The sequence below is a fragment of the Phragmites australis genome, chromosome 7 (genome assembly GCF_958298935.1).
Source record: "Phragmites australis chromosome 7, lpPhrAust1.1, whole genome shotgun sequence".
In the NCBI taxonomy this organism is placed as follows: domain Eukaryota; kingdom Viridiplantae; phylum Streptophyta; class Magnoliopsida; order Poales; family Poaceae; genus Phragmites; species Phragmites australis.
In genome coordinates, this window is record NC_084927.1 from 31,891,675 (window position 1) to 31,963,763 (window position 72,089).

At 41.8% G+C, this 72,089-nt stretch overlaps 4 protein-coding genes and 1 pseudogene across 5 annotated transcripts in view; 2 read left to right on the forward strand and 3 right to left on the reverse strand.

The window, feature by feature from the left end:
- LOC133924776 (uncharacterized) overlaps window positions 1-6,022 on the reverse strand; it is a 10,805-nt pseudogene extending 4,783 nt beyond the window's left edge.
- Window positions 6,023-21,881: 15,859 nt separating this feature from the next.
- On the forward strand, window positions 21,882-27,776 carry LOC133924777 (uncharacterized). 2 transcript variants are annotated; one of them, XM_062370478.1, is made up of 10 exons: window positions 21,882-22,171; window positions 23,192-23,281; window positions 23,525-23,630; window positions 24,346-24,387; window positions 24,519-24,578; window positions 24,927-26,468; window positions 26,566-26,667; window positions 26,771-26,923; window positions 27,013-27,138; window positions 27,219-27,776. In XM_062370478.1, exons 1-10 carry the CDS (start codon window positions 22,089-22,091, stop codon window positions 27,399-27,401), a joined length of 2,487 nt encoding a protein of 828 aa, XP_062226462.1. In that variant the 5' UTR covers window positions 21,882-22,088; the 3' UTR covers window positions 27,402-27,776. The 2 variants fall into 2 exon arrangements, with proteins under 2 accessions (XP_062226462.1, XP_062226463.1); XM_062370479.1 differs by lacking the exon at window positions 21,882-22,171 and adding an exon at window positions 22,227-22,976.
- Window positions 27,777-29,369: 1,593 nt separating this feature from the next.
- Window positions 29,370-36,065, forward strand: LOC133924778 (uncharacterized). Its single transcript, XM_062370480.1, has 3 exons — window positions 29,370-29,712; window positions 32,769-32,917; window positions 35,617-36,065. The coding sequence occupies exons 1-3, from the start codon at window positions 29,527-29,529 to the stop codon at window positions 35,753-35,755; spliced, it is 474 nt and encodes a 157-aa protein (XP_062226464.1). The 5' UTR covers window positions 29,370-29,526; the 3' UTR covers window positions 35,756-36,065.
- Window positions 36,066-49,787: 13,722 nt separating this feature from the next.
- LOC133924779 (dof zinc finger protein 1-like) lies at window positions 49,788-52,971 on the reverse strand. The gene is made up of 2 exons (XM_062370481.1): window positions 52,529-52,971; window positions 49,788-51,675 (listed from the first exon to the last, which is right to left on the reverse strand). Exons 1-2 carry the CDS (start codon window positions 52,550-52,552, stop codon window positions 50,611-50,613), a joined length of 1,089 nt encoding a protein of 362 aa, XP_062226465.1. The 5' UTR covers window positions 52,553-52,971; the 3' UTR covers window positions 49,788-50,610.
- A 13,475-nt stretch (window positions 52,972-66,446) lies between these two features.
- The window catches only part of LOC133925585 (uncharacterized), a 10,427-nt gene continuing 4,784 nt past the window's right edge, over window positions 66,447-72,089 (reverse strand). The window contains exons 2-6 of the mRNA XM_062371461.1: window positions 68,954-69,309; window positions 67,583-68,704; window positions 67,358-67,424; window positions 67,080-67,198; window positions 66,447-66,995 (exon numbers count right to left, since the gene is read on the reverse strand). Of these exons, the coding sequence (XP_062227445.1) occupies window positions 66,447-66,995; window positions 67,080-67,198; window positions 67,358-67,424; window positions 67,583-68,704; window positions 68,954-69,309 (2,213 nt within the window). The remainder of the gene's footprint in view (window positions 66,996-67,079; window positions 67,199-67,357; window positions 67,425-67,582; window positions 68,705-68,953; window positions 69,310-72,089) is intronic.

The following is a 72,089-nucleotide window of genomic DNA, read 5'->3' on the forward strand; positions in this document are numbered from 1 at the left end:
GGTCAGAATCACATGAAGACCTCTGTAAAGCCAACTCCATAAGCCTTTGGATCTCCGCTCTTTTCTGCTCAGACTTAACAAATGACCACTTCTGCATGGGGGGAGTTCAATGTTGAGAGAATTTTATGCAGATAAACACAAGTACATGTCCTGTGGATAAAATAATATGGTTAGGCAAACAATACCTTATGATATATTGAAACAATAAAGGAATCTGCCCAGTCAGCTAATTCCATGAAATGGTATCGCCGCAGAGCTAGTAAATGTGCACAAAGATCAAAACCCTCCTCAAGCAACTTCATTGTGAAGGTGCTAACATATTAATATCTTTTATTAAAGTTAAGGAACAAGGGGTAAAATTGGAAGAAAAAATAGCTTAGAATAACTAAAACCACAGATAATATTTTTCCAGCAAAATAACTAAAACCGAACTATCATTTATCACAAGTGTTGTCTGTAAAGTTCTCACTAACAGAGGCATTTGACGAACAAGACTAGTGGTAAAACAATGATTATATATACTAGTTACCCAATATATAATGAATGGGCCAAATTAGACAGCAAATCACAACTTATTGTTCAGGAAAATTGAGTCTCTGATGTTCTACATCACTATGTCTTTAAACTCCATACACTACCAAAACTTCAAATCATTCGCACTACAAATGCCTAAAAACAGAACTGAAGAAAAAAGCTCCAGGTTTCCTTGAAGACAACAGAAGGAATATAAATACAGTAGTAGGGATGTCAAAATCTCTAAACTCAGGAAAGATAGAACTCAGATTATTTTCCTATACTGATATTGATAGTAATAGTAAAATGACTGAATGAGCATGGAACATAACAATGAATCTTAATCAAAACACCAAAAGCTATAATTCATTTATCAATTAGGAAAGCTACAAGGATACTGAAGCAAAACTTCTTGTATAATGCACTTGCCAATAACTATATCAAGTGGCATATCAAATTGTGAACTTATATCCGCAACTGTTTTTTCTTTTGATTTAGCAGTATATTCTAATGATTTCTCCCAGAATGCTCCACCAGAAGCATTTTCCTGAAGATTATCTCTTGCTGCTATTTCTCCTGAGGATGTAAGGTATACCTGACTTCTTGCCTGAGGTTGAAGAAGATTGCTAGAACAATCAGGCTGTCTAGGAGACTGAGCACTGGGCTGTACAACTGTTGCAGCTCCAATTACAGAGTCATTAAGGCAGGATGTGCGCCTTCCACAATATACTTCACATGGATCTGTGACTGACTCGAAATAAAAGCTGGCAAGTGCTTGATTCTTGTTTTTCCGTTGTAAGTCTCTCACCGTGTGACGACAAGCTGCATTCTTCAATATGGGGTTCAAGCTGAGATTGTAAGGAATACTAGTATTCCATGGATGATTTATCTTGCTAGAATTCTCATAGTTTTTACTGTTTAATAGTCTAGGAGGCCCTGATTCAGAATGTATTGGATAAACTACACTATCAATCAATACTTTCTCTACTGCACTTTTATGATCAGTATATAAAAACTCCTCAACCGAATACATTTTTTCGGACGAGCTATTGGATGTTCTCTTCATAAACATGTCAAATGGCGAAAATTGACTATAGAGACAATCCAGTTCTGAAGCATCAGGCACCGCATTATGTTTAATATTCTGCGAGTGCATCTTTCTGGCGCTCATCAATAGGGCTTGCAGAATTTATCCCGTGTAGAACAGAACTGGCTGGGAATGAAAACAGTCTTTTCTCTTTGGCTACCAAGGAGCATTTTGCTCCACCAGTAGTTGTATAGCATGATGAGAACATGGAACTAGACAAATTATCACAAGCTGTAGCACTCTCAACTTCAATGTCATCCAAAGAGCTATAAGAAGAGCATTCTGAAGATTCCAAAGGATCCACTTTGTCTGAAGATTCTTGTGATGTTGAAGAAGCATCATTATCTTTTTCATCTGCAGCCCTAACATAAGAAAGGACAAATCTGACTATTATAAGGGGTTGGCTTATGATGTCCATTGTCTGCATAAGCAAGCATACAACATGTACTATGTACATAGAAATACAGGAAAAATGAATGAAAGTAGCAACTTTGAGGCCTTGTTTGGAACACGGGAGGAATTCCTATTTCTGGGGAAATTGAACTGTTTCCTGTGAAATTCGTGTGCTCCAAACAAACCCTCAAAGAGTGCTAGTGATTGCAACAACGGTGGAATGAGGACATACATATTGCAATTGCAAGCTAGTGCAGCATCACTGTCTCCATAGAACAGCTCAGCATCTGAAATTGATGTATCCAGAGGGTCTGTCCTTGTATGTGCGAAGTTTGATGCAAAATCAAAAGGAATCACCTGAAATATAACCTTTTGTCACACATAGGATACAGAGCGTATTTGCAAACAGAAACAAAAGTGATGTAGAGTAGAGGGTAAATTGATACAACCCAACATAAAATTAGCAAGAGTGCTGGGGAAGTATTCTTGCTTTTGTTAGAGCAAAACCCAGAAAAGAAGTAAATACTGGAGACCAAAGCAGAGTGTAATTCAGTTAATGTAACTAGACCTGAATATTTGAGAAAAAGTGCTGGAGCTTCTCCATCATCAACTTGTACATAGCATCTCTTTGGCATGTTACTGCCTCCACACTACTTTTTGAGAAAGTAAATGAATTCATTGAAGATTCAATTGGCATAACAAACCACGGGAGAACTCCCTCCATATGAATGATATCACGAGAGCATAAGCATCGCCTCCAGTAGCAGAAAGATTGCACGATTTTAGAAGTTTCATGAGCACTTGAAGCTGCTGCCCAGTAAATAGAAGAGGATGGCATATCTCTTTTAGGAAATATGGAGCAGATACATGATTTCTTCCCTTCTGACAGCAGTCAATGATAAAACGAGCTTAGATATAATGCAAAACGAGTAATAAATTAAATAATGGTAACAGGAATGGATTTATGAATCATGTTAACAGAGGAGGAAACATTACATATAATTTTTTTATATTTGAAGCTTCACTAAACAAAGTAATGTTTTACCTTCAAGAGAGTTAAATCATCCAGTATGTCAGAAGAACCTCCTTGAGTATCCTTATTCTCAGTTCGTGTTATAAGAAATTCCTCGTAAGGGTCGTCAACACAAGTGCGGTAAATCCATGACTTAAGGAAGTTAAGGTATGGCTCACAAGAACGAATGAAAAGGTGTTTCAGAAGTCCATAGTGAACTGGATCAGCATCCTAAAATTGAGGTGACACAAATGACAAAATGAAGAAAAACATTCAGCGTTTCACACTGTAAGCTATATGTAGAAATAAACCACAGGATATATTAGAATAAGAACTATGTAGCAGAGAAGCACAAATTGAGGTCATCAAGTAAAGAAAAAGTAGCATAATCCTTCGGTATATGGTAATCAGCAAGAATGCACAGTTCAACTGTCACATTCCAAAGAAATGTAGAAGATAATACACTCAATTTGGTGGAGACCATCTAAGCAACTGCATACAGGTAGGAAGGCATGACAAAAGTCAGATTAGCAACCATATAGAATGTAAAACTGAACATAGTCACGAGCTCAGAGTGTCACGGCCAAGAAAGAAAATGTATTATGCTAGCACTATCAGATGACATTTTATTACAAGTATTGAACTAAGGAGCTATCTAGCACGCATCCAATATCCTGTTTTGTTTATTACAAATGAAAGAGATGGCTACTAATATCTTTGCAAATTGTCCTATAAAAATGAGAGCTTGGGAGCACTTCAGAGTAATAAAAGCAGGAACTTGATAGATTCCCTTTGAAATTCCCTTCTGAATCATGAAAATAAAGATGCCTAAAAACACAGGCCAATCAGGTCTACCTGACGATACACTCACATTTTTCGAAAGAAAGACATCTACTAGAATATACTCCCTCTGATCCCAAATATAGCTCCATTAGAGGGAGTATTCTGTTAGGTTAGCTAGTAGGGAGTATATCTATGAAAATATATTATTTTATATATTGCTAGTCCAATATGACACTTTGACTAGCAATATCTATGAAAATATGTTATTTTATATAGAAATAGTGTCCCCCTGGTCATAAATACTTGACATTTTGGACAAGATCCGGTCAAACTTTTGAAACCTTGACCATCAATAAATTTTAAAATGTTCAGTATGGAAACAAGGAAATCATATGTGTAGATTTGTATTGAAAAATCCTTTCATAATCTCGTAAATTTTTTGGATTCTATAAATATATTCTAAAGGAAAATAGTGGTCAAAGTTACACATCATGTATTTTTTGACCGGAGGGAGTATATATTATGAAAGTGTTTTTCATGATGAATCTAGTAACATCAATCTTATGTTGTCAATCTATGTGATTTTTTAGATATTGATGGTCAAAGCTAAAAAGGTTTGACCAACAATAAACCTAAATGGACTTGTTACAAAGGTTTTTCATTATGAATGTACTCTCAATGTGTATGAGAGGTTAATTAACATAGGTAAGGCTAAAATCTTACAAACATGCAAATCCAAGACATTGGCAAACATATAACCCATAAAGTAGCGCACAGTTAAGAAATTCCTTTAGAAGTTGTATGATTAAATCAGATGAAAACAAATTGTGCAAAATCATAAGATGATGGCTTACACGAAGATGGACATACAAATAGGAAAGCAAATCAGTGCCCCGTGGGAAATTCTCAAACTCCGCATTTGCATCAGTATTCAAATCATCCTGGCACAATGTAAGACCAGCAAACTTGGGGAAACAAATATTTCCAAGGGACTTAACATGCCTTCTTAATCCCTCAGTGTGTAGATAAACTTCCAGAAGAGTGGCTTCAGAATTAGAATTATAGCTAGCTCCATCTGAGATCATGGACGGTATATCAGATTGCCCCACAGAATGCCTCAGCTTAATTGATGACGGTAAAGTATTCAAGGAACAGAAATAGCCTTCGAGGACCTTTTCAACTGCTGCGGCAAATGCTTGGTTTACTAGACTGTATGGCCGATGCTGCTCAGTGTCTTTATCATCAGAATCTTCATGTTCATGTCCTTCTCTGCTTGCATAATTCATTTCTAGACTTTGGAAAAGGTAAAAGTGCACAAACTTGCAAAGGAAGAAAATCGCAAGACCTGTAGAGCGTATAGATTTGAGAATATGCCCCACAGATGTGGTGCTGGATGAACGTGACCACACATTTGCAACACGATTAGAGGTCCTGTCTGCCGGATTTGAGGAGAACAACACGGAAGCTCCTCAATCTCATCTAACGATGATTTGACACCATACGGCGCATGTAAAGCCAAACGAACCAAAGCATCATCCTGCAGAACAAAAATGATCCTCACGCTCATCAGCTGCATAATATGAAGTAGAATAGCACTACAGTGTTTACACTCATTTGTTTCTTCAAATGACATAAATACAGAGATTAAGTGAAATGTAGCGGATCCAACAAAAATAACGCTCAATGCGTCAGAGAATCCTCCTAAAAAAGTTCCCCAAACTAGCGATTTCGACCTCTAGTATCGCGTAACTGCTCAGAACGACACCGAATCAAAGTAGGTTGGGAGGTAGGTTCCGCTCACAGTAGCCGACGCGAGCTCGTAGATCGGCTCCTGACGGGGGCGCCCTCCAGGGCCGGAGGCACGAGCAGCACCGCTCTCGGGGGTGATGGCCTCCCAGCTTCCCGGCGGCGTCCAAGGTCCGTCCACCCGCAGCGTGGCGAGCAGCGACGAGAGGCTGGAGGCGACTGCCTCCATCCCGGGAGGGCCTAGCTAGGGTTTATACCCTCCAGCGAGCCGCCTTCTTCTGCGCGTCGACGGAGAGGAGGAGGCCGTGGTGCGTGCACCCGTGGCGCCGAGGGCTGGGCGGCGGCGAGGCGTGGGTCGATGCCTCAACGGAGAAGTGCCACAGCTCCGGCGAGGGAGGGGGAAGGTAGGTGAGGGAGAGGCCTGCGAGAATTTGGGAAATGGAATTTCGAAGTTCGAATCGGAGAGAGCCCATCGACCGTTCCCGGGTTTGTTTTGGGAATTTTGCAAGCGACCGATAGCTGGTTCGGGCTGTCGACCCTGTTAGTTTTATAAATGGGCTCTGCTCGACAAACTATGCTCTGTTGATTTCGGCCCAAATTATAGCGAGGCCCGCACCATGCGGTCCACAAATTTGATGTTAGGCCATTTTGACGGCCTCCAAAGTCACTTCAGATCTGCTCCACTCGTGTGCTTTTTTAGCACATTTTTAGGTAACGTAACTATCATCACCATTCTTAAATAGATATCTCTAAATTACGTGTAGTTAAATTTTAAAAAAATAATCATTAATATATACAAAACTATTAGAATTTGACATGTAAAAATAATAATAATAAATTTGTAATGAAAAATACTTTAACATCATCTAATTTTTATCAACTTTTACTTAGAGGTAGTTGTCAAAAATAATAGTTAAATATGTTTATTAGAGCCTATGTCAATGTCCTAAATAACAACTAAAAGGGAATGAAGTTAGTACAACTTTCAGTATCTACACCAAAAGATGTCAACATATTCAAAATGTATATAGTTATTTTTTGAAATTAGATACTTAAATTCGTCTAAAAGACTCGAACTTAGATAATATATATGCGTATATCCACATCCTGAACTACCTAAGTTAGATCTAGTTTTTTTAGCACGTGTGATTTGGACCAAATCGATCTTTATATGTTTCCTGATGACATGCAACTGTTTACACTTCACCCTGGTTTCAGAGGAAACAACCACTACTCTATCAGTGCTCAGGTGAATCAAGTGACAATTCATCTTTTCGTGATGTTTTTCAGAACCATCTCTCTTCATGAATACGATCAACTCAGCTGTAGCTGCACATTGGGCAGGCACCTAGGTGATAATCATGAACACAACACAAGAACAAATCAATTTTATATTATTTTGAACATTTTAGTACTCATCTCATGCATCCACTGAACACAAGAACAAATCAATTTCATCTCATACATCCGCATAAAGAACAGCAACTGCACGAGGCCCTCAAGAGCCTCCAGATCGGGCCGAACCCCCTTGAACACATCTCTAATGATGCCCTCCGCCACGCCGTGCTTTGCTCCTCACACCTCGCCGCTTGCGCCTGTGGAGAGAGATAAGGGAGAGAGGGGGGCGCTTGTGGAGGACTGCTCGTGAAATCCTGATGCAAATAAGTACAAGAAGAGGCACATATCTCGGAGTCTGTCTTGACGCTGCTGTTCTTGATGCGGGTTTCTTGGTGGCTGCAGTAGGAGCATGCAGTGCGCGCTGGTGGTGTGCACTAGTGGAGGTAGTTGAGTGGTGTGGGAATCAATCCGAATCTGACTTGTGCATCAGCAAGAGCCGGTGCGAATTAGCTCACTTGCGATTGGTGGGACGGTCGTGGAGGCAGCCGAGCTCACACCGGGGCCGCGGATGATGATGCTTCTTTCAGCTGGTCATGTGTTGTGGCTGCTTCTGCGCTTGCACACGCACTAGACAAGAGACCAGAAATGAGAGGGGTGGAGCAAATAAGAGATGAGTGGACGAGAGAGAGGAGCAGCTAGAAAATATCAATGACCGAGCCGAGCGCACGCATACAGAGCACAAGCCAAAAATTCATTGCAAAGAATTTTTGGGTCCGAGCACATCTGTGTCGGTTGTGCTCCGAAACGGCACTGATAGTGACTATCAGTGTCTGTTCTTAGCGTCTTAGCTATTGTTCGTGCGCGGAAGTTTAACAACCAGCACTAATACGTCTTTAATCACAGTTTTTACACAACCAATACTGATATAGCGCTACTTATGATATATTCTATAAGTAGTGTATGCTTTGCCATATCAAATGTGCAGATCACTTCGCTGATGTTGTGATATTAATACACGCTGCATGGACGGAACACTAATTAGTTAAAGATACAGTTCCACTGTCGGTCCGACCAAACTTTTCTTGGTACATTTCCCATCTCTCTCGCGTGCAAGATGGTGACGTTCCTGTTTTTTCATGTGTGTGTAACGTCATCTACCTATCTTTCCCAAAAATAAGTGCATATCTTTCCTATTGAAGTCACTTTCGGAAAATTTGCCCTTTAAATACCTGGTTCAGTAAGACTGTAATACCGTGAGCTACCTGTGTTACCTGGTTAGATATCCGTTCCACGATTATCTTGATGCTTTCTATTATCTTCATCTATTTCATATAAGACTGTAATACTATGTGAATTTCGTTAAGTTCTTAATGAAAATAGGATTTTTTTTTTCCCGAGTTCAAAAAAGCTACTTCGTTCAGTAGAAAGAATTTTAAGATCTTTTCTTGCTGACTCAGCGAAGCAATAGCAAATTAGCAGCTATGAGCCCATAGATCGAAGTGTAATCGGATTGGATACGGACGGATCATTGTTGATCCTATATGCTATCTCATATTTTTTTATCGGAATCAGAGCTGGACACAAATGACGTTGATATAGATACGGATGTGGATAATCTCGGTCACGAATACGAATCGAATCGAATCGAATATGTGATGAGTCAGATGTAGACAATGTCGGTCACGAATATTTATTCGGATATTGAGTAAAACCAATAACCATATATATCGCATATGTTATAGTGTTCGACCATTACGCGTATCTAAAACTTAACTACATTAGAGGTCGAATAAGTAAATTAATAATATACTCCAATAGAAAGAGGTATGCTAGAGCGAAACATAGAAGTTACAGTGTTCAATATCCTGACTAAAGCTTCTATTAATTATTTGAATATGTTAATAACTTCAAATAAAAAAGTATCAACTACAAACTTATAGATCTCATCTAGAGCTATAATTTTTATATAAAGATTGTCTCCATACAACTCCATACGAAAAAGTTACAAACTTTGAAAGATAAGCTCAGATAGTCTTCGGATATATCTGATTTTATTCTCGCATATCCGACTAATACCTGGATCTCTATATCGGCATAACCTTTCTGCCTACTCTGGGTTGCTCTCAGATTCTCTCTGATCTTGGCAACTTGTTTTTCTACGTCTTTGATTAACGTAGGTCCAAAAAGCAAACGCTCATACTTCTGACCACAGTAGAGTTGTTCTACATTTCCTTCTATACAATACCTTAAAAGACAATATTTTTAGAGTTACTTGAAAGCTATTATTGTAAGAGAACTCTGTGAATGCTGGACTTTTCTCCCAGACTTTTCCGTATGTTATCACACAAGCTCTTTGAAGATCTTTCAGAATTTGGTTTACTCTTTTAGTCTGACCATCAGCCTATGGGTGGTAAGCAAAATTAAAATCTAATTTAGTTCCCAGGGAAATGTGTAGGCTTTTCTAGAACCTTGCTGTGAAATAGGGTCCTCGATCGGAGATGATCCTACTAGGTCTTGACTGGTATGAAGTGAGCTATTTTAGTCAGGTGGTCCTCTATAACCCATATGGAGTTGTTACCCTTATGAGTTCTGGGCAATTCAACTATGAAATCCATGTCAATTTCATCCCATGAGAAAGTAAGTTGAAATGTGACTTGTTTTATATATGATGAGTGATTGACAATGTTGTTATTTTGGTTTATTGATTTATGGATTGCATGAGCATGTATATGTGTTGTAATTATGATCATGACTAACCAAAGTTGCAAAGAGAAATGAAGTTTGCGTGTTTTTCTTTGAGTTCAGGAAAATTGCATATGCTAGATGATCCGGCGATAGATAATTTATACATGCCGGATGATCCGGCGCTCAGAAAGACTTCATGCCAGAGTATTTCAGCTCAGAAGAAAAAGTTGAAGTACATGTCGGATGATCTAACGATGAACCAAAGAAAACACCAGACTATTTCTTGCAAATAGATTACAAAAATGGGTTTTTGGCAAGAATGTACATGCCGGATGGTCCGACAATGGGCATATGTACACGTCGGAGTATTTCATCCTAAAGGCAAAGATTGAAGTGTACACCGAATGGTCCGATGATGGAATGAAGTGAACGCCGGAGGTTTTCTTACAGAGAGGTTGCAAACTGGCTCTGGTGGACTTGTACTCACCGGATAGTCTGGCTTTCAAAGGGATGAATGTTGTATGCTTCGCCGAGCATTTCTCGCAAAGAGGTTGCAAGATGGCTGGTTCGGAGAAGAAGTACACGCCGAATGGTTCGACGCTTAAAAGCTGTGAACATTGGATCATCTGACATTCACGATTTTTTTGAGATGTGCTTTAATTAAGGATTTTGATTCAGAACTAACTAGAGATGGTTTGGAGATATGTGTGTGCTTATCTCATGATGTGCAGGTGATGGATGAAACTTGGTGGCCGACGACGGGATGATTGGGGCCAGACGAGGTGCTTGGTGCTGGACGATCGAGGATACTGGGCAGAGTCAATGGTGGTCTTAGCTGTGCATATGGAGATCAAGCAAAGCATGAGAAGTAGGATGAAGATGGCGTGTTGATAAAGTCAAATGAAGGAGATATCAATGCAAGTGATAAGGTGGCCCAAGGGATCGGGAGCGGGAGAGATTTTTCAGTGATCAAGATCGCAAGACATGGAAGGTGGTTTCGCGGTTTGACCTCAAAATAAAGTTCTGATAAAGAGAATAAAGTTATTTCAAAACTATTGTTGCATCACTGTAATTTGCCTGCTACATGTTGGGTATATGCAGTCTTACATGCGGCAGCTGAATGTACTTAAAGTTGCCTAGAGGGGGGTGAATAGGCGTTTCCGAAAATTAAAACTTAACAGCGGATTAAACAGATACCAGATACTCCGGTGAAGGTCGGATACTCCGGTCTGTCCGGAGTATCCGGTCTAGTCCGTAATATCCGGGCTATACAGGATTTCGAAAACAAATGAAGCTAAGCAAGTATTACTAGAGACTAAAAGGTAACACTAGTTCTATTATCAATAAAATGCTTAAATAACAATAGCTAGCAATAAGATACTCACAGATACTAGAATTTGGAAAAAATTCTAAAACTACAACAACTAGTAAAACTTGCACAAATGATGAGACAAGAATTTATCCTGGAGTTCGGCCACCTCACAAAGAAGTGCCTATGTCTCCGTTGAGGAGCTCACAAAAAATCGGGTCTTTTTCAACCCTATCCTCTTCTAGTGACCACAAAGATCAACCTAGATTTTCTTACTCAAGTCAATGGCGATTACAAACTTCCCGTGGCACTCCACAATGGTTGGGTGCTCTACGGGCGACGCCTTGCCGTCTAGGGGCACGAGGCTCCAAGAGAAACGATCACAAATGTGTGCTTGATGACGAACTCAATGCTCAACAACTTAATTTCACTTCCAAACATAATCTCTCAAATTTGGCGCAAAACTAAGCACTAGAGATGTTTGGAGGGCTCTTGAATGCTCTTAGGAAGCTTTTTTAAAGTGGAGCTCAGCAGCAACAGCAAGCATTAAATGCTAGGGGGTATGGGGGTATATATAGTTAATCCTCAAAAATTAGCCATTATTGTTCTGACTCGCCTACCCAGGAGTATCCCGTGAACACCAGAGTCTCCGGCCTGAAATCCAAAACGGGCTTAGAACGGTGTCAGAACTAGCCGTTATGGTTCTGTTGAACTGCCCGGAGTATCCGGTGAACACCGGAGTCTCCGGGTAGGACTTAGTCACCACGAAGAAACAGTCCGGAGACTTGCCGGACTCTCCAGGTACCAGAGTATCCGGTGAAAACACCGGAGACTCTGGTCATTTAAATTAAATGCTAATCAAGACTCTATGGTGGAGTCTCTCTCAGAGACTCCGGCCAAAAAATTTATCTACCCGGAGTATCCGATGAACACTAGAGACTTCGGTCTTTTTCTTTTAAAAAATAAAAGCTTAACCGAGGCTCTCTGCGGAGACTTTCTCGGAGACTCCGGCCAAAATTCATCAACTACCGGAGTATCCGGTGAACACCGAAGACTCCGGACAATTAAAAAAATTATTTGGAACCGAGGCTCTCTAGCGGAGTCTTTCTCGGAGACTCCGGCTTGAAACACTGAGTACCGGAGTATCCGGTGAACACCGGAGACTCCGGACTCAGCACAAACTGCCTATTTTTCCCAGTGTCCGTGGGTGAATGTGTCTCTCAACTATTGGTTCTAATAGGTTATTTTGAGCACTGAGACACCATTAAAGCTAACAATTGCATCCCTCTTGATAGTACGACTATCCTAGACTCAATTTCAAAGATAAAACAAATTAAATCCTATTGAGTACTACAAACCGCTTCTTTTTTCTTTTCGAGGGACGTCAATCATCGTGTGTCTTCATAAATGAGACTAAAACCTATTCATAACTTCAATAAACATATTAGTCCCTTAATCGTTTTGTCATCAATAAGCTAAAACCCACTTAGAGGGCCTAGATGCACTTTCAGCAGCCCTCATTAATTATAGACCATCCTCCTACAACATTCATTCACCTATGCAACAGTGCAAGGGGTAATTCCAAACATTTCCTATTTACGCAAATTTGGATGTATGGTTTATATGCCAATACCACCGCCACAACGAATTGCTATGGGACCTTTGTGGAAAGCTAGAATATATGTCGGTTATGACACTGTATCTATAATCCGATATTTAGAACCAACAACTAGAAATCTGCATACAGCCCGCTTCGTCGAATGTATTTTTGATGAAAATAATTTTCCATCATTAGGGAGAGGAAATATACCCTTGGATGAAAATTGTTGGGAAGTTATATGGCAGGCTGAAGGAATTGCAGCACATGATCCTCACATTAGTGAAGCAAATGATGAAGTACAAAAAATCATCGATTTGCAAAAATTAGCAAACAATCTGTCTAATCATTTTTGTGATTTGAAAAGCGTGACTAAGTAGCATGTGCCTGCACGCAATGCACCGGAGAGGGTGGAAGTACCAAAAGAAGGTACCTATCATCTTGTCCTGTGAGCTATGAAAAACAATAAAGGACAAGAAATTCGGTTTCTCAACTCCCAAATAGCCAGAGACGTCTGGCGAAAGTGGAAAATGAGAGCTTACCACAACCGATCACAAGAGTGCCCCAAAGGAAAAAAAAAGGGGAGCCAGTTGAGACATGGTGATGATATGAAACCTTAGGAAGTAGGTATACTGAATTTGAAAATTCCCACATAGGAAGAAACCAGCGAAAATACGCGCGCTAAAATTGACGCTGGTAAACTAAAGGACATTGCTCCAATAGTAAGAAATTATGAAGTGCAAGATGAAGAAGCACTTTAAAGTGCAACCAATGATGAATAGCAATAAACTATGTGAATTCAAGAAAATCCTGGAATAGAGCAACCACAATAGTCGATACATGCTTCGCAAACAAAATTACCACAGTTATAGATCATGACCTTGAGCCTGCATCGCTTACTGAATATAGAATGAGGTCAGATTGTGAGGAATAGCAGAAGACAATAACACCTGAACTGTTGTCCCTGAACAAAAGAGAGGTTTTTGGACCAGTATGCCGCACACCTTCCCATATCAAGCTAGTAGGATACAAGTGAGTTTTTATTCGTAAGAGGAATAAAAGGAATGAAATTATGAGGTACAAAACACGACCAGTGATACAAGGTTTCACTCAATGACCAGACGTTGATTATGAAAAAACCTACTCCTCGATGATGGTGGCATTACCTTTAGATATTTAATCTCAATGGCAGTCAACCTGGAGTTAAAAATAAATTGATGCATGTTGTGACCGATATCTTTGTGGGAGCCTAGATTCGGATATTTATATGAAGGTACATGAAGGAATACCATTGCTGAATTAGGATAGAGGAAATAGACAACTTTATAGCGTACATTTGAAGAAGTTATTATATGGGTTGAAACAGTCAGGTAGAATATGGTAGAATCGTTTGAGTGAATTTCTTGAAAAACGAGGCTACACAAATAGCATAGATTGTCCCTATGTATTTATAAGAAGGTCACAGCATGGATTTTGCATAATATCTGTATATGTAGATGATCTGAATATCATCGGTACAAAATAAGAAATAGAATAAACAAGTTCATACTTGAAGTCTGAATTCGAAATGAATGATTTGGATAAAGCCAAATTTTGTTTGGACCTGCAACTGGAGCATGTGGCAAATTGAATCTTTGTACATCAATTAAACTATACTTAGAAGGTGTTAGAGTGGTTTGGTTTTGAAAAATTATTTCCCGCTAAAACTCCCATGGTTAGAAGATCATTGCAAGCAGATCAAGATCCCTATAGACCTAGAGAAGAGGGGGAGGAAGTATTGAGACCGGAATTCTCATACTTAAGTGCAATAGGTGTGCTGATATATCTGGCTAATTGCACTAGGATAAATATAGCGTTTGCAGTAAACCTACTTGCACGATACAGTGCAGAGCCCACTAAAAGATATTGGAAGGGCTTGAAGGATATTCTACACTACTTGTAAGGTAGCAAAGATTTGAGACTGTTCTAAAAAAGAATCAGGACCTGAGTCTGATTGGATACGCAGATACTAGATACCTGTTAGATCCGTTTACAGCGAAATCATAGACCGACTATATTTTCCTATGTGGTGAAACTACAATTTCCTAGAAAATTTCAAAGTAAAGTATTGAATCTATTTCAACGAATCACTAAAAAATAATAGCTTTATATGAAGCCACACGAGAATACGTATGACTTAGAAAAGTGATCAATCATATCCAACAGTCATGTGGTTTGAACACTACTAACATCCATACTATTATCTATGAAGATAATGCTGCATGTGTCATACATGTGCAATCGGGATATGTGAAAAGTAACTTAACGAAGCATATTAACTCTAAGTTCTTTTATGCTCATAAATTGCATAAGGTGAACGAAATAAAGGTAATACATACAAAGTCATGTGAAAATCTTACAGATTTATTCACCAATTCTCTCTCCATATCTATTTTTGAAAGATGTATTCATGGCATTGGGATGATGAGGCTTAGAGAGTTGCACATTTCAGAGGAAGAATTTTCACATAATACTGTTGTGAAGAATTAAATCTTAGTCAAGAAGATTAAGTGCTCAAAGTCAATCATGAATATTATATGAAGTATTTTTTGGTGAATTGTACTCTCTTTTTTTTTTTCCTTAGATGAGTTTTTCTAAAGTTTCTCATGTTAAGATTTTTAATGAAGTAATTCGTGTGACCATGTCGCAAGCTATGTACTCTTTCTTCCAATTTTTCTCACTGGATTTGAGGAGTTTTGGTAAGACATATGCCTTTCGCGAGAAGTGCATAAAGGGGGTGTTAAGAAACCTGAAAGTTTACAATAGGATTCAAGCACATCTCGATCTCTAAAGATTTGACTTTCTAGGAATAAGTCTTTTATCTTTGAAGATTGATTCTATCTCTTAAGAGTTTTTGGCACATATATACGGGATAACATCTCTTATTATAAATACATATAAATAAAGAATAGACAGTTTTTTATTTATATTATATGTCTTTTTTAATCATTTTCTCATAAAATTATTGAATTACGCTCAGTAAGAGCAGTTTCTCACCACAGCCCTCCCCAAGCACATCATGTTTCAATGGTCCTCGGTTCCACAGAGACTCCATCCACACCGACTGCTGCCGCGCGCTGGCGCAGCAGACCCCGCATTCAGCGCGTGACGGACCGAGATACGGTCAGATCTGTAAGCGCGCAGCCTTAGAATCTGTCAGCCGAACGGCCTGTAAGATAGATCGCTCGCGTGGCTTGCTCGTTCCAGTCGTTCGTCTGTTCCATGAAATCACGAGAAAATACAAGCTAGCGCACGCGTGATCGATGCATGGACACGGATCAATATCCTCACAGTGCATGACGCCATCCGTACGTCCTCCTCGCTGGAAAACTACATTTGGAATGAAGTAACAAATTAGCCGTGACCAGTCGACGGAGATTGCCTGCAGTTCGATCGATCGATACATGGTCCCAAATCAACCTTCCTCCAAATGCTAGCATCCACCGATCGATCGGAATCAAGTCGATCCCTTCCAGCCTCCTATAATGGCCTTATCATTATGTCAGACGTACGGTTGATGCGATGGAGATCGAGCCGACATATTTGAACTATTGCGCGTACGTAGCAGATACACCACACTAGCTAGCTTTGACGTGAACGGCACGGCACAGGCACATGCACAACCCCATTGTGTGCGCAGGGGCAGATCCACTGTGGAGGCGGAAGGGTTCAAGTTCCCTACTCTGGGTGCACCTGGAAACCAAGCCCCTTCTCCTCTCATTTTTGGTACCGAAGAGAAAGAAGAAAATAAGAGAAAGAAAAAGAGAGCTGTTTATACCTAATGATCATAATCTACCACTGTGTACCTACAAGGAGCCAGCGACAACATATCTTACAGCATAGGACTCGCTGTTGATCGACGACAACTACAAGCCTAGTAGTACTCCAAATGCATGGATCGAACACCAATTTGATCGACATCCGAGCAGGTTCACAAAACCGTTTAGCGGTGATTTTTTAAAATTTGCAAATATCACGAAAACTGTTTAAAATTTTGTGAGAATTCTTTCAAATTCAATTGATCAAATTTGTAAACTAGAGGCAAAAATTGACCGATCAACGATTTGGTAACCATTCGATTTGAACCAAAAATCGATCAAATTGTACCAAAAACCAAGTACATTTCCCGCATTTCATTTGTGATTAAAAACAGATCGAATTCCCGATCGAAAACCGCCCAATTTTATCAAAAACCACTAAAGTTCAAAAAAAATAAAAAAAATAGCTCAATCTTGTAAAATCGATAACTAATTCGTCTGAGCTTCAAATCAAGTGAAACAAATTTTGTTGGTTTCCTTGTAACATGACTGTCGGTGAATCAGGAACCGGGGGTCCCTGAATCCTGAGGCCAGGCCAGCAATCCGCCACGTGGCGCCATCCCGCGGAGTCTCTTCCGCAAGGTAAAAAAGATTAAGTCGCGGGAGAGGGCGCTCGGGGCCACAGTCAATGATCCCCGAGTACCCAAGTTCCCCGATGATCTGCGAAGTCTAAGTGCCGGGACGAAAGTGCTCGGGGAGGTCTACGGTGACCCTCGAGCACCCGAGTCCCCCGACGACCAGAAAAGCTAAGTACCGGGAGAAGTGTGCCCGGGGCCGCGAGCGGTGGCCCCCTGGGCACCCAAGTATCCCGAGGACCCACTGAAGGAAGTTCCGGGAGAGAGTGCTCGGGGCTGCGTGTAGCGGCCCCCGAGCACTCGGTCCCCCGAGGATCCGTACAAGCGTGCCCGGGAGAGAGTGCTCGGGGAGGTGAACAGTAGCTCCCGAGCACTCGGTTCCCCGATGACCGAAGAAGGGCATTCTCGGGAGAGAGTACTCGGGGAGGTGAACAGTGACCCCCCCCCCCCCGAGCACTCGGTTCCCCGACGACACAGGAAGCCCCCTGACAAGTAGCCCCCACAGGGGCCCACTGATGAGGTGTCAACCAGTCAAAGGCCCGAGGCTGCATTTAAGAGCGTGTATGGCCTGTCACCTCCAACTGCTCCCGCCACGCTCGGTGTCAGTTCCTGCCACATTCTGGTAGAAGGGTGTGGGATCATTAAATGCACGGGTCCCATCATGTGCCATCCGGCCCGTCTCGGGATAACGTCGTGAGGGCCGAGGCGTTCTGTCTGCCGTGCTGCTGTGGCAGGAGAACAAGACAGGGCGGGCCCGCTGGGCCGCTCTGTGGCTGCCCGGTGGGCCCTCTCCACGACGCCCGTTGCCAGTGTATTTATGGTGACGGATGACCGGGCGTGGGACGCATTTTCCACCCCCGATCACTTCGCGCAGAGGGTATGATGACGCCCTTTCCATTTATGGTGCCTTGGAACTCGTGCCCTCCCGTTCGGGGCACGCTACTGCTAGCGGGTATTTAAAGCAGCTGGCAACACGAACAAAGACAAGCTTTGAAGGAAGAAAATCGCTCGCAAGTAGACAAGCTTGGACAGGCTAAGAATATCAGAACAGGCTTTGAGTAGAGAAGAGAAGAGAAACCCAAGAGCATCCAAAGCCAACAGATACACGCAGACCGAAGAACAAGGAGCCCCATGCTCTAGGATAGACGAATATTTTTGTAACCAGTAATATCCTTGAGGGACATTCTCAGGGCATTTATAGTATCCATACAGGAGTAGGGTGTTACACCTCTGTGCGGCCCGAACCTGTCTAAACCCCGGTGCATTTACTTCGTTCCGCACTAGATCACTCCACCCCGCCGGCCATCGCATTTATACCCATTTATTTCTCCAGCGAACATATTCAAGATCATCCCCTCGGCCGAATCTCTAAAAAGGGGTCCCTTAGGATCCCTGTGACAGGAGCTAACCCTTCGACAATAACCGACATGATAAAAGTATTTATAATTATAAAAAAGTTGTATTTTTCTGTGAGAAAATGTATTTGCTAAACATAGTTAAATATATAATTAATTATTTGCTATTCCAAATATCATGAAACCAATTTAGTTACTCTTATTACATAATCCTATATATTTTAAAAATGCATTAAATCATTAAATAGTTATTGTAACATACATGGTTGTGTAAATGTGTTACAACTAGATTAATTCATAACTAACCCATCACATCTCTAAAATTAGTGAAACCGCTTTTATTAGTTTATTTATACTATTATTTATGTGAAAAAAATAATTGTAGATATGAAAAAGTTAATTACAATATTGTTTCTTAACATGTTCACTTTATGCCTGTGAATTTTGTAAAAATAATGGAGAAATTAATAAAACTCTAAATGAAGTGAAACAAATTTTAAAGACACTCTTAAGATACGCTCTACATAAAAATATATGTGTTTGCATGTTAAGGTTTTCTTTAATTTGATGGGCCAAATCATCATGTTTATACAGCCCATTTTAGTATTTTTTTTTATTTTCAAACTTCCTCTCCATGAAATATAGTGTAAATGGCATTATTTTTTAAAAAAAAATCAGAGAAGGTCTTAAAATTGTCTCTAGTATTTTAAGTTTTTTTTTATGATTTTTTTGAATTTAAATTTAAAAATTAGTCGATTTCTAAATACAGTGCAGACCGAATTAATTGATATTCACGAATACCAAACGGTTTTCAGCGATTTTTCAAGCCCTGCATCCAAACTGGTATTAGACACCCGGCCGGGACGGTAATCCTAGCGAAACGGCCGAATGTGCATCAACACTGTGTACTTATACTTGCACTTGCTAGTGTTTCTATCTGGCCTGCTCGAGATCGATCAGATCACTGACCCTTCGGTATTCTATCACGCTTGACGAATTAGCTAGCACCAGGAATGATTTTCCATATACTCCTAGTGTTGCGAAAGTTGAATCTGGAGTGATCAGTATCAAAGATTGGATTAGGTAGGCACTACTACTAAGAGCATATACAATAATGTGCTTATGAAAAAAACTAGATTTTTTTTCTCAACTATACTAATACATATGCTTAAACGGAGAGCAAGATGCTTACTTAAGCATCACTGTCGATATTAGTGATAATAAGATAATTAATTATGTTTAAACAACTATAATATTTGTTTTCATTGAAAATTACAATTTTTATGTAGGTGCTAATTAATACTTTCTTTTTCTAAACACATAGCCATAAACAGCTAGCATGGTTAATGCCTTAATGGTGGTGCGATTGTCATTAGAAAATCAAGTAATGTTAGTTTATGTCCAAGAATGTGTGTATAGTTGATCGGAGGGATCGATACACACGTATATAATATGCCAGTGAACCGTGCAAATAGTTCATTGCTACCCGTACAATTAAGTGCCAGAAAAGTAGTCATGCAGAGTGACTTTCTAGGTGGCAGCTATAGAGGCAAAATACTGCAACCGCGCTCGATCGCCAAGGGTATGCCCTGAAAGTGCAGTTTCAGATATCATCTTTCTTTCAGTTTCCACAAACACATTACACATGGAGTACTCATGCATGGTGATAAAATTGTTTCACTGGGAGGGCATGAATGAAAGTTCAAGCGGAAAAGAGTCTTGGTTGTGATTGGGACATTGACCTTGCCTGGGAAGACTTGGAAAGCTTCATGAGACAAAATTATGGACCTATAGCTAGCTTAATTTGTGCCAAAAATGATGGGATGTGCTTGGTTGGTCCAATAATGTAGTTGACTGATCAGTGACTGGGGCAAATCTACCGTGGGGCAGGAACCCCCTATCTCCATAACGCACTTAGGAGTCCCTTCAAGCCATCCTTCATTTTTCTTTTTGCAAGAGAAGAATAAGAAAAGAAAAGAGAGATAGGTGAAGGAGGAGGAAAAAGAAGAGCAAACACTATATGCTTTTCCTGCTCTGTCACCTATAGTTGGTTGGCAGCTACAATATACAACTAGTAATACATCTCTATTTATATATATATATCTGACTTACCACAGCCATAAACAGTCACACTTGTCTATGAGGTCACAACCCTCATTTGCATAGCATATAACTCAAGATTAGTAGTACATGATCAAATATGAAGACAAGTATTTCGTTGATGTAAATCAGTAAATCACCACCCCCTTCTCTCATCTTCTTTTCTCTTCACAGCTTTGCCATTACCAATCTGCAACAAGAGTTACTGGGGCTGTAGCTAGGCTTGGGGCTGTGCCGATGACTCATCAAGCGAACCCATCATCAAGTGATAGACATCCCCTTAAAAATGGGAGGAGGAAACCCTAGCTAGAAGTATTCCATCATTGGTAGGCTCTCAATCACAGTTCACAGGTGACCGGCCTCTTAGCCGCAGCCAAAACAAGCTGAAGGCCATCTAAAAAGCCTCCTCGCCAGTGACCGTCCGTACGCACCATGAGCTTGAGAGCTAGAGACAACTCACCACTCACCAGACACCACCAGCCTTTGGCCAATGGGATGTCCGGGCATCTCCACGCACGCATCATGGTCTTGGCCCTGATGGCGCGGTGATCTTTGGTCAAGATTCCTACAATTGCGTGGGGTTTTGCACCATCCCGGGCGATGGGGCAATTCTGGGGTAGTGGGCCTGTGCCGCCACACCGCTGCCATTGCGCTCACACATGCCCGATGTGAACAAAAAACCATGCTTTTGGGAGCCTCGGAAGTTTAGGTTAACCTCCATAAAAACAAGGCTGTTTGATCACACAGACCAGAGGTTGAGGTACGTCACATGCATGCGCTGGCGCTGCACTGCAGGGTTGGACCTGAGCAGAGATTATGGCTCCTTTCCTGCTAGTTCCCTGCCAAGTCATGCGTACTTATCGTCCTGTACATCCTGCTCCTACTCGTCTAAACGTGTGCTGTTTGATATTAGAGAGGTGTGCAAGAGCCAGTGCAATGTACCAGCAAAACGGTAAGAAGAAGATGGGAAAAATCAGGCCGCAGAGATTGCAATGTCTAGTACTTGATACAAACTGAAGTATGCAACCGATAACATTCCATGCACTGCTATCTCATCTTTATGAATATTTCTATAGGCCACGTAGAAATGATTAAAAGATTATCAGGTTACACTAAACTACGAATACATTGCATGAAAATTTGTGGCCAAAAGATTTTATTTAAGACTGTCAATGTCAATGAGCACCAATAATGCAAAATGACTTCTAATAGTGCAAAGCTGTAGAAAATAGTTAGCAGTCGGACAGAGAGCATAGGTATGAACCGGTGGTCCGCTCTTTTCAGGAAAAGGTTGTTGCTTTAGCTAGATCTTTAGTTAGAACCATGGTGCCCACCGGTTTCGTTCATAAGCTCGCAGAAGATTTTGCGAGGTGATAGTCCCATTTCATTACGCGTAGATGTCATTTTCTTCTTTTCGTCCTCTTTACCAAAGAGTCCCAATTTGATTTAGGTTGGATGTCTACTTTTTTAGCGTTCAGTCTTGATTTCCCAATATTCTCTGATGCAAGTTACTTTCACCCCTCTGGTCAGAATCGAGTGCATTCATCGACCTGCTTTTCCCCCAACGCGCCAGTGCCGTTGCCGTACTGGATATCTCTATATCTAAAAAATTCCTACAATTCTGCAGCGCACCCATCCACCCCCAAGTATTTATCAGGCCCCTCCGCAGCCCCTCGACGCCCTTCGCTTCGCTCCAATCCTGCGCGTCGCTTTCGTCGTCCCCGGCCTCCCGAGACCGATGGAGGCGGCGCTGGGGGCGCTGTGCCGCGGCGGAGGGTGGTCGTACGCGGCCGTCTGGCGCTTCCATCCCCGCGACCCACGGTGAGCCGCGTGATTACTGATTGTTGTTACTGTGTTAGGTGGTGGTGCATGTACCTCGGCCGCCCATTTCTATGGCTAGTTTCCGGTTGTTACTGTGTTAGCTTTTCTTGTTCATGGTTCTTCCGGTTGCCTACTTCATGTTAGAGTGCCATTAGGTTTACCCTCTTCTTGCTTGGCCGAAAATATGTATGGGTTGTTGAACTTCTTAGCTTCTTCCTTCATTTTCGTTGAGCCACTCTGTTCTACTTACAGTCAGCACTCTGTTTCGTTTCCCCTAAATTAGCTGTAAGGCACTAAGGCTTGGATGCCGGACATGACACTGTTATTCCGTAATGGAAAAGGGGTTTCCCCGTGTTATAAAAAAGGTTTACCCTCTTCCTTTCTCTCCCGAGAAATGCGAGATCACAGGGGTTCAGAGTCCAACCCATCCATAGTATATTCAGCAAGAAGTAGTAATCAAAGTGCAAGTAGTCTACCGTGCCCTGTGTAGAATCGCAACAAAAGTATTGCAAGAACATAGTATCTGATACTCTTTTGTGTTCTTTTTGTCAGAAGTTTGCATCAAAATCCCAGCTTTTTTCCCACATCATTTCCATAAGATACAATGAACACGAAAGAAACCTGTGCCCAGTACTAATCAAAAGAAGGGTCTGCACAATTGCAGTAACTAATTTGTTTCATTGCATTTGGGAAGGGGGACATGACCAAGTTTGAACTTTGCCGAATGATAGGATGTGGCAGCCAAAAGCTGACTCCTTATCTTTTTTGAGCAAAACACTGTGATCCCATCAAAATTGACAGGAAGGTGTGTTTCCTCTTTTTGGATGTCTCTTTTCCCTTTGGACATGATGCGACGAAGTCACTCATTGTCCAACTTTTGCTTTTTGATTTTTGTTTAGTTTTGTTACTACTTCCATTGGTGGTGTGTACTGTGCAGTAGGAATCCATTTTCTTTCTAGGGACTTGCTCCTATATGCTTGAGGATACTGAATTACTGATCGGTACCACATTTGATGCCAGGTTGCTTACATTGGGGGAGAGGTACTGTGAAGATGAGGCTATAACAGTGGTTGAGAAGATGCTTCATCAAGTTCATATTGTTGGGGAAGGGTACGGCTAATAAGATATATCTGGTTTGTTTGACATTTTATCTTGATGTTTCATGTGAACCAACGAAATGCCATATGGAGCCGTGTTAATGTGTTTCTCCATCTCATTTAGCTAGTTTAGTATTGTCTTTTCCTCTAGAAATCATGTTTATATTATTGCTTTTGAATCCAGTTACTTTTGTACGCGCTTCTTTTCTTTAAATTACTATCTGTACCGTGTAAAACATATGTTCTCTGGTTTCAGCGTCATAGGGGAAGGTCTAGTAAGTGGAGAGTGTCAATGGATTTTCGATGATACTTGCCACACGTTGAATCAGAGAAGCCATGCAGATAACCGAGACTTATTCAAGGTATAAATCTGGAGCTCTTTTACGGTGGTCCATATTACCTAGAGGTAGGAGTTAGTATAAATCTAATCCGACGATCCACGTAATTGGATATTTTAGTAATTGTAGAAATTTTGTTAAAATTATCCACCATGCTTTTGCTAATAGAAAGATCGACGTCGCAAACGCTGCAAACGTCGAATTGCTAACCCTAGCCGATGGGTAGCAAATGAACTCTCATGCCGAATGCAGATTAAAATGTTAAAACAACAATGAAATATTACTCTATTTAGAGACATATAACTACAGTTAATTACTTTCATGCTACGTATTTTTCTCCCCAAAATAACCCAAATACTAACATACTACTCACATATACTATCTATACTACCGGTGAGAATGAGTAGTATCCTGACTAATCTGGACCGCTGGACTCTAAAAATAGATGTCTCATATTAATTTTGGACCACCGTAAAATTTCTCTAAATCTGTCCCTTCTTCTGGCATGATAAGCAAACAAAATTAAGACGCTGAACAAACCATTTAGGCTTTGGCCTCAGAGTTTGTAGCTCTTATATTGTGATTCGCGAAGTATAGATAACTGAAGAACACCTAGAATAATGTTTCATTTCTACTGTTCTTCTCTCTTTCATCCATTCATTACCACTTGTGCTGCCATTTCATTTGGCACCTAGAGCAGATACTTGATTTTAACAAATAGAAAGCTTCCCTTTTTCAGGGCTATACTTGGTGGCAGTATCAGTTCCTGAATGGAATCAAGGTTTGGTGTTTCCTTGTTTCTTGTCTAAAAATTACACAACCTTGACTATTTCATTAATGAGACAAGCTTTGAGTGTTTGTTTATCTTGTTTAATGCCAAATTGGATACTGAAAGTGTCACCTTTTATGCAGACTATTGCAGTTTTACCTCTTCAATTGCAGGGACTAGTGCAATTTGGTTCCATTCGAAAGGTTAGTATCTTAAATACTCAAAAATGCAATCTTTATGCCCTCATGTCAGTGTTTCTTTATCAGTTGTCAACTGTAGAATTGTTACGTGGCCTTGTGTAAGGCAAATATCAACAGTATGATAATGCAACGTCCAATATGCATTTCTTGATTGATCTTACGTCCTAATAAAAGTCATAACCATAGTTTCTTGAGCGTCTACTGCTAGCTTCAGAATTATAATATGACCTGTGAAGCATGCAATATGGTTTCACGGTAGATAGCTTAGCTATTTTGTCCGATAGCGTGTCATGGTACAACTATATCAGTTTTTTCTTTTTTGAACCCGACTCTAATTTAAAATCTCGCCAGGTTCCCAGGAACTTGGATTTTTGCAATCAGGTCAGAAACATATTTGCTCAGATGAAGAACCCTTCAAGGGACCATGAGTATACCCAAAAAAATTCTCTTGCATATGGTCAGCAACCTATCCTCACTTCCTTGAGATCTACGAATGAGAAACTTAAAGAGAATATAGAGAGAACAGAATCTCTAAGAAGTTCAATCTGTTCTCCAAGCAATTCACAGAGATCTTTAAATGATTTAACCTCCCATGGTACTGGCAACACCAGTATGAATGCTCATATATTGGCCATGCCTGTAAACTCCATGTCTATATATGAGCTCAAAGGATTTGATAACATCACCGACTTCTTTCATCAGAATGTTGATGCCAGAACTCCATTGCAAGTTAACTCTAGCAAAGAGCCTGATTCTATTATTGCCAGTGTAATGTCGGCATACAAAAGTTCGAACAATCTTCATAGGACAAAGGAGTCATCTGATCAGAAAATGCCAGCATATCCCCCATACTTTTACACTAGCACCAACTCTCCAAATTCTGGTCTTGATGAACTTCGTTATTCTGGTGCCGGTTTCTCATCATCGTTTACAGAAGTATCTGGAAAAGCCAAAAATTGCCTCCAAACTGAGAGTGAGAAATTTCTATGTAAATCTATATCATTTAGCAGCAACCCTTGTGTTTCTGAAACACAAGAAAATTGCATCATGCCACACCATGTCCTTGAGCATGAACAATATCTGATACCTGATCCTGGAGAATGTCCGAGTCTGCTCTCACCTGAAGAATCTTTTGTCGTTCAAAGTGACTTAATGCAATTGAAGGATACTACCCACTTTACATGCCAGGTCAATAGTACATTTCCTGAATTATCAAATAGAACACCTGAAGAAGCTACTGCAGGAACATCAGACAATGACATGAAGGAATGTAGTGGAAATAACTGTCTGCTAGAAAGTATGATGCTTGATCTTAGCACTAACAGCTTTGTGCAAGATTGGTGGGATGACAGCGTTCTACTGGCAGGAAACCTTCCAAATTTTGGCGACACACACTCGGAGTCTGTTACAGAACTGGCTAATAAGCATTCATGGTCAGCTGGAGAGAGAGACTTGCCTTCCATATCTGTTGTTGAACAGTTACTTGGTGGTGGCGCGCATACACCCGTGGAACGTAGTCCACTTGTGGCTGAAGCTAGTGCTTTGGCTGGCTGTGTTTCAGATTATAAGTTGCCTCAGTTTGCTTTTCGAGACTGTTTAACAGCATACAATGCACAAGTCCCGTCATTGGCCTCCAGTAGCTATGCAGCCGGAAATGCCGAAAATGGCTCTTCAAAGGCAACTTCGGTGCCACCAGCAAACATATCTGTGGATGACAGCTGCAGTATTAACACAGTGAATTCCAAGGGCAGTCAGTCGAACTATCCTGAGGGAATGAAGGTTGCCAAGAAAAGAGCTAGATCCGGTGAGAGCACCCGGCCTAGACCAAAAGACCGACAACTGATACAAGATCGTGTCAAAGAATTGCGAGAGATTGTCCCCAATAGTGCAAAGGTAATAATCAACGACCCACTTGATTTCAGTTTGTCATGTTTCCCTTGAATGAGACTGAGTGACTGACCCCCTTACTTTCCATAATTTTTAACAACAGTGTAGCATTGATGCTTTGTTGGACCGTACAATTAAGCATATGCTGTTTCTACAAGGTGTAACCAAGTATGCAGAGAAAATTAAGCAAGCCGATGAACCAAAGGTATGCTCTCTTCTATGCATGCATATTAATTTTGTATTGCTGAAGTATTTTCTTATAAACAATCCTCTAGTACGACACATGCTGACTTGTCATGGTTGTTAAGATGATCGAAAAAGAGAGCGGCGTCATCTTGAAAGACAACCCGAATGCTGGCAAAAATGGTGGTGCGACATGGGCCTACGAGGTTGCTGGCCAAACCATGGTTTTCCCAATAATCATCGAGGATCTTTCGCCACCTGGTCAGATGCTTGTCGAGGTGAACTGGACTTCAAATAGCACGATCTGCTCTCTGTTGGCTCCATGCAGAATATGAAGATCACCATTTGTCCTCTTAATAATTTGCAGATGCTTTGTGAGGAACGTGGGTTCTTCCTAGAGATAGCTGACAACATACGTGGATTCGGTCTGATGATCTTGAAAGGGTTGATGGAGCTCCGTGATAGTAAGATATGGGCACGGTTTCTTGTTGAGGTATAGAAGAAGAAACCGTTGTTTGACTAATCTCATTTCTAGCATTAATATTTGTTTTGAACTGTATGTTTCTCCCCCAGGCAACCAGAGACGTCACGAGGATGGATATATTTTTATCACTAGTTCAGTTGCTAGAGCAGAACAGCCTCGTCCGATGTACTGAGCCGATGACTAAGGTCATGAACAACGGGGTTTCATCCTTCGCAGGCCATCAGCTGCCTCCGCTCTCGATTCCGGTCGGCATCGCTGAGAGACTACAGTGACTGCAAATGTTTCGAAATAGATAGAATTAGGCTACTCGACTAGTCGGGCTGATGGCATATTTGGTAGCCAGGACTCCATGCATTAGACAGAGCCTAGTGTTGACACTCGACAGTCTGACTGCTGCCAGAAACGCCAGTATCAGGAATGTGGCTGATGCAAACGTGAGTTGCCACTGCCCTGCACTCCTAATGACGACTCGGGGATAGCCAGTTGATACCGGTGTTTCTGTGTGCAGTGCTGTATCGTTCGCTTGTGAGTGGACTCTTGACTGTGTTTTCTAGTCGGCATCTCTTGACTCTGAACATCTGTAGTAACTGGAGTTGGCTACTAGAGTGTACATATTCAACGCATTCTAGATGCAACAATTGCAAGGACTTGTTGGTTGACGGTGTATGTCATTCATGATTGCTTCAGCAACATCCGTAAGATTATCAGGATAAGATCATCAGCATCCAGAATTCTATCAGTTCCACCCACCGGAATCGATCAGACTGTGTCGATGTGAGGACGAGAGCAAGTCATATCAATTTTCGTCGCAACTCGCTTAGAGAGAAAAAAAAAGAAGAAGAGCACGAGCAAAGCGATGACGGACAGCAGGCCGGCTGTCTGGCCCGCTAGCAGCCCACGTGCCGTCCGCGGCACCCACGCCCGGCCCCCGTCCGTCGCGTTTGACCCGATCGATCGCTGACCGTCGCAGTCGCGTTTACACCGTCTCCTTCTGCCAGCGGCGTGCGCCCACGGCCGGTCATACAGATTTTGGTGGAACGAGACCAAACTAAAAACAGAGCCTCTATTAAATTAAAACATATAAAAATAATTAATATTTAAATTATAGAGATAATAGTTGGTGTATTAAAAATGTATCCAATAAACACTTAAAATATATTAAAAAGTAACCCTCACTTCAAATACTTTCTGATCATCTTAAACAATTTTTTCTAATATTTTTAAACGCAAAATTATTAATGATAGTATCAACATTAATCTAATCTAGTAATTCTTCTAAATGCATAAAGTTATCAAACCATTTAATTTTTTATGAAATATTCTGGACCTTAAATTATTTTTTAATAATTTCAACTTTAAAAAGCTTCTTTCAATTGGTGTCACCGTCACATGCACACTAAATAAGATTATCATGTGAAACTCGTAAAAATTTGTATCTCTAACCCGTCAATTAATGATTTACTACAAATTTGCAATGAGTGTGCAACTTGAAAACTTAGGTTAGGGATAACCAGAGGAAGATGCTCATGCATCAGGTCAAACATTAGTCATACCTTCGTTTTAGAGGAAAGAAAAGGATGAAAACAGGCGAATTGAGGTTTGCAAACAAGAACGCCAATTGCTAGGTCATTAAGTCACCAATTAAAACATGACTATATGAAAGAAAGCGATGTCATCAAATTCTCTGTGCATGAAAGGATTGTTAATTTGAGCTGCTGCTAACCTACTTGCGAAAGAACCAAAACAACTAATCTATTTCTATATGAGAGGGGCCTCTAGGTTTTGAGGCCAAGGTGGCCACCCAGCTTGCCCCACTCCAGGGTCGGCCTTGCATGTGTCACCTAGAGTGTGTTTGATTGCCTAATTTGTCCTTAATGGATGTATATAATTTCATATAGAAGCGTGTTTGGTTGTTTATATCTATTGTTCTAGTCTTATTCAATGAATACAAATATACACCTTCAACCTGATATAAGAGTAAAACTCCGCAGCCTGATCCAACAGATACATGCTCCTCTATCCGCTCATGCAGGTATATCTGTTTATCAGTGTTACAAAATCATATTCATACGAGTAACAAAACACCATCTCAACTCTTATATCCATTTATACGATATTAAATTTAATCAATCAAATAAAAACTCAACTCAATATAGCTAAATAAATATAATCATTTAAAATCACGGTTACTGTAGCGCATAAAAAACACATGTTCCCCTCTGCCTTTGCCCCTAAAAGTAGAGGAACCGGATCCCCCACCCCCTCGCAACACCGCGCCCCCGTCTTTGAATGAGCCTTCCTCCTCCTCGGCTCTGACCAGCCCTGCAAGCGAGCTGACGACGGAAGCCGAGCCGGAGCCCGGAGCGCGCGAGGGAGAGAGTGCAAGGCGGTGATTCGATGGCGAAGCTGTACGTGCAGGCGGTGCCGCCGCCGGATCTGAACAAGAATACGGAGTGGTTCATGTACCCCGGGGTGTGGACCACCTACATCCTCATCCTCTTTGTCTCCTGGCTCCTCGTCCTCTCCGTCTTCGGATGCACGCCCGGCACGGCGTGGACGCTCGTCAACCTCGGCCACTTCGCGGTACGTACGGCCCTGTCTCCTGCCTTGTGCGGGGGGTAGGATTGTGTATTGCGCGTTGGCTTGGGCGCGCCCCGTGGATCTGAGGCCCGGCGGCTGTTCAGGTTGCTATATTGCTTTTGCCGGGGCTAGAATGGATGTTGTCATACGGCAGCTACGGATTGCTTCCCACTGACTAAATATTGGTGTTAGATCGTTAGTATTGGCTCTCCCATGATCCCATCCTACTCGACCCCATCATCGTCCTATGCAATGACTGGACAGTTTGTCCCGAGCTCTAGCTGGTGCTGTCTAGAGATTGTGCTCAATAGGATTACAAACCTCTATTCTAATCCGCATTTCTGCACTTCTGCACGGTAACTTTAGGATTTGTAAACTGCTAAGGGCTGAGAGCTCCAGCTCTAGATCTGCTCCACAGATCCAAAAATTCATGAGCAGGTCCATCCATGGAGCTGGAGCTGCCAATGTAGGTGTTTGGTTAGCAGGCTAGCTCCAGGTCCACAGATCCATGAATGAGGAGGTTTAGGGTGAATTGTCCATGCTACCCTTTATGTTTTCACTTGTGCACTATTTTGCTTGTGAGCTTGCTTTCATTTTATATTTTTGGATGATTCTTTGTGCGTTGCTTTTGGATGACTATTTGTGAAATGGCATTGAGGCGCAAAAACATTTATACATGTCCTAGCATATTTGTGTGTTTCTAGTCAGTACGTGGCCAAATCTAGTTTGTACGTGGTCTTGCATGCCTTCATTGCTCCCAGCAAGTACACACACGGCGTGTCTACTCACTGAAGTGAAAATGAAAAGGAACAAGTAACATAGGTATGCACAGATTGACGCACCACTGTTCCTAATACTACAGGAACAGTAGAGATAGTACTGAGGTCCTACTCCCCCATAGAAAAAGCTAATTGTTCAAAATAAACAGGTTATGAATATGACAATCTTATAGCAAAATGTAATTGAAAAATAGCATATATCATCACAAAATAATACTAATCCCAAGCAAGAGCAATATCGGTGGCCATCTCATCACGAAATGTACTCATAGACATTATACTTGATTGCGAAGTTGACCTATCGGATGCTACTTGAGAAATAGCATATTTGTTATATCTTTCCGGGATGGTAGGAACATAATTTGGAAAATATAAAAGGATAAATATGTGAGTGGATATAATAACAGTATCAGATTCCTCTGGCTACTAAGGAAAAGGAAGCAATACAATTTTATCCTGAAACAACTCACTCTGTGGACATCATACAGTAACAACAAAACAAGCTCTGCAAGACACTATCAGATCAAGATTCACATCTGAGCCAGCTCTATTGAAGAAATTTTAACTGCCACTTGCACTTTGAAGTCCTGGCTTATTCTTTTCGTGTGTCCATATTTGAACAATCAATTCCAGTCCCAGCAACAATGTAGCATGTATGAAGAAATTGACATGGACCCGGGAATCTCAGAAACTAACATTTTCAGTGAGAAACATGACATGTTTCCAAGATTGATGGAGATATCACAACATTCTATTATCTGAAAGAAAAAGGCTAATCTGACAGTGTCAACGAGTTCGTCAGTGCAAAGGCTGGCCAATTCATACAAATGTATGGTTGGTTTTGAGAAAAAGGAGGAAACAAACCTTGCTGGATCTGAGAAATTGGAGTAGCGACGGCCGGAGGGCTGCAGGTGTAGGGAGGTGGAACTTGTGGTGGGTGGCAGCGGGCATACCTTGTGGCGGGCGGCGGTGGGCTAAAATCATGTAACCTTCTGGCTAGGGTGGATGGCGGAGGCCCCAACGGCGGGCTAGGGAGGAGGGCGGGGGCCTCCGTCTTCATCCTCTCAACGGCAACGGCGACAGACTTGCAAGGTGGCGGGCTAGGGTTCAAGTCGCCAAAGCGAGTGGAGGGGCAGGGCCGGGTACATGGGTCCCGAGGGGGGGTCTACTCGGGCGCGAAGGGGTATTATCCCAGTGGCAATGGTGGGTAATTTCCCTGTGGATTCATGTGGACATTGGAAACAAAGATTTGTGGAGCATCCTTTCACCTGCTCCAAAAAATTGTACTGGAGACGGACCTGATCCACAGAGCAGGCTGCTCCAAAAAAACGTGGATCAACCTTGTTTGGCAGGGCTTAATCCAAATCCAATGTGGATCCTGGATTTGGAGCTCTGCAAAACACCCCCCTAAATATTCAGGTTTCTGCATTACTGAAGGTCCCCAAATTTGGTCTTAATTACAGATGATTTACGCAGAGATTTTGCTTCTGCCAGGTGATGTAGAGGTAAACAATACCTGGGGACATTGCAGCGATGTAGTCAGTGGTCAGGGTCTGTGTGCAGTTTTACTGGTGGTCCATAACTCCATAAATATATTTGACATGATCAAAGTGTGTACTGCCATAATGTGCTCTCTTCAAGTTTCAGCTATTGATCTATTGAGACACATTTCCTAGATGCTTTAGTTCAGAGTTCACATAGCTGTCCAGTGTTCCACAGGCCAGGAGTGAATATTTTGGACTATCTGGCTCCTTGTTAATACACTGGTCATATTTGTCAGGGTAGTAGTATGCGAATGATAACCATTGTTCGTCACATTGCCAAACTTAACTAGTTGTCTCCGGTGCACCCAAAGTGACTATGTGTGTACTGTTCCCCATATTAATATTGAGCATGAGCATTCACAACACTCAAAAGGAGGCAGTGGGTATAGTAGGTTATAAGTTGGATCTGGGACATGCATTGGTGCTGAAACTAACCTCCTGAATTGTACTCAGTTTTGATGCTCGTTCTTACATGATAGTCAAATAAACAACTTTCATTAATCAATGTTTTGCTAGTCTCAGTAATAAAATAGTTGTAATTAATGCCACATAATATCTTATTTTACAAAGCCAACTCATGTTGTTCTCCGTTATTGTCTCCAAGCGTTTGTTATGAAAGCAGAGTGGAATTTCTATTTCCTTAGCTGTGTAAGATTATAGTTTGCCATTTTTCTTGATACTTCAGCCAGAATCTTTTTCCATTTCTGTTGCTTGCCTGATTGAATATTTGTTTCAGATTACATACCACTTTTTCCACTGGAAGAAGGGGACTCCATTTGCTGATGATCAGGGGATGTATAACACATTGACATGGTGGGAACAAATGGACAATGGCAAACAGCTTACTCGCAACAGAAAGTTTTTGATGGCGGTTCCTGTTGTTCTGTAAGTGTTATCCCTTTTAAATGTTTTTTCATTTATACATTAAAACTCTATGATGGACCCTATTGCATGGAATTATAACATGGATGAATATGCACTTAATACTTGTTCTTTCCAAGTTTCCAGCCAATAAGTAATACTTGTTAACACCTTGGCATTGATGTCGTGATGAATCTTGATGTTTTTTTTACTAACATTGACGTATTATACTTTGTATGGATTGAACATATATTTTTAGTTGATAAATGGTTTCTAATGAAGCAATTTCTAGTTTGTGTTCAAAGTAAAATGTTGTGGGCCCTCGTGCTATTTAAGCGCATTTTCTTCAAATTTCGATTTCCAGTTTTTAGGGCATAATTTCTACCATTGTGCTTGACATATGCCTGTGGAAAGGGATGCCATTCTGCTCCATTAGATAATTGGTTTCAAACTTCTAGATGTGGATATCAGAAAACCTCGCTTTCTGAACAACAAATCAGTTCTGAGAAAAATCTCTGTATCTGACCTGGGAGAATTAATGAACTATCTTGAAAATAATCTGCCACAGCTGATTATGCTACCCACTTGAACTTTGGAAAAAACTTGCCTGTCATTAGTAAACACACTGTGTCGCTGTGCCATGTTTGATTGTAGTGCTGCTACGCCCATTACACCCTGATATCCCAACTGTTTTTGATATGGTTGGGTTGATTGGATTGGCAGGGATAACTAGCGAAGCGTCATTGCCCTCTCAAGGAGGTTTTGAGCAGCTGATTTACGTGGACTAATTTATTAATTTATCGATTGCTTGACTACAATAGGTGATGTGCCCTCCTTTAGGAGCCGGCCCTAACAATCTAAACTAACAAATCTTATCTCTAAGACTAACTAATATATCTTATCTCTAACTAATTTAATCTGACCCCTAATCTTCTCTCACGTGCTGCTACAGTACCAACCAAACTAACTTAAACTAACAAACTATACCTCTATCTAATTTAATTCTCGTCCTGCCGAAGATACTCTCCATAACAGTTTCTCTTCACTTTCTACCAAAGAAACAGGCCTTTCTGTGATTTGTTTCATTAAAAAAAGGCCTAACTCTAATTCCATTTTGGGCTTTGGGAATTGCTAAATTGGACCATATCTGAAGATAGTTAAGGCCCATGATTACTCTGTTTTATAAAAAACAAAGCACTCCGATATGAGTTATGTTGGACAAGTAGAAGCAATGTTCGATTTTTGTTTTTGGGCAAAGTTCTTTGAACAGACCAGTAGTTAGTTTCCGTGAAACATCCAGAAACAGGCCTTTCTGTGATTTATTTCATTAAAAAAGGCCTAGCGCCTCTAATTCCATTTTGGGCTTTGGGAAATGCTAAAATGGATCATATCTGCCATAGTTAAGGCCTATGATTACTCTATTTGATAAAAAAACAAAAGACTCCGATGATGTTTTTGTTATGCGAGTTATGGACCAGTAGAAGCAACGTTCAATTTTTCTTTGGGGCAAAGTTCTTTGAACAGACCAGTAGTTAGTTTCCTTGAAATATCCAGAAACAGGCCGTTCTGTGATTTGTTTCATTAAAAAAGGCCTAGCGCCTATAATTCCATTTTGGGCTTTGGGAATTGCTAAAATGGATCATATCTGGCATAGTTAAGGCCCATGATTACTCTGTTTGATACAATAAACAAAAACACCGATGTTTTTGTTATGCGAGTTATGTTGGACCAGTAGAAGCAATGTTCAATTTTTTTGGGGCAAAGTTTTTTGAACAGACCAGTAGTTAGTTTCCTTGAAATATCCAGAATGACTAGCATTTGGGCTTGAAAACAAATCTCGGGTTCTTCTGAGCTCTAGTCCATTTAAAATATGAGATAGCATACACTGTGTATGTTCATTTTCATCACATTAGTGCCTTCAGCAGGGCAGCAATATATTGTTTCTTGAGGTCTGATTGAGTTTTGGTCATGCCTAGCAAATCTTTTTGTGTGCATCAGTTTTTTTTTTTTTGGTTTCTAATACAGAAGTAAGACCTTTCCATGTGGTTTCTTTGTTTTCTGATGCCAAACGTTTCCCTTCAAGTTCAACTTCTGCATAAGTATTAATGTACGCTATGTCATTGATGCACATGTTTCTCTCCTGTTTTGAACAGTCATGGTAGGTTGTAAGCCACTCTTAAATAAAAATTTGTGTTTTAATGAGGTAAACTAGTACGGGATGTGGGAGTTTTGTCTGTTGGCCTCAATTTTCCAAATGAAAAGTATGATGTTTCATTTTCCATGCCGTTCCTGTTCCAACGGTGTAAGCTCACCAGCCAATAATAAATTTATGCTTGTTTGGTTCTAACAGATTCTCCAGAAATATAACTGCAAAAGAGTGCATTCATGTTCATTGTATCTTAAATCTGACGCTAGGGAAATGAGGTGATGTGTGGCGCTCTTGTGCTGTGTTTTGCACTCAGCTATAGTATAGAGATAAGATTCAGTCTCCCAAGTTAAGGTATCATAGGAAATTTCTGAAGTTCAATTCTCTGCCATAACTCGAGGGATCCGATCTGTCAATGGTTTGTGGAGCTTTTAATATTACATGGACTAACATTCCCCCCTATGTTTCCCAATATCTTTATTGGCTAACCAATCGTTTTGTTTCCCCCCTACTTTTATACTATGTCAGAGTGGACAGCGGAACTAATTATAGGGATGATTTCTCTGTTTCTTGGCAGGTACTTGATAGCTTCGCACACAACGGACTATCAACACCCTATGCTCTTCCTCAACACCCTTGCAGTCACTGTGCTGGTGGTTGCCAAACTACCAAACATGCACAAGGTTCGGATTTTCGGAATCAATGCCGGCAGCTAAGCAGCAGCATACCACGGTAGACAGCCATCCATGATGTTTCATTTGGATTTCAGGATGTGGTGCACCTAGTTCTGAATTGGATCATCAGAGTACTGAGTACCAGTGAGTAGTGTTTAAGAGCTGTTAGTAGATGACATGTAATCATTGTACAGAGAAATGCTAAGGAGGCTGGAAAAATGATGCTTTCTGCAACTACAGAACAAGTTCTGTAGACTCTTTAATGTTGCTATATGTTGTCTAGCAAGTATTTGGCAATCGATACATGCACAGTTCTGCTCTTTGTTTGTGAAGAGGTTATACTTTTTCGTCACCACAATGTGAAATTGGAAGTGCCTGTGCCCAGTAATCAGTTATTATGCGACAAAATCATGGCAAGTAGATGTAGCGTCGGTGCAGTCAGACCCAGAGATGGATGCAAATTTTAGATGACTCATATAATTTTATGTTAATACATAAAAACCGCACAGATCAAGCGGTTTACATCTGACTTGATTTGTCCGGTGGTTCTGTACCTTTTGGCTAGCTGATCTATCATCTCTGCTCTTCTCGGTTGGTAAAACGTTAACTACTAAGCTCGTCAGTTAAAGTGATAACAGTGAGATATTCCATTGCCGACTGCCAGATGCTACATCTTGCTCACAAAATCTTCCTGCTAAGTGATAATACTCTGACCGTCTGACGAAGTCGTCGAGTCGTATTCAGCAGACACCGGTAGGATTGCAGTTTATAAGCCTTCCTGCAATCAGCTTGGCTCGTGCTTGGAAAAGCATGGCCAAACTGTGCAGCAAAGCCTCCGTTCGGATGCAAATCCTTCCTGTACCAAATGCAATGCATATCCTCTCCGTGACTACCAGTCGTTGACGAGGCCCTCCTTGTCTTCCACATGAACAAAGTGGCGACGCCGGACTTGAGGACAGTGACACCCATTACCGAGAAGCCACAGGTGTGTGGATTAGTCCCGGGCAGATTTGGAGCCTGGGCTACTGTTCCAGCGGTGCAGCTTTAGCTTTGTTCCTATTCTGGTGTATCGGCTGAACCGTTCGCCAAGCAAAGTTGTACAGTGTTTTTGTTTGTCTGAAGAAAGATATGGCCGGTCGATCTTTTAATGGCCAGACAACTTTTGGTTGACATTTTTTTAAGCCTTAGTACTAAGTTACAAACGGTAGTATTTTAACACACGTCAAAACTTACATCAAACTCTACAGATGCACATCTTCATACCTAAGGCACGTAGCCATGGTAAAAAAGAAAGTCACCAACAATAAGTCTAGTGAAACTTCCATCCATGATAGTATGAAAAAAGAAATAGCAGAATGCAAAACCATGCATCATGCTAGGCACAACCATGCATGGAGACCCTGGGTATTTGCCGACAGGGCGAATGGGGATGGATTTGTCGGCCTGGGTCCTCGCATAGATTGCGGTGACATGAGCATTATGCGCGCGTGGATACGCAGGTGAGATGCGAGTTGGAAATGCAGGCCCAGGTGCGCGAGTGCTTTCTCACCACGAGCAAATTCGTCTGCGTCATTGCGGCCGCCCCCCTGCTTTTCGCAGGCGATCGAGTTCATACACGACACACTGGCACATGCATATCGTAAGCGTGTGTTGCGTAAGCAAGATGATCGTGGCATGACCGAGCAACGGGATATATCAGGAAAACAGGGCAATATCGGAAAGATCGTTGCCCGGATGAGAGGATGGTAACCCGACTGACGCGTATAATTTTTTTAAAAAACGTGTTTGATTGTTTATATATATTATTTTAGTTTAAACCGATAGATGTAAATGTATATCTGCAGTTTGGCTCGATAGATGTAGGCTTCTGCATACGCTTGTGCAGACGGGATTATTTCTTAATGTCACAAAATTAACTTTATACGAGTAAATAATCACAATCTTAATGATTGTATCTACCAATACGATCTCAGATTCGATCAATCAAATAAAAAATCAGCTCAATCTGTTTAGACACATACAACCAATTAAACACTTCTTCATTTCAAAAGATATAACTCCCCGTAAACTACATATACTATTCAAACACTCTCACTTCAATAGATATGACTCCTCTAATCTGCATATACAATATATATAAACAATTAATCACACCCTAAATATCCACATGAATTCATATACAGTCCCAATCAGTGTACAAAACCAGTATAGCCTGCGACTAGATCAGCAAGCAGATCGAAGCAGAACGACGTCGCCGGAATTAAAGCGCTTCTATTCCGAGCTGCGAGCGTAAGTACTTCCCTCTGCCAGTTCGTTATGGCTGGTCACCGGCAGGAGTTAATGAGCCCCGATCAGATCATGTATCAGCGTTCCAAATCGCAACCACCGCTTGAGCATTGAATTCGATCGACATGCTAGGATGGGCCTTGGAACATTCTTCCCCATCTCACTCCATGGAGATTAAACGGCGATAGATCTATAGCCGAGTAAAAAAATTCCACCCCCAGGCGAAACAGTCCTACACACGTGTAACTTACCACCCTCGCCTCCGTGATCCAACCATTGATCGAAACGTACCCTTCTTCTTACACATAGATGGTATAGCTAACCTTTTTTTTTTTTACGGAAAGAGAGTGCTTTATTGATTACTCAGGAATATGAATACATTTATTTTTGAGAACTCTAAAACACAAACAGGTGTTTGCGCTCGCCACATATCGTACCCTTAGGCCTTAGCTAGTTGGTATATAGCTACCTGACTGGGTCGTGACGTGCGATTCACCCGCGCGAACCACGATCGACCACGCACGCACGACGGGAGGTGAGCCACAGCGGTGGCGCGCGCACCGATCCTTGCTGTTGGGCGTTGGCGCGCGGCCGAACACACATGCCGGCCGGCCGACCTGCTTTCCGTGACAGGAGCAACCGGCGCCAGTGCCCCTAGCTCCCATGCATCGCACGAAAGCCCCTCAAATTCGCAAGGCTAGCTGCCGGCGGCCGCTGCTTGCTCCTCCGCTCGCTCGCAACCCGAGAAGATCAGACAGGTGAAAACTGAAAGCTCGAAAAGAACCCATGCCAGGCCAGGCCGTCTGCACGTCCTGCGAATCCTTTTCCCCAAGGAAGTTAGATTAGATTCTGCCCTTGCCGTCCGTACCTCTCGCCTTCGATCGCTTAGCCAGGAAGGCAGCAACCACTTCGCTCTGTCGGACAGTACCTTTCTCCGAGAATCTCCAAGTCATTTCGTGTACAGGCCGTATGTAGAGACGTACGTACTAAGTACATACTCTACTATGTAGGTAGTAGCTAGGCACGTCGAGTCGTCGCCATTGATGAAAAGAGAATACGGAGTATTCATGGCTCCTGCTTTCTGATGGCGATCGAGATCGAGCAGGAAGGTATGTTAGCACGTGGGTATGTGCGTGGAGCGCCGAGGGAGCGGCCTCTCTCCGATCTTGATCCGAGCCAGCGACACGCCGCGCTGCTACGGCACGGTGGTTGGCAAATTTCGCTTCCGGGGTGGTCACCCACGCGCCGCAAATGGCTACCTTCGGAACCAAGGGACATCCGCGTCTCTCTCCTACCATGATAGGGATCGATGATCATTATGTTAAAAATACAAAAAAATAATTTTATATTAATTTATTATACGACTCGTCACTTATATAACTTTATGATATAATTAAAAATTAACATGTTATTAATAACATGTCATCAATGATAGATCATAATATTACTTGTCACTTCATTTTTTATATCGATGATGTATCATAACTACACTCATCACTTATAATCTGGTCATAACTGATAGATCTCTCTGCACCAGTCATAAGTGACGGGTCTCTTGTAGCAGCCGTAAATGATGTGTTATGTTATAATTCGTCGCTTATGATTTAGCTCTGTTATAAGAGTTGATTAGCTACTGTACGCGCCTAATAGTTATATGACTCAACAGTACTGCATACACAGTAGATATGGTAATTTTCTTTGGTTCCACTTAGAGACTCTAATATGTTGTTGATTTAAAGTTTGAATTATTGCTAGATTTTTGAAGGTTTTCATCTCCCCATTTTCTACTCCTCTAACTCCTATTTGGTAGATTTTTTGTGCTTTGAGTTGTAATAGACCATGTTGCATATTTATCCAAAATCTTAGTGCAAGTGAGTTGCATTGATATTAGATTTGATACTAGGTTTACCCGATCTACCACGAGATGCCATAGATCTAGTGTAGTTGTATGAAAAATTTAATCGCATGCTTAATCACATCATTAATGTAATTGTTAATGAAGAATGAATATTTTTATATTGTAGATGACGGATAAAAGTTGGATGTATCTTGAGACTCGGACTTGTCCGGAGTACCTTAGCAGGGTGAAGTATTTCATGAGTGCTGCTTTAACGGATATGAAAGATTATGGTAAAACGGCAATATATTGTCCATGTCGCGATTGTAGAAATGTTAAGAAGTTACTGAAATCAGACAATATCCATGCACACTTGGTCATATGTAAATTTAAAAAAAATTATACATGTTGGAACAAACATGGCGAGCAAGAAGTTAATGGAGGAGAGATGGATCAGGGTCTCCATGCCAATACTGTGGATCAAGGATTAACACCCAGTGATATGGATCACGATATGAGGGATAAGAACATATTAGGTTTTAATGATAATGATCTCGAGGATTTTGTGGAGAATATAGATCAGATGGTGCGGGATATCAAACGGCATGACGAGTATAATAATGATGAGTTTGCTAAATTCTAGGAATTTATGCGAGATTCCAAGATGCACCTTTATCCTAACTATAAGGAGAAGTACACATGGCTATTTGGGGGCCTAAAATTTGTGCAGCAGAAGGCAACCCATTGTTAGGCTAATAAGAGTTTCAAAGTATTGCTGGATCTGCTAAGGGGTATGCTACCAGAGGTGAACTTGGTGCATGAGGGCGTCTACGACGAGAAGAAGATAATTTATCTTTTAGGACTGAAAATAAAAAAAAATACATGCATATAAGCAGGAATGTATCTTATCGTGGAGATTATGCAGAGCTGGATCCATACCCCGTATGTGGAACCCATCGATATAAGCGTAGAAATGATGGTGGGGATGGGGATGATTGCAAGAAAATTAAAGACTCGCCTAGGAAGTTGGTGTGATATTTTCCTATAATTCCCTATATGAAGCGATTGTTTGCTAATAAAAAGAAGATCCAATAGTGCGTTGGTATAAGGAGGGTCGTAAGAACGATACAATGATATCAACGATGCAATGATACAACACCCAGTGGATTTCACTTAGTGATGAACCATTGATTTCACATTTAGTTGGTTCGTTGAAGAATTGAGAAATATTAGGTTTGCTATGAGCACAAATGGAATGAATCCATTCGGTAACCTGAGTACCTCACATAGCACTAGGCCTGTTGTATTGTCGATCTATAACCTTCCACCCTGGTATTGTACCAAGCGAAAATACATTATGTTGTCGATCTTAATATTAGAACATAAAGAACCTGGCAATGATATCGATATGTACCTCAGAACTTTAATCGATAATCTTAAAAAACTCCAGTCAGAAGATGTCGATGTTTGAGATCAGTACAAGCAAGAGTATCTTACCTTGCACATCATGTTGTTTGTCACTATCAATGATCTGCCAGCACTTGTTAACTTGTCAAGTCAGAACAAAAGAAAAGGTGAAGCTTGCCCCTATTGCTTAGATGACATACGCAGTTTGAGGTTGAACAAAAAAAAAATATTGTACATGTGGTATCGATGTTTCCTTCCCAGAAAGCGCCCGTACCAAAATATGGATAAGCAATTCGACGGCACAAGGGAAAAAGCGTTACCTCTAAGGTATTTCAGAAGGGAAGATGTCCACAATCAGGTTAAGGATATCAATGTTATTTTTTATAAGCAAAAACAATCGTCCAAGGATGATGAGCAAAAAGGAATATGGAACAAGAAATCAGTACTATTTGATCTAAAGTATTAGAAAAAATTAGATGTTCGCCACTCTATCGACAATATGCATGTAAAGAAAAATATATTTGAGAGATTGATCAGTACATTGCTCCAAATAAAGGGAAAAGGAAAGGATCATGAGAATGCACGAGCTGACCTTGAAGAAATAGGCTTAAGTCCGGAGCTTCATGCATATGATACGGACAAAGAAAACACCTATCCATAGCAGCTATCACTCTCTCTAAGAAGGAGAAAAAAATTATGCGACTTCTTGCACAGTGTAAAAGTTTCCTTCGGTTACTCGTTCAACATCGCAAGACTTGTTTCGGCAAAAGAGCTGAAAATGAATTTTGCTATGATGAAGTCTCATGATTGCCATGTGATGATGACATTATTGTTTGCGGTAGCTATTAGGAACATCCTCCCAATTAAGGTTCGTGAGGCTATCCTGAACCTGTGTTTTTTCTTCAATACAATTGAACAAAAGGTGTTCGATCTAGAGTGGCTGCAGGAGCTAGAAAAAAAGATACTCTGAGACTCTATGTATCCTTGAAGTGTATTTTCCACCATCATTTTTCGATATCATGGTATATCTCACTGCTTATCTTGTGAATGAGATACTCTATCTTGACTCTATGTTCCTGCATCACATGTTTCCAAATAAGAGATATATAGGCATTCTTAAGTCGTACGTAAGGAATCGACGGGTGAATAAGTGAAGGGTAACCTCTTTACCCGTCACTTATGTTAAGTGATAAGTTACGGGCACTTATGTTTTTACATAAGTGATGGGTGAAGAGGTTACGCATCACTTGTGTCTTGACATAAGTGATGGGTACTTATATCTTTCTCCCTAGCACATGGGAGACGCATGTCAGCGATAGGTCAGGGTTACGACTCGTTATCTATGATCTCATTGGTGACGAGATACTCTACCTTGGCTCTATCTAAAACACCTTTTAGATACCCATGATTCAAAAAATGAACTTTCAACACAAACCCATCTCACATTAAGCACATAGTTTGAGCTCTCGACATAACAATCGAGTAACGCTTTCGGTAGCCCCTCTTGATAGTACGGCTATCGATCCTATAACCCAGTCTCCCACCAAACTCCTTAAGACCGTAAAACTAAAAAATATATTCTAGTTATACCTCTACCTTGAACAATCTCATCGGACTTGACGAATACATCATCCAAGCACCGATGCTTCTCATAACTCTTCAAGGCTCGTCATCAACTCATCTTCTCTTGATGACGATGATCATCTCATTTCCATGTTGATCTTCACTCGATCTCTGAAAGCTTAATGAAGTTCACTTGATTGCTTCCCATGCACCAAGTGTGAAAGATTTTTCTTATCACATCATCTTCATTTGGTTCACCACCAAGGCATGAATCGCAAGCGTCAAGCATATACGTTGTTCACTAAGCTTGTCTTTGATCTTGCTCTTCCAACTTGGCATATCAGATATCTTAATTCAACTCATGTCTTCTTATGGAGACGAACTACAACTCACTCTTAAGTACAAAACACATGATTAGTCCATAAAACCTAATTGACAATTTTATACCTTAAGTCATTTGATCTTTACAAGTAACTTGGTCTTTACTCTTATTGCTAATTTTCATATAGAACTTAACCCCACTCACTCTCAAGCACATAGGACATAGGTTAGTCTATAAAACTCAATCGATAATCTCATACCTTTAGTTACTTGATCTCCACACGTAACTTAACATTCATGCTTATTGCTAATCTTATTGAGACCATCTTCAACCTCTGAGATCTCTTCTACTCTAGCTTCTTCTTCATCACATAAGCATCACGTAGAGCTCATTCATTTCGATGCATCTCTCTTGATCACATGACATTCCTCAATGAATCCCTGCTCTATCAATCATGCATCACTTGTGGAACAACCTACTAACAATTCTCAACGCAATTGTTAGTCCATAAGTATTATCATTAATTACCAAAATCACACTTAGTGGTTAGATAAAATCTTCAAAGGCAAGCCTACTACATAGCATATGCGAGGTCTGGATGAGTTAGGGTGACATACTGAAGGCCACCAGCGAGACTGCAATACGTCGTTGGATCAGCGATCAGCTCGTTGGTCGATGCGGGGAGCTTGGCATGAGTGTCAACCGGAGTAGAAGTAGCATGGCACTCTGTCATGCACACATGATGCAGAAGATCCGCAACATACTACTTCTGTGAAAGGAACAAACCAGCATCGGTCACTTTACTGTTATGCCGAGGAAGAAGCTGAGGTCGCCAAGGTTCGTCATGGCGAACTCGCTGTGAAGACAACGAATGAGCCAGTGAAGAAGGTCCGGCGATGAAGCCATGATGATGATACCGTCCACATACAAGAGGATGTACATGAGCGCTCCCGTCGTGAAGCACAAAGAGTGATGTGTCGGAGAGGAAGCAATGGAGCCGAGCTTGCGGATGTAGGAGGCGAGCCGCTGGTACCACCTGTGTGGCACTTGCTTCAACCCATAAAGAGAGCAGTGTAGACAACATACGTGATAAAAGGGAATAATTGAGATTATCTAACAGGCAACCGAAGCTCTAATACCAATTGATGCAATCTTGCCTGATCTTCCGAAGGTAATATGACAAGTCAATTTGGTAGAGTTTCGATGTTAATGATCCAAAGACTCCGACCAGATCAGATCGAGAACTCTCACAACCACTACAACACTACTCCATGGTTATCAACCATGCTAAGACGCGGTTGACCTCACCAAGAAGGATTCTCCTATAAGCGAATCGAGAACACAAGCAAGAACAAGTAGATACAATCTGAATATTATTGATTACCAATAAAGTGCTCAAATTTGGGGTTCTACAAATCGATAGACGGTGAAACTGTCTAAAACAGAATAATCTAAGCAAAACACGACTCTAAACTATGATGGCTATTATGTATATATAGGCGGATGTGACGAGGTTGCCCAAGGGTTGTGTGGACCTGAGAAAATATGTGCACAATTTAGACTCTGATCCCGACATGATTACATGACCCTACAAGGTCTAAAACAGTTATGCAACACATTATTCCTTCGACTCTGACTAAACTATAAGGAATATTTGGTCAAGTCTAGATCCATTGGAAAGGTCTAGTCATAAGTTTTCTAGCAAGTCCAAGATCGCCTCAATCAGACTTCGTATGCGAGAGTTATGTTCGTTTTACTGACGTGTTATCCTGTGACTCCGAGTAGACTTTAGAGTTCGACTAGGACTCGACTTTGACTCTGAGTAGCCTTGGCCTTCGAGTGATGACGTCTAGGTGAGGTTGTGGTGTTTCTCCTATATTCCTAAGCAACAAAACAACACAAAACTTAGTAGTATTCTATTCTTTACGAAGAAAATATGAACAATGAGGGACAAATTCGCATTGTGTGTATCAGAGGGAGGCATGCCCTTATCAACTGGGCTAAAGGTTTCATTGCAGTGAAGAAGGATAGTAGAGAAAAAACACATGTAATTGAGCGTGGTTGTAGTTTGTGCTTGGTGGTGGTAGTGATGTTGGGGTAGCACAAGCAGCCGAAAACCCTCAGCTCAGTGTAAGAGGGCGGCCGGCCGTAGAGCTTCTCATACAGCGTAGCCATGTGAATGGATTTGCATGGTCGTTGGTTGAGAAAGTATGTCACCATGGAGAGCACCTCAGCCCAGAAGGGAAGTGCCATGTGTGTCTGAAACAGAAGAGTACGTATAGTGTCGTTCAAGGTGCGAATCACTATTGATAGTGCTAGGGCAGTGGGTGTGATGGTGTATAGGTCACCGTCACTATTGCAACGAAGAAGCATGCTCTTGGTTTGTAGTTCTTTCACAGAGAAACCAAAAGAGTCAAACTCTATTGAGCAAGACTAATTATGTGTGAACTTGCGAATATAAAGTGAATTTCGAACAAGAGATGGAACAAGAAGGACATCATTCAGGATGAAGGATGGTCCGAAGGTGTGAAGGCGAGAGTGGCCCGAGCAAGAAATAGGCATGGAGGTGCCATTCCCAATGGTGATAGAGCAGGGAGTAGAAAGACGAGATTGATATATGATGTTACCATCATCAGATGTCATGTGGGAGGATGCCCTGGAGTCCATTACCTAGCTACCTTGTAGGAGCGAGAGGTTGTTCATGGTGGTGAGGCCATAATTGTCCCAGGTTGGAATAGACTATGCATGGAGAAGCGGGCCTACTATTGTTGTATATGCCTGAGGGGGACGGGGGACAATAATGCCCTGGCCAGCGTGAGAGGACCCCCTTCCCCCTTGGTGCGTGCCACTGTCTCGGGAACAGCTGCCCCAGGTTGAAGCAAAACCAGGGTCCAGTTAGAGCTGGTGTGGGCACAGATCGATGTCCGGAGGAGTTGCCGTGTCCCTTGTTCTTGGACTTCCTGCCGCCGCCTTTCACCTTGCTAGAGGCAGAGGAAGAACCACGGCAAGTAGATCTGTCGCACGGAGCCTGTGAAGAAGCAATGGTCGAGAGCAAAGTCGTGGCCACCAATGTCTTGATAGATTTGGCGAGCCACATCTCCTCGAGTAGCAGCATGGAGCGTGCCTTGATGAAGGAAGGAAGGGGTGTCATCATGGTAACAACTGTAGCTGCGCTAGAGAGGCGTTCGTTGAAGCCACGAAGGGTGTTGAGGACGAGGGAGCAGTCGTTGACCAGAGTGTTGACATTGCGAAGAGTGTCCGCAAGGCGCTTCTGTTGTTGACAGTGGGCCATTACGGAGAGGTCACTGTGTAGAAGGGTGTGGAACTCGGCGGCGAGGTAGATCGCACTACTCTCTCTGTTGTCGCGGATGAGGGTCTTCGCGGTTGTCCAGAGGTAGTGTGCATGCTGCTCTGGTTCCATGATGAGGTCGAGGATGTCCTCGGAGATGGAACCGTGCATCCAAGACAACAGTGTAGTCCCGCATGATCCATGTAGGATCGTCAATCTTGGGCTCAGTGGTGTTGTCGACGTGGTGAAGAAGACTTGACTTGCCGAGGAAGGTGAGGAAGAACATCGTCCATTTGGAGTAGTTGGAGTAAGCACCACGAGTAGATGAGCACGGATGCTCGGCATCGGGGCGCCAGCAGACGAGGGGCCGCCGACAGCGGAGGAGCTGACGTCAGAGATTTGGGAGAGGGTCATGGTGGGCAGCGGAAGCTTGGATCCTAGATCAAACTGATACCATAAAAGAGATAAAGACCCAGGAGATTTGGGTATGCCTTGCACGGCTCAATACCATGGGCATTGGCCTCTATATATAATACGTGAGTTGTTAACAAACATTATTTATACAGGATATACATTAGTTAGTGCTAACAAAGCCTAACAAACTCTATCTCTAACATAAGTGCATGTGTTTGACTTAAATTTCTTCAATGTCTTGCATTCTAATCGACTCCCACTTCCATGTACAGTTCGTTTACTTATCAAGCGACAGCGATGGTTCTCCCCCTTCTGATATTTTCATAAGGAGTGTGTACGCTGTAGGGGTGGCTTGATCGTGCATATGAATATTACACAAGTCATCACTTAGCCATCAGAGGTGTGTTATTTGGTTTGAAGAATGGGACGGTATGGACTATACAGATCAATCCGATAGTAGGTACCGTAGATATAGGTTACAAATGCACACAATGGCATTATTTTGAGTCATATATGCACTGATCAGCTCATCAAATGCTTAGATCTTAGTAGCTTACTCCCCTGTTACAAAAAATAAAGACTTTTGGGAGAGTATAAAAACATCCAGATTTTGGTTCATATGGTAGGAAAATAATATGTATAGACGGTAGAAAAACAAATTATCTAAAGTCATGATATTATATTAAAAGTGGCTCTTTGCCTTAAGGTTGATCAATCCAATAAAAATGAAGTTCCTTATTTTAAATTATCATTATGCTTGTGTCAAATAAATTTATTATTTCACAATTTGTTGTTAAAGTGGTAGAATATTTATATATACAACTGAATCTAGTACGTATTTAGATGCAAATTTGTATTTGAACAATTCAATTTGTATTAAAATCCAAATTCGTATTCAAACAATTCAATTTGTATTAAAATATAAATAATAATATGAAAAATAGACTATTCAATTCGTATCTGATGTAGTTTCACTCCTACTCATCCTGTTTAAAGGATTGCATTCTATATATACATATATGGTTGGGGATGTTCAAGGCTTGACCTTTCAAGTTACTTCATAGCAGTCTCTACCTAAACTTGCAGCTCCTTGCACTTGCTCATTTATGCGAGTGGTGAAGCAGTTAGGAGAGGAGTGTCCCCTGTTAATGGTACAAAATTCTATTTGTCCATATATTATTTATATTTTAATACAAATTGAATTGTTTGAATACGAATTTGGATTTTAATACAAATACAAATACAAATATAAATACGTACTAGATTTAGTTGTGTATATAAATATTCTACCACTTTAACAACAAATTGTGAAATAATAAATTTATTTGACACAAGCATAATGATAATTTAAAATAAGGAACTTCATTTTTATTGGATTGATCAACCTTAAGGCAAAGAGCCACTTTTAATATAATATCATGGCTTTAGATAATTTTAAACCGTTAGATTGGAGATGAAAGGCCCAAATTTATTACTACAACATACATGATATAGTACCAAATAATAAAATAATATATAGGATCAAAATAATTTAGTAAGAGAATAAGATAAAACAATATAATTTTTTGTTATTCATATTTATATTTTATAAAAGTATTTCTATATATCCAGATACATATATTATCAATATCCATATCCATATCTACTTTTGAGAAAACAGATTTGGATATATCCATAATCATATATGAAAAACGAATTCGGATATATCTATATTTGTATCCGTGTGTCAATTGAATACAGATTTTTCTTACCGCGTTTACGTTTAGCCAAACACAAATATTGGATAATACGGGTATCTTCTATACATTTTCCACCCTAGCACGAGAGTGAGAAGCTAGAACTGCATGCAGACAAAGTAGAGACCACAACGCAAAAATAGAAAAGAAAACAAGACATAACTTGAGAAACAGACTAGACAAAACCAGTATATTTAATAGCTTCTATATTAAATCAGCAGAATGTAGTAGTGATCTACCCATTAGAGTCTAAAAATACTACAGAACTTTCCTTAAAGTTCGTTTGTTACTTTATTACGACTAAAGGTTGAAGCAATGATGTGAATCATGGGAACAAGAGCATGCATGCACAATCCTCATCTACACATTGTTAGGTTGATACTGCTATCAAGGAGCTAACAGCAATACTAATTCTTTGTTGGCATATGGTAGCAGACACCCCAATGTAGCATATCTTAATACTCCCTTGAGCACATTGAGGGCAGTGGGTAGTTTGTTTAGTACAGTTGCACAATGCATCAACAGGGTGATGAAGCAAATATTCGTCCTGCCCTCATCCCGAGATGTTTTTTGTGGGACCCTCTAGTTAACTCATCTCCAAGAGAAGGATGGCATGATGAAGAGCTTGGGTACCATTGAAGTACTATTAGGAAAAGACACAGGCCATGAACAAGGAGGCCATGAACAAGGAAATGGTACAAGTTGGAAGAGAAGCAGGGCAGGTGAACTGGGCAAGTGAATGCCTACCAACAAACAAAAACAAATGAGTAAAAAGTGAGTACATTCTTACCCACTTGACATGAAAGGAAGAAGGACGGGGAGATCTCCGAGAGATGCAGGCGGCATTATGATGAGGAGGGGAAGGGTAGCAGTGCACCTTTTGGTTTACAAAAATGATAAAGATGGTACAAATGGCCTGCGCAGGCACTTACAGATGTCCAAACATATGATATAATAATACCATGTGCAGAGAGAGGAGCGAGAGGGTATAGTTTCTTTAGTTATGTGGTGGGGTGTTTGTCATACGTACATATTCTCCTGCTCCATGCGGCCATGCCTTCTCTATTAGTCTATTCTCTTGCTCTCCTCCCTCGTCTTCTCTCTCCATCTCTAGCTAGTGCTTTTCATGGCTGGAAGATTCTTGATTTGGGAAGATGGTGAGACATGACATCTCAGAGCTAGCCCTGCTACAAGAAAAAGGAGCGCAGGGAGAGGTGACAGATAGAAAAACAAGCTTATTACAAAATTAGAGAAACAGGGAGCAAAAGATACATTAGTTTATGAAACTGTGAATAACAATAAAATACACAATACATTCGATCAAAAACCTTAGTTCGGAACTAGTATGAGCCTGCACCTTAAAAAATAGCAAAGTAAAAAACAAGGAAAAAAAAGTGGTGCTAATACTGTTTGGATCAATACAAACCTGCAAATCCCCTTGAAATTAAAAATATACTTCTAAACCTGGAGCTTCAAAGTTCAAACACTGCATGCATTGCTGTTACCCAACACACTGATTCAATAACCCTGTTTGAATGTGTGACATGCATACATTCGGGGAGCATTCTTAGTTTCTCACACACAAAATGTACTAGTACTAGTACTATTACGTGCCATCTAACTCGAAGCCGGCCTAAAAATAAGCTTCTCTAGCCCCAGTGCTACAGTGAAGCAGCAGCTTAGCATGGCATAGATAAAGCGATGAAGAGCCCCCAAGAAAATATCAGAAATGAGACAGACCAAGAGATATCGATCAAGCTATGTATCATAACCCCTGAATTTTTGTACTCTCTGATGTGTTAAGAGCCCCAATTAAGTCGAAGATCAGCAAACGCACACGAACTCGCGACGACAACAGCGAGAAGAACACCAAGAACCAACACCAGGAAAGAGATCAAACACTCGATGTCACGGCGACCACCACAAATGCCAACCTCTTATTGAACCCTTGTCTCTACTGCCTACTTCTCCAGTTGCCCATGCACGCACGGAGGCTTTGCATGAGCCATGCATGGCGCCACGACAGTGCAGCTAGCCTTCATATTACCAAGAAGTGCCACTGCCGCCGATCATGCTGTTCCAGAACCCCGGCGTGTCCTGCCCGGCGCCGGGGCCGAAATCGCCTTGCTCCTTGCCGTGCTCAAACTGATGATGGCCGCCATTTCCATCGCCGGCGCCACCGCTTGCACCACCACCACCTCCAGAATTAACCGGCGGCTTCAAGTCCTCGAAGGGGAACAATAACCTGCTAGCGTTCTCCGGCACACCCTGCAACCCCTCGCTGGAACCGTACCCCGCCGCGGCAGCACCGGGCCCCGGGCCGTGCGCGTCCAGCGAGAACCCGAGCATGCTCTGTGACGGTGGAGGCGGCGGCGGCGCACGAAACTCTCCGAACGCGAACCCTGCCGAGGCGTAATCTCCGGGCATCTGCAGCGGCATATAGCAACCGGTGCTCCGAAGCAGTTCCATGGCGGAGAGCGCGCCGGCCCCGGGTCCTGCGCCGCCGCCTCGTCCGTTTCTCGCCATTGCGCCACCGGGGTTGCACACGCTGCTGCTCTCCAGGCTGGGGAACGCCGCGAACTCGGGCGCCTGCAGCCCGCCGTGGTGTGGGAACGCCAGGTTGAGGTCCTGCGCGCCCTCGTGCGCCAGCTTTGGGTTCTTGGACGCCGCTCCCGCCGTGCTTGCCATGGACGAGCTCGTGACCGAAGCGGAGGCGGAGGCAGACGCGGAAGAAGACGAGCGTTTGTTCTTGCGGGAGCCGCCGCCGACGGGGACGTTGCGGAGGGAGCCGCCCTCCGTCCAGTAGCGGCGGCACGTCTTGCAGAAGTAGCGCGGCTGCTGGAGGCTGTAGTTGTTGTAGTAGCAGAATTTGGTGTTGGTGGAGTTGCACCGCGGGCAGTTGAGCGCCTTCTCCTTCTGCGGCCGCGCGCGCCGCTCCGTGCTACCGGCGCCCGCTACGGCCAGCGTCGCGCCACCACGCATGGCGCCCCCAGGTGCCGACGTCGGTGCCGGCGGCGGCGGATTCGGATTCGAGCCTTGGCTCGGGTTTCCGGCGCCCGCGCTGGTCGCCATCAGCATCTCCTCCATGGGCTTCACCAACCCTAGGCCCTGAGGACACGCACATGGTGCAGCAGCACATCATCAGAACGCAGACGATCAGTGCAAGTTAGTTAACAACCAGAGCAAGAAGAAGCAAGAACAAGTGAACAAAACAGCATGTGGGCATGCAGATGCAGGGATGGGGGAGAGTTGGGTGTGGGGGTGCTAGAATCTTTATGGTGCAACTAAGAACCAAGCAAAAGGATACAAAGGCAGATTAGAGAGAGGAAAAGGGAGAGGAAAGGAAAAGGTGATGAGGGGAAGAAAAGATGAAAGAGAAACACACCACAGCACAACACACCCCTTTGTTTGTGCCCTTGTAGGGTTGTGTGTTGCAGTAGGACTGCTGCTTCTGCTACACACCACCAAGACATGGGCACATGGCTGCTCTTTCGATGCAAGGGGTGGTGAGGAGAGAGAAGAAAATTAGGAGAAAAGCCATGAGAAAAGAGGATAAAAAGGATGATAGAGAGGAAAAGGGGATTAGAAAGGAAGGAAAAGAAAGGTTGTGGTGTGTGTGTGCTGCTTTCAAGGATTAAAAGGGGAGGGTAGCAGAGGATTAAAGCCACAAAGGCCTCACCTCAAAGCCTATGGATGAGAGAGGGGGTGTTGATGATGGATGATACAGATGCATAGATCTACACAAAGGATATAAAAGAAGAACAAGGCCCAAGAAGAAACGGAAGGAAGAGAGATCATGGTCTCATCAAATAAAGCATAGCATGCACCAAGAACAAGGCGCGGAGAGGAAGATGAACAGCAACAAGATCAAGAACAAGAAGAGCCAAATTCTCCCAGGTGATGCATGGCCTGGCTAGCTAGATGCATGCGGTGCAGAATTGATCCTTGCAAAAGTATGTACCTGGTGCCAGTGGGCTGCATCCATGCAAGAACTCCAATTCCTTAGCTACCACCACAATTCTTGCTTCGTTGGGTGTGTGAGTTTGAGGGGAGAGGTTGAGAGGAGGGAGGGGGAAGATGAGGAGGAGCTTCTGCTGGATTTCTTGAGCAAAGGGGAGGGAGAGAGAACGTCCTGTCGTTGGCCAGTGAGTGGAATTATGCCTCCTCTCTCTGTGCTCCCCTCTCTTCTCCAATAGCTAATCTAGTAGTGGTGGATTATTTTTTAAATATTTTTATGCACCTCTCAGGCTCTCAGCTGCTCCTGCCAGAACCTCTTCGCAGGGATGAAGGATGGGGAAAAAAATGGAGCACTATGTTTTGTGGCCAAACTTAGTTCTGCTGTTGATGTTGTGTAGTAGTTGCGTTCTTGCTCATGAGTTGAGTTTGAGTTCACAGCAGTCAACCGGCCGGTATGCACAGAAACGCGGAGGACGCCACCAGGGGAGGAAGCCCTGGGAATGGCGGTTTGTGGGGCCTCGCACGTGCGTAGGGCGCGTGTCACGTGTGGCCAACAGCCCAACACGGCTTAATTCCATGGGCGTCACTGTTTAGTGCTTACCTTTTCTTTCTTTTTCTTTTTTTATGCGTCATGGCACTGCTTTTTTTTATTTCAGTGTATTTTTAAAAACGAAACAAACGAAGGGCTACCAATTATATTAATAAAAAATTAACCAATTAAGTCGCTCGATTGATTAAGAAAAGGTAAATAAAAACTACAAACACAACGGATAAAAATGCCTATCTCTGCAAAATCAATATGTACTGTTCCTTAATGTAAGTTTTTCTGACACCTAAGAACTTCATTTCAGCAACTCAGACTGAATCAACGGCATTATTTGAACTTGAATAAAACTAAACATGAAATTTAAAATTTAAAGTTCAGATTATATGCTGGTTCTTAGTTCAACCAGAGGAGCGAGGACCTATTTGAAATGAAGAGTTTCCAAGAAACTTCATGGAAAATGATATGGTTCTTCCAGGCTTTCCACAAAATAATTCCTGCGAAGAACTATATTTAACAAAAATGAATGTGTCTGACTAGCTAAGTAGTTTTTTTTCTAAAAAAAAAGTATATCATATGTTCCTTCAACCGTGTTGAATAAAAATACCACAACCCCTTCTTAAAAAAATCCCGCCCACACCTATCCTCAAGTCTTCGTTGAGCACTTTAACATCACTATATATATCCGTGTGCCTCTTATGTCGTCACCGTCACCGCCACCACCCTATAGGAGGCAGTAGCACCACCCCATCTCCGCTTATTCCATATTGTCACTGCCTCACCACTTGTTTCCAATCTTGAACAAATTCCTGCCGTAGGATCACCTCCCGTTGCCTATCAAGCTCTAACTCGTCTCTTACATCGTCTTGTCTCTTTTACTTTTAAATATAAGTCTAACACGTACACACTACACTCATACCATCATCTGTGTACACGCGTGCGTACGAGTCTCATACACAAGCTAGAAGCTTATCAGAGGCACCTAAGGCCTATCAAGTATCTTCATCCTCTTCTCAACCTCACCCAACCACCCTAGCCTCCACGACTAATTTTAAGAAAAGTCATACAACCTATTTTTATTCGGTCTAGAAAAAATAGAACCTTAAGCGATTGTAGGTGTTTTTAGGAAAACACATCATTTTTTTAACAAGTGGTGTATGCTCGAAGTTGTATATAACTCTAGGTGGACATTTCTGCAGGACTACCAAGCTAAAAAGGCGATGCACAATTCCAGTGCAGTTCCATGGGATTGATTAGTGGCACGAACATCGCAGACCTTGGTTTGTTTTTTGTTGGCCGCATTGCATCGCTGATTTAGTAGCAATTATTGACAGAATAAAATGAGGAGTTAACATGTTTTGATTTATTCATCATGCTTGAAATTGAGATGAGATTGATTAACTAGGACAGAGCTAGGTTCTCATTGCCGTGAAAAAGTACGGCAATAGGTGTCTTACTATTGTGCACCTGCCAGTTGATCTCATGTAGAATTGAGAATAGTGACCAGAGACGATTCAATAGGGGTCTTACTACTTTTTTTTTCCCAAAATAGATGATCTTTTTTTAACTATGTCTTAAATCAATATGCAAAAGTAAAAACCGAGGAGAAACATGTTACATCAAAAGATCCTTAGGAAAGCATGGCTCTCATGGATAGAAGAATACTAGGTTCCATTGAAAACTAATATATACGTCTTTGCACACAAAAACTTATAATTTGAGAAAAAACGTTTAAATCCAAGGAGATAGACATCAGATAAAGGAACTCTTCAAGTTGATGATTCAGAGGCAAGGGAATTCAAAACTAATTCTGAATATGAATTTTATATCTCTAGCAACCAGAAAAACCACTTTAACATAGAGGAAGATTACAGCCCTCAAACAAAAACGACAATCGCAAGAAAAATCGAAAAACTCGCAACTAAGTAAGGGAGCTAATAGAAATAACTAGAAGAAGATGAACATAAGTACAAGAAGAAAAATAAACTTTATTACTTCCAAAGATCAGCTCTATTTTCAATGGATTATAAAGATTTTTGCATACACAAGCTATCACCTAATATATAGGCTAAACACGTCTCTCTCTCCCTCTCCTAAAACACTACCACACTGAAGCTGATATGTCCTAGAGGTAATCATAAAGATGATTGTATCACACATCTATATTCATGTATTTCTGAATAATGTATTATTCTAAGAATGACTATTATTTATATTGATTAGCAAGTATGTGATTTATTTGTGGAGCTTTTTATTTATATCATGATGTTATTCTAATTTGATCCTTGATCACATACCATTGGGATGATTCATAAGACCAGCGCATATATTGATTAATGATCATGTTTCACGGATCATAGGTATAGAGATATCGAATCAATAATGTAGATATTTATGTTAGAAAACATGATATTGAATAGACTCATTTTAAGATATTGTTGTGATTGTTATTTATGATGTGATATCAATTGTTATTTTAGATAGTGTATATGCAGGATCCTTATATAAGATCGTCATTGATTTTCAGAATGTGTAGTGGTATACTTTGGAACTGTCAAACGCTATTCCATAATTGGGTATTCGTAAAGGCGATTTTTAGATTTGTCATGAAACATGTCATGTGGTGTGAACGATCAAGATGATAACGGGAGAGATATCTCTGGTCCACTCGAGGTAGTTGAATTGAGAAAGTGCATGGTCATACCAATATGATTAAAGAGTTAATCATGATGAATCCACTACTTGATCGAGTGAATGGTCGGGCTATCACAATGGTGGCCCCCTCCGATGAGGCATCCGGTGCTCACAAATTCAATCGTCAGACTATCTGGTGAGTACATCTTTACCGGACACGCTTTGCAATCTCTCTGAAAAAATTAGCCCAACGTGTGTAGCTTCCCATCGCCAGACCATCCGGTGTACACTTCAATCTTGCTTCTGCACTAAAATACTCCGGCGTGAAACCTTCTGAGAGCCGGACCATCCGGCAAGTTCACTTATCTGAACGTCAGATCACTCGGTGAGGCAAATTTTTCTGGACTCAAAGACAAAAATGTTAACTCTATTTTCTCTGCAAATTTAGTTAGTCATGGTCAAATTGTAATACATAAATATGCTCATGCAATCCTAAAATTATCAAACCAAATTATCAACCTTGTCACTCACTCATCACATATAGATCAAGGCATATTTCAACTTGATTTCTCAATCTTCCCCTTGGATTTGAGCAATCCTCAGAACAAGCCTAGGGCAATCCTCTTGTTCTTTACGGGTTGCTCATCTTCCCCTAAGCTCTCATCCTTGCTTCAGAAAGTGTCGATGTCGCTAAGCGCCTCTACAAAAGCTCCTGAAGACGCTTTGGCCGCCTTCTTGATCATCTTATCACGTTTATTGAAGAAGGGTTTCTTGTTCTTCTTGTTATTGTGGTTGTCGTTGCATTCTTCCTTCTTCTTGAGTTTGGGGTAATTTACCTTGAAATGAGTGGTATCACCACACTCATAACAAGCAAGAGAACCACGTCTCCTCCGATCTCATCAGTTGTTATAGAAGCAAGTGAACTTCTTCACAATCAATGCCAAATCTTCATCATCAAGTGAGTCTAGCCGCTCTTCTGTTGACTAGGAAGATAAAGCAAATCGATCAGTTGAGGGGTTAGCACAAGAATATCAATTCTAGCCTGACTACCACTGTTAGATCCAGAAACCAATGTCATGCTTTGAGATAGGGGTTTTCCCATACCTATTCTAGTCGATTTAGCTATCTCTATGAATTTTAGTTTGCTGAAGAGTTCATTACAAGTCAATATATTATAATAGGATGACTTCTTAATACTAGAGAGTTTTACTTCCTATATGCTATGGTCAAGAGCAAAGAGAAGCTTGATAAACCTCTTATGGTCAGAGTAAGGAAAATCTCCAATGAATCTAAGGTTGCTAATAATTCCATCAAATCTTGCAAACATAGCATCCAAAGACTCTTCGGGTCCTTGCACAAATATATGATATTTTTTATTGTATGTGCTCTGTCGTCTAACCTTAATTTGATTAGTACTCTTATGAAAGACACTAAGAGTGGACCAAATCTCCCTAGCAATTCGAAGGTGCTGAACTATATCAAACTCATTCCGACATAGGTTGATGAACAATATATTTCTAGTCTTATTGTTGGCTTCATATTATTCATTAGGCCTGAGAAGTGCGTGCAACAGGAATCTCATAGTTGGAGTCTACAATCTCCCATATGTAACGTCCTTAGCATAAGAGATAAGCCTTCATACGCACATTCTAGTAAGCATAGTCATGACCTTCAAAGAGCGGAATCTTCCCATATCTCTCCGTTGTCGCCTACAGATCACAAAGCCAGTTAATGTTAACTAGTGGTATAACATGACTCTGATACCAATTGTAGGACCGAGAATGATGACTAGAGGGGGTGAATAGATGACTTACAAATTTCTTTCAAAATAGATGTCTTTTTCCTAATCGTGCCTGAAAATAACATGCAGAAGCAAAAACTCAAGAGAAACATGTTGCATCAAAAGATCCTCTAGGAAAGTATGACTCTCATTGATGAAATTGAGCACTAGGTTCCACTGAAAATCAATCCATGTGTCATTACACACAAAAGTTTGCAATTTGATAAAGAAACACTTAAATCCAAGGAGATAGACACTGGGTGAAGAAACACTTCAATGTGATAATTTAGAGGCAAGGGAATTCATGATCGATTCTGAATGTGAATTTTATGCGTATGGCAACAAGAAGAACCGCTTCAACATAATGGAAAAATTTCAGCGCTCAAGCAAAAACAAAAATCGCAATGAAAACCAAAAAACTCGCAAGCAAGCAAGGAAGCCAATAGATAAAAACTAGAAGGAGATGAACACAAGCATAAGAAAGAATATAAACTTCATTACTTCCAAAGATCAGCACTATTTTTGATGGATTACAAAGGTTTTTACATATAAAAGCTCTCACTTGATATATAGACTAAGCACTCATCTCTCCCACACAACTCACAAGTGGATAGCTCAAGGCTCTCCCACAGTCTTACCCCTCTCTTTATAGGCCCAAGGAAATTCCTTGGCCATTAACTTTACTTGTTCCTATAATACCCATCAATTCCAATGCAATGCTACCTACCACTAGGGTATTTTGATCCAATCTTTTCTCCATCCATCAAACGGCTATTGCGCATTCATGACTTAGATTCACCTCAAAGAAAATTTTACGATGATGTCACGTGCACCCCATCTTTCCACAGTTTAATGCCAAACCGTGAAATCGCCTTGCATGCTTCTTAAAGCGTGACTCAACGTCATTTGCTTACACTTTAAGCAAGCATCCCAATACCAACACGTGTACTCCCACTCTCGATCCATCTGGTTACCTTATCACTTGCACCAACATCCCTTTTGCTCGACTTTGTCAACACGTCGTCTTCATCCACATTCCAATGCTTTGCTTGATCTCCACATATATAGCTAGGATCATCCTTGACTCTGCCCCGACTAACTTGATCATACGGCACCAAGCACCCTATTTAGCACTGATCATTCTATCGTCGATCACCAAGTTGCATCCATTATTTACACATCATAAGATAAACAAACATGTATTTCCAACTCCATAGTTAAGCACAAAGTCCAGTTAGTCATCATCAAAATCCCTATTGAAACACATCACACAGAAACACATGAACACCGGATGATCTGGTGTCACCCTCAGTACAAGCATCGGACCATCCAGTGTGTACATCTTCCTGCTATGTAAACCTCTTGAAAAATGCTCCAGTGAAACCTCCGATGCTCACCTGCTTATCACCGGATCATCCGATGAGTACAATCTAACTGGAAGCCATTTTGCAACCTCTCTGAAAAAAATATTCCAGTTAAACATCCGGTGCTCACAAATCCAATCGTCGAACCATTTGGTTTGTACATCCTTACCAGACACGCTTTGCTAGAAAATTAGTCCGGTGTGCTCAGCTTCTCATTAACGGAACATCCAGTGTACACTTCAAATCTTGCTTCTGCACTGAAATACTCCAGTGTCAAACCTTATGAGCGCCAAACCATCTGCCGAGTTCACTTTTTTGACACCGGATCATTCGGCGAGGCAAATTATCCTGAACTTGAAGACAAAAATGTCAATTCTATTTTCTCTACAACTTTGGTTAATCATGATTACAATTGCAATATATAAACATGTCATACAATCTTAAAATCAACAAATCAATTTATTAACATTATCAATCACTCATCATATATAGACCAAAACACATTTCAATTTGATTTCTCTTATCAAAATTCTAACTTAAGAGAAGACGACAATCGATTCAGGTATAACTCAACATAAGTTCTTAATCAACTCAAACTTCAACGGAAACAACTATTATATAGATGCTTAAATGTTTGAATGAAATTAGGATCCCGTTTAAAAGTCCATCATGTGAGGCAAATTTTTCTAAACTTAAAAATAAAAATATCAATTCTATTTTCTCTACAACTTTGATTAGTCATGATTATAATTGCAATACATAAACATGCTCATACAATCTTAAAATCAACAAACCAATTTATTAACATTATCAATCACTCATTATATATAGATTAAAATATATTTCAACTTGGTTTCTCATATCAAAATTCTAACTTAAGAGAAAACGACGATCAATTCAGGTATAACTCAACATATCTTCTTAATCAGAAGAAACTCACGCCTACAGAGGGCACAACTTAGCATCGATGAAAGTATACCATCAAACCATTCTTACACTAACAGTGGAACACAAAGAATCCCTTGTACGGATGAGGCCGCGTGATTCGGTTCCCACAGACCGCTGAACTAATCTCCGTGACTTTTTATGCTCTTGTGCTTCTCTTTGGTGATAATTTTTCTCATTATGCTGTGCATATTTTCACTCAATATTGTCTTCTTTATTTAGTTAGTTGTGGCGCTTGTGCAAATGAATATCTCGTCTCATCCGTCATGTCTCGTGCAATGAACCAATCAAGCCAATCCGCTACGCACCCCATTTATCTCACGATCATTCCGTGTGTTTTTTTTTCCTTACTAAGTGTACCTGCTAATAGAACATCGTCTTAAAAAAAGAGACTGAGAGAGCGAAAGGAGCACTTGATCAGCTGATTGAGCTGAACAGCGTATGCATCTGGTTCTTGGCTCGAAAAAACCGTATGCTTCTGGTTCACTCCACCGGTGGCCGGCCGGACATCATGGCACGTACTAGTAGATAGTCAGCTCAGCTCGACAAGTCCTCGGAGTTGTACATGCTTGAAGGTCACTCACACCTCACATCTCCGAAGCCCGATCAGTACCCACGACCAATGATGGCACCCTCGCCGGCCGGCCGATCGATCGATGGCAAGCGAGCAGCCACGGCAAAGGCACAGTGCCCGCCCCTGCACCCAGTGGTGGGCTGGAGCTGGTGGCGCAGCAGCGTGCCTGCCCCCACCACGCAGCCCCCCGGCGCCACACCAGCGCTGCCACGTCCCCGGCTCCGCGCCGAAACAATTGCTCTCAGCCCGGCGGAGGGTGTTAAAATTAATCTGGTTATTTATGTTTTTTTATATGCATTGAGTTAGGGTTGTGCACTGAGTTTAAATTAGTGTACGTGTTGCAGGGTTTTGAGAGTTGATTAGTTATTGATGATGTACAAAAGTATTTGTGCATGGTGGGCGGGTAGAGTCAAATAGACGAGCAAATATTGCGTGAACTCAGTCAAATATGTGGATGTAGTCAATGCATGTCACACGTCTTGGAGCTGTGGATGGGCTTCGGATTAGTGAAGTGCATGCAAAACTGCTTAGTTATGTCAATAGGCAAGCTACATTAGTGGTTAGCACAGTCTTGGCTGCCTAGTGCATGCATGCCTGATTAAATCTATGTAACCAACGTCATGGTGTTAAGAGTACTGAAGAGAAATAAGTGTTAAGAGTACTGAAGAGAAATAGAAGTGAGAAAATAGTCCTGGTGTGCAGAGCCACAAAACTATTCTTGTGTGTGTTTATCTCTAGTGAGCAAAATATCTTGAGCTTGTTTAGAGTGAAGAGAGAAACTAGTAGAAATAATCTTTCATGTTCTGCTTGCTAGCTTTTTTATGGTCGAGCAACTCGTATGTGTGGTCGTGTGCACTTATGTGAGTGATCGTGTATGTTTCCAAGTGCTCGCACATTGCTCGGGAGTGGTTGAGCAGCTTGCGTGTTTGGTTGTGTGTGTTTCTAAGTGCTGGAGCACTGCTCGGGAGTGATCGAGCATAGCTTGTGTGTCCTCGGCGAGGTCCCAAAGCTTACATTTGGTATCAGAGCCGGATTGAGTGAATACCGAATATCATGCCAGGTGACGAGTTGCCGAAGTCACTAGAAAGCGGTGCTGCCGATAGCAGTGCTACGCCGAGAATACTCGTGAGGGAGAGAGTTGTGGCCCTTCAGTACCCCATACTCATAGAGAGCAATTATGGGGTGTGGGATGTGAATATGAAGATATTCATGCGTGCAAAAGGCATGTGGGCGACCATGGCAGACGATGGAGTGGTCGATGAGAAGAAGGACTAAATGGCTCTCGCTTCCATTGTCTAAGCTGTGCCAGAGGCTATGATGATGGTCATATCTGAGGAGGAGATGACAATGAGGCTTGTAACGCTCTCAAGAAGATGCATGTCGGTGAAGATTGTGTGAAGAAGGCCCGAGTACAAACTCTTATAAGAGGGAGCTTGGCGATATGTATATAGGTGATTCCGAGAAAGTTAATGAGTTTGCCTTGAAGGTTACCACAATCGTGAACAAAATAAGCTCTCTCGGTTCAAAAGTGGAAGAGAGCACCATCATCAAAAAGCTCTTGAACTCCGTCTCTGAAAAGTTTCTACCTATCGTCAGAACCATCAAACAATAGGGGATGTGACAGATATGTCAGTATTAAAGACTATTGGATGCTTGAGGACATTCAAGGAGTACTCCAAGGGGCGGTGGCGTGACAAGAACAGGGAGCCACAGCTGCTGCTCACGCGCACCGAATATGAGGCCAAGTTTGCTGAAGAAAAGAAGAACGACGAGGGCTCCGGCAACGGCATCAAGAAGTACATTGACAAGAAGAAGTACCGCAGTAAGTTTGACAAGTTGAATATCGATTGCCATAACTGTAGTGAGTACGGCCACTTCAGCGACGAGTGCGAAGAGGTGAAGAAGGGTGTGACACACCTCTCTTGGTGGATGTTGGTGATAAGTCCGTATTACTTTGAAGCCAGTGATGGGTGCTCAAAATAAAATCAATAGGGGGCGATTGTTAGAATTAATCTTATTATTTATATGTTCTTCATGTGCGTTGAGTCAGAGTTATGGTCTGAGTTCAAATTAGTGTTCATGTTGCATGGTTTAGAGAGTTGATTAGCTATTGGTGATGCACAAAAGTGTGTGTGCATGATGGACGGATCAACATCGCCAAATAGCCGAACAAGTATTGTGTGGACACAGTCAATATATGACACATGTCCTAGAGCTATGTGAGGGCTTCGAATTAGTGAAATGAATGCAAAACTGCTTAGTTATGTTAATGGGCAAGCTATGTGAGTGATTGGCCGAGTCATGCGATCAAACGTGGCTTGACTGCCCAATATGTATGTATCTATATAAGTCTCTGTAATTAGCGTCGTGGTGTTAAGAGTAGTGAAGAGAAATAGAAGTGAGAAAAGAGTCTTGATATGCAGAGTCACAAAACTATTCTCGTGTATTTCTCTCCCGTGAGTAAAACACTATAAATTTGTTTAGAGTGAAGAGAGAATCTAGTAAAAAAAATCTTCTATATTTTGCTTGCTAGTTTTGTTTGTGGTTAAGCGCCTCGCGTGTGTAGTCGTGTACACTGGTGTGAGTGATCGACACTGGTGCTAGTGATGGTGTGTGTTCAAGTGCTGGAGCATAGCTTGTGTGTACTCGACGAGGTCCGGAAGTCGAGAGAGGGCCCTGCGCCTGCGCGTATTCCGCTTCGACAATGGAATGCACGCCCGCGCGCACAGCCGACCCCACCCGGCCCCGGACAGCACTCACACCCCGCGCCATCTCGGCAAACGGCTGGCCGGCTGCCCCCCGCGCCGGTCATTATGATTAATGAGTACTCTCGCATGATGGCGCCACCCGCCGTCGAGCAAACCATCGCGTGCCCCCTCTCATCCCGAGCTGTCGCGAGTTTTGCGCGCTCCGTGTTCGAAAAGCCTGGTTTGTTTTTTGTTGGCCGCATTGTACCTCGTCAGCTCTCCGTCGGAAAGGCGACGGGAAGGGATGCAATGCACGAGTGAAAAGAATTTCACGCGTTACTCCGAGATAGTACTTTGCAGAGGAAGAAACAAGGAAAGGCCAGAGACGAGAGTCCAGCTCTTCTTGTCCGCTCCTGCGCAAATCCACGTCCTGTTCTTTTCTCGTGCGCTCCACGGAGTTCTTCCGTCGGCTAGCGCTAGCACACAACCGAATCAGATTTCCCGGGCGACGTAGACAGCGTCGGCGGATGGCAAAATAATGTCGTGAGCCATGGATTTTTCCCGGGGCTGACCAGAGTCCGGCAATTCGGAATTTCAGACTCCCCCACGGCAGAATAAAGAATTGTTTAGTATCACGTTTCAGGAGTAAGGTGTGAAATTTATCCGGACGGTGAAAGTAGCGGTCCTGGACAAGTACAACCGTCATCAGTTAGTCTATCTTCTACCACTTTCAAAGGTAGAAGATGAGCAAAAACCGCTTTTTTCGAGCTGTCATCCTCCCTGGAGACCTTAACGCCTACTTGATGAAGTTCGGTCTTAAAGGTGGCAGGAAAAAAAGTCTGAAGGGAATGAGAATAAAGATGCAGCCGATGACTCGTTGCCTTTAGGACCCGTTCGTCCATTGGGGGCTGGGGATTGACCGGCCCCCAGCTACTATTGTTTTATGTAGGATGGAAAGGAATAACTAGAGTAAGTAAATAAATGTCTCATCAATTCTTCCAAATTGAATAGATTTTTTCTTTGTTTCATCTAATGCACAAAAATTAAGTAGAAGCAAATAGAAAAAACAAAGAAAAAACCGATACCATATGACTCCATAGATATGATATGAACATAAGTTCCATTTAAGATCGGTCCATGAGCTTTAAAAAAAATAACATGCAATTTTAAAAGAAACTCAAGAAGACGGTCACCGTGTGAAGAATCTCTTCAAGTTAATGATTTAGAGGCAAAAGAATACGATACCAAAATTTATATTATTTTATGCGTATTTTATACCCCTAGCAATAAAAAAATTAACTTCACAAGAGTAAAAAATACAATTCAAAAATAAAAACAAAAATCACTAAAAAAAACTTACAAGAAAAACAAGGTAAAAAGAGACTAGTAGAAGATGAACACACACTCATACGAGAAAATTAATTTCATTAAATACAGATGTCCGCTCTATTTTAGATAGGTTATAAAGTATATTTCTCTTACAAAAGCTCTAACCTATTACAAAAGATAAGTATATCCTCTACTCTCCTTCAAAATTTATCACTAGGTTCCCAAATGGCTAGCTCAAGGTTCTCCTACAATTGTACCCCTCTATTTATATGCATCAGTGTCTTAGCCTTTAAGTTTAATTGTTCCCAAAATACATCTCGTTATAATAGCCTCCTACCTACTACCAGGATATTTTAGTCTATTTTTCGCTCTGTCCATCGAATGGTCGTGACACCTTCACGACTTAGCTTCTTCTTGACGCTTGCTTCACGATGATGCCACGTGTACTCTATTCCTTTAGGGTTTTGAGGCTAAACCGTGAAACCGCCTCACACGCTTTTTAAAGTGTGACTCGCTGCTGCTTGCTTTGACCCAAGCAAGCATTCCAATGTCGACACATGTACTCCGTCTTCAATCTTGACCGCTAGCAAGTCTCTCCTGCTCTCGATCCCTCGGGTCACCTTGTCACTTGCACTAGCATCTATTTCGTTTGACTTTGTCATCACGCCGTCTTCATCATTCCTTTCATGATTTGCTTGACTTACATGTGCATAGCTAGGACCATCCTTTACTTCGCCTGACCTCCTCGATCGTCTGACACCAAATTCCCTGCTTGGCCCTGATCATCTCGCCGTCGACTATCAAGTCGCATCAATCAACAATATTAGACAAGCAAACATGCTTCTTCAATTCCATTACGGGTTAGTCCAAAACCAAAATACTTAATAGAAAGCACATCTAGCAGAAAACATGAATGTCGGATGGTCCGGCGTGCACACCTTCGGAGCGTCAGACACCGGCGTGTGCAAACCATCAAGCCTGCAACATCTCTGCACTAAATGCTCTGGCGTATTCTGCGATGAGCACACTTTTAATCTGGATCATCCGGCGTATGCAACTCCATCGGACCAGCAATCTTGCAACCTATCTGCAATAATTGCTCTAGTGAAGCATTTGGTGTTCAATACTTCCATTGTCGAGCCATCCGGTATTCAAAGCTTGATGTCCTTCGAAAAAAAATTTCTCTGTAAGAATTAGTCTAGCATTCACAAAGGTACATAGCTGGACCATCCGGTGTACTAATCTTCTGAGCTCCACCTATTGGAACAATCCGGCGTGCTTAATACCTCATTGTTGGACTATTTGGCATGCATAACCTTCTCTGCACCGGACCTTTCAGTATGTGTATATTTTTTAGGACGGAGACAAAACTCCTAACTCTATTTCTTTTCAAATTTGATTAGTCACGATCAATGTTTTCAAATCTGCTAGTCGAGCCTAGTCGTAAGGGTACTGACTAGGCGACTAAGCACGATTAGTTGGCGATTAGGTCCGATTAGTCGGTGGCTAGTCAGCTAATCCAGCAGTAAAGTCGTCCTGCTACCCAGGATGTATCGTGTACTATAGTATAAGTGTATAACTATATAAGTAGTTAATCACTACTATAAATTGTATTAATTCAGTAATCAGTACTATACTATTAGGCTACACTACTATAGCAGCATAGCACCAATGCACACTGCACAAACAGCTGCACATCATTGATACTGAACTTGGTTATATAAATTGGTAAATAAAGCAAGCATCAAGCATGGTCACTTACTTGTCTAGAGCAGCTGTCTTTGGCTCTTAGCTGACTTGTTGACTTACTGCTGAAATAACAAAGAAAGAAGTAAGTAGCTATACAATTAGACATGTAAAATAATGTTAAGAGTAGTAGTGCATATAAAAAACATGAAGGAACAGAACAAATAATTAAGCCACTAAGGCAGCAACCATAGCACCTAACAAGGACATAATTAAACAAGTTCTCAAATGGAAATGACACATGTCTGGGAGTTGCAAAATAACCAAGACATCAAAAGCTGAAGTGCTGAACACAATCAGCCATCTAAAGTCTAAACTTCTAAAGCAGTAGATCATCATCCAATTGGAAGCCCCCTTCACCATCATCTTCATTCTCCTCCATTGCTTGATCAGATTCACCTTGTGAACCTTGTGGCTGCACAAAATCTTCATCTCCCTCATCATGTTCATTGTTTTCTTCATCTTCAACGATATCTTCAGTTGCAGCTGTCCTTGCATTCTTCCTTTTCCTACCATAAATATGTCTGATAGAGATAAACTTAGTAGTAGTAGGCATAGCATGAGCAGCAGCAGCCCTAGGCAAATTACGACCTCTCAGACCCTGAGTTGCACCAACATCTTCATCAACTTGAGCCCAAGTTATATCATTGCTATCAGCTGCAAGGCCCTGATGAACTTGTTCACAACTGCCATCAACCCACTCATTCTTCCACTGGAATTCTTCTAGGACTAACGGATTGTATTTCTTTCCTTTGGAAGCGAGCTCTCGTATCTTCTGAAACCTATTTGTCATCTTCCACTTGTAGCTAACAAACACCAACTTGTTCAACCTCCTGTGCTCTAACCGGTTTCTCTTTTTGGTATGGATCTGCAAAGAAAAAAAATACAAATTCACATGTGAAAGGTGGCCTGCAGCCTGATGCACTCAAATTTACAGATATCAATCACTTACATGAGCAAATGCACTCCAATTGCGCTCACATCCGGATGATGAACAACAAAGACTAATGATTCGGTTTACTAAACTTTGGAGCTCAAATGCAAGGCCACCATATGCACCCCACCAATGAACTACAATACAAATTACAAAATGATACTCATTAGTACATCACATAGAGCATAAAGAAAAGGAAGTGTTGAATGTAACATACAATCAGACTCTTAGTAACTTACTAGGACTTTTTTTTTTATCTCTGTCTCTTATTGCTAATGCCTTTGAGAAGCAATCACCTTCTGACCTCTCATAATCATCAGCTTGCCTGCTTATCTTGCTTTGTTCATCATCATCAGTCACCATCTTCCATAGCACATCATTGAACATTGACCTTAGCTTTGAAGCTTGTCTTTGTCAGCTTCCTTTATGGGAAAGAACTTGGTTGGATTCAAGAAAAGGGCTACCCCATACAACTTTTGCTCTATTTGGTTGTCCCACCTCCTGTCAAAGTGGTTTAGTACCTCATGGAGTAATTGTGGTTTTCCTCTCAAAGAATCCTTGATGCTGTTCCTTGCAGTATCCATGGCTGCCATGATCTCAGGAGCTGCAGGTGTCTTATCATCATCTGCTATCCTCACAGCAATAAGAAGTGGTTGTGATGCTCTCATGCAATTTTCCAATGAAGTCCAAAAAGGCATGGAAAGGATAATTCTCTCAACCATCCCCCCTTCAGTTCCAGGATTAGACAAGCTGCTATGTTGCCACTCCTCACTAACAAATAGATTTCTTAGACCATTCCTGTTCTTATACATGCTTGCCAATGTGAGAAATGAGGTAGCAAAGCGTGTTACAGCAGGCCTCACAAGATCTTTACCTATCTTATCTCTCATTAGATCAAGAACCCTCCCATGCTTGTAGATAAATCTGCACACCTTCTTTGCATTATTAATGCATTTGTTGAATTCATGTATCTTTCCAATGTCCTCCAACATCAAATCCAAGCAGTGAGCAGCACAAGGTGTCCAAAACAAAGTTGGGATCCTCTCCATTAAAATTCTTCCTGCTGCTTTGTAGTTGGATCCATTGTCTGTGATAATCTGAACAACATATTCCTTCCCAACCTTCTCAATTTGTTTCTCCAACAAGTCTGCTAACATATTTGCATCAACTACCTCACTTGAAGCATCCACTGAGCCTATGAAGAAGGTTCCCGCTGGACTATTGGCAAGAAAGTTGATGAGATGGCGGTAGCTCGTGTCAGTCCACCCATCGGATATGAGTGTGCAATCGTATTCCTTCCAAGCCGCTTCATGCCTCTTTCGGAATTCCATTGTCTTTTTCACTGCCCTATCAAGCAATGGACCCCTAATTTCATGATATGAAGGTGACCGGTACCCAGGACCATATTGCCCAATGGACTCAAGCATAATCTCCCAACTTCTTGAGTTAATGGCATTGAATGGTATGCCATTCTCATAGAAGAAATCAGCAACATAATCATCAACAGTCTGTTTGGCCTCTTTACTCTTCTTTGTGCGGTGCTCAAGAGTGGGTTGAGAAGTCTTGGATTTATGCCTTTTTGCAACTACTTCTTCCGGTGCCTTGCAAAGCATGGAACTCACTGAGTTGGAGTACTTTTGTGTCTGTGATTGTGGTGGACCAGAAACCATAAATGAAGTGATCGATGCTTGAGCTCTTTTTTTTTTGCTTGCTTTGCCTTTGTCCCAGAACTTGGTACATGTTCAGCAGCAGCAACAACACCTTCTTCACCTTCGTCTGCACCTTCACCTTCACCTTCTTCACCCTCTTCCCCTCCCCTAGACTCACGTAAGCGAGTCCTTGAATTTTTTTATCAAGTAGTCATGCATCTCTTTCCTAATTATCGCAGCTACTTTTGGACACTTCTCTGCATCAGCATAACCCCCAGCAAGATGCTGCTTGAATCTTTTAATTCCTGCAGTTACTATCTTTTTGCAGAATATGCATTGCACCGATTCCTTCTTCCCTAATTCTGGCCAGAACCCATACTTCCATCCCGGGTCTTTAGAGCGAGCCTTCCTCTTAGGATCTTGAGCTAGGGCAGCAAGATTTGCTGGCAGTTCAGCTATGGCTTTAGCTACTAGGGATGCAGTAGCGTTATCTGGAGCAGCTGAGGCTGAGGCAGCAGCAGCAGCACTTGGGTCAGCAGTAGCATCAAAACCAGCTGCTTCAGGTTCAGGGAACACCACTTCCACCAGCGCATGCCGATCTACACATACACAACAATCATCAAAGAATCTAAGAGGCTGAGAGCAGAGCAAAGCATCTACCGAATGCAGATCATAGCATCAACTAGCTATTCAGCTACTAAAATGAGAGCAAGGCATCAACTAGCTTTTCAACTACTGAAATGAGACCATCAACTACTGAAATTTCTGTAAAAATCTAAGCTGAAGTGCATCAGCTATGGAAATAAGAGCAAAACATCAGATATTCAACTACTGAAAGCAGAGCATCAATTAGCAAAGTAACAAGATTCAAGAAGATGGAGGAGGAGGAGGTATGCTAACCATCGGAGGAGGACGAAGAGAAGCTCATCTTCAGCTCTGTTGCATCAGAGGACCAGCAGCAGCTTCAGCTTTGTGGTAGACTTGCAGTGCGGTTGCTTGAGCTTAGTACTGCACGGACTGCAGGGGTAGCTTGGGGCCAATAGCTCAGGGATTACAGGGGCACTTGGAGAGAGAGGGAGAGGCACATGAGAGGAGGAGAGACGGCGACGGCGACGGCGGCTGGCCACCAGCCGGAGGCAAGCGTGATGGCGTGCTGGCCTGGGCAGTGGCTCTGTGCAGAGAGACAGAGAGAGGAGGTAGAGCACAGCACATCTCCTTATATAGATGGGCTCAGATCACCTAAATCCTATGGGCCAAAAGCACATCAACCCCAACTTGCTCTTTCCTCCTGCCAGGCAAGTCGTCCCCGAGTAAGCTGGACGACTAAGCGTGCTTAGTCGACGACTAAGCGGACGACTAGGTTCCTGATCGAGCTAATCGCTTCGAAGGACCAAGTCGAGGTTCAAATACAGATTAGGTCGACTAGTTATGACTAATCACGACTAAGCTGACGCTTTAAAAACATTGGTCATGATTATTATTGCAGTACATATACATGATCGAGCAATCCAAAAATTATCGAATCAAATTCACACAAACTTATTAATCACTTATCACATATGAACTAAGACATATTTCCACTTAATTTCTTATTTTCGCCATTATTGATCTACTTTTCTCGTCGTCTGACCTAAGCATGGAATTAGTTGGCATATAAATCAGGACTGATTTGTTGAGAATTGCTATGCGTGGCACATGCATGTTCCAAGATGTTGACTATTGCTGGTACTAGCTAGTTCTCCCACTTTGTTAACCACAGTCCAGGTCAGTACTAGGATCCCATCTCTGCCACACTTCAAAAGTCCAACACTGCAGCTGGTTTTTTTTTTCTTGTCTATCGCAAGTCTGTTGCAGCAATACACTTAAGGATTTTGTTAACACATTACACACATCAGAGCCAAATCTTGGTTGCTAGTGATGACCACTGGTGCTTAGTTCAAATTTGTGATCATGAGGGCAACATGATGCCAAGATAGGAATTCTGTAGGCTTCTTTCGGGTGAAGGAAGTAACAGAGGGTCCTGACTTCATCCACTTTGCAGAATAATGAACCTGTCCTCCTGCTCTCGATCTCTTCTCGGCACAAGGCTTTTCCGCTAGTTGGTAGGGGCGTAGGGCGGCATTCCAGCGTCCCATCAGCAGCTGCAGCCCCACGGTTAGTGCGCTGCTGGGTCTGGGCTCCCTCGTGTCAATACGCTGCTCGCTGCATCCGGCCTCCACGGACCACAGACCACGGCCTTGAATGCACAAAGGCCACAAGAGTTCCCACTCTCCAGTCACTAAGCAAGAAGCAACCATCTTTATAGAATCACAGCGTCTGCATCAGCAAAGATCACCACAGCCCATTGGTAAATGCTCCAGAACAAGCTTTAGTAGCTGCTATAGTACGTGGTAGCACCATGCTTCACAGTGTATGGTCGTATGGACTATGGAGAGCATATGTGCTGGGCACGTACTTCCAATAATTTTTCAAGTGCTGGATGGATTTGAGTCAGGTTTCAGTGGGGAGGAACAGATGTTTGCAAAGTGCGGAACAGAGTGTGAAGGAGTCAGTTCAAACGCGTGTCCTCCCCCTCCAGCTTCAGGACTCCAGGTATGTGATGACCAACTGATACAGCCATTTGAACTAGATGAGCAGCATTAGCCTGGCCTGACGCTGCCTGCCCTAATTATTTCGAATCATGTACCAGCTTGTCGCGTGTACGTCTGTGGGGGCGGAGGAGGGGGCACCAAGTTTATTTGTAATCGGATCATGTGATATGATGCCTTCTGATCTCACCGAGTTGAACCTGCTAGCTGGAATTGATGTGATCGTCTCTTTTCTTCAAAACATCCATGCCCATGAACTAATGGCATGCATAGCTAGCGGTCTCCCAAAAAAAAACTCAAATTATAGGTGGATATAAAATTTGAAACTCTTGGGAGTCTAGAAGTGCAATATCTAACATAACACTCGGTTTTAAAATTAGATTTTGAGAGGATATTTGATTAGGCATTTTGCCTCTAAAAATCCAATATACTTCCTTATATAACATTGTGCATCACAAACAATACTTAGTTGCTAAGATGCTGGAGTCATCTCCCATCAACATATCCTTTGGGTAGGATCTAATTGGCTCAATATTAGTAATGTGGAATGAATTGACAGCACATCTCAATAATATCATATTGTTCGAGAGACAAGATGAATTTAAAAAGATGGAGCTTAAATCAATCTAGAAAGTTTTCGGTCAAATCTCTCTATAGGACGCTAGTGCAAGGTGATGAACCATTCCAGAACAATCAACTATGGAAATTAAAAATATCACTAAAAATTAAAATATTTCTTTGGTATTTACACAAAAGTATTTTATCAACAAATGATAATCTAATTGAAACAC

Bases quoted from the DNA above. Each gene is read 5' to 3' on its own strand.
- LOC133924779 (XM_062370481.1), bottom strand. From the start codon at position 52,552: ATGGATGCAGCCCACTGGCACCAG. The intron at 51,676-52,528 runs GTACATACTTTT...GCGTGTCCTCAG, and splicing joins ATGCAGCCCACTGGCACCAG to GGCCTAGGGTTGGTGAAGCC.
- LOC133924778 (XM_062370480.1), top strand. From the start codon at position 29,527: ATGGCGAAGCTGTACGTGCAGGCGGTGCCGCCGCCGGATCTGAACAAG. The intron at 29,713-32,768 runs GTACGTACGGCC...TATTTGTTTCAG, and splicing joins TCAACCTCGGCCACTTCGCG to ATTACATACCACTTTTTCCA. The intron at 32,918-35,616 runs GTAAGTGTTATC...GTTTCTTGGCAG, and splicing joins ATGGCGGTTCCTGTTGTTCT to GTACTTGATAGCTTCGCACA.
- LOC133924777 (XM_062370478.1), top strand. From the start codon at position 22,089: ATGGAGGCGGCGCTGGGGGCGCTGTGCCGCGGCGGAGGGTGGTCGTAC. The intron at 24,388-24,518 runs GTTTGGTGTTTC...CCTTTTATGCAG, and splicing joins AGTTCCTGAATGGAATCAAG to ACTATTGCAGTTTTACCTCT. The intron at 27,139-27,218 runs GTATAGAAGAAG...TTTCTCCCCCAG, and splicing joins GGGCACGGTTTCTTGTTGAG to GCAACCAGAGACGTCACGAG.